This window comes from Lathyrus oleraceus, chromosome 6 (genome assembly GCF_024323335.1).
Source record: "Lathyrus oleraceus cultivar Zhongwan6 chromosome 6, CAAS_Psat_ZW6_1.0, whole genome shotgun sequence".
Classification (NCBI taxonomy): domain Eukaryota; kingdom Viridiplantae; phylum Streptophyta; class Magnoliopsida; order Fabales; family Fabaceae; genus Lathyrus; species Lathyrus oleraceus.
The window spans coordinates 521,541,383-521,613,471 of NC_066584.1; the positions used below are offsets into that span (position 1 = coordinate 521,541,383).

The window sequence follows — 72,089 nt, forward strand, 5'->3', positions numbered from 1 at the left end:
TTCTCCATAGCAAAACAAAAAATTTATGAACCACACCCATAATATGAGTTAACCTATTTTGGAAATATAAACTAGCATTAATATTATAATATAACAAGCAACAACAAAGCATTAGGGAAGTAAATCATGCCACACAAAAAAGAGGCATGTTAACATAAATAAGCAGTACACTGTAAAATGAAAACCACAACATAACTACCATTAACATTGTAACATAATAAGAAACAACAACCAACACTACATTGTTAACCCCAAAAGGAAGTAAATCATGCAACGACAAAAAGCAACATGTTAACAACAACTAACAACAACTACCCATAACAAATAAAAAACTTTTCAACAACAACAACTAACACCAAATCATGTAAAACATAACAAAGTCTTCAATCTTCATGCCTAGTTGAACTCGTGCAATTCTCAAGGTCTTCATCAGATTCAAAGTTAGTTACATCCAAATTCATAAGGTCATTCACAATAGCTTCTACCTTCTTCATCTTTTCAGGGTTAAGATTCTTGAAATGAATCTTCTTATTGCCCGTTCCATCAGAAGGTACAACAACAAAAAACATGAACTCTCGAACAAGGAAGAAGTAGAATACCTTTATATATGAAGCGGGAGCTAATGACGAAGAAGAGATAAAATGGGTGCTAGGGTTTTTCTGTGATAGATACAGTGATATTGTCAAGAAGCGAGATCTAATTCGCTTATATTATAAATAAGTAAACAATTTCACCATGTTTGTTTTAAAAAACCGTGATGAATGTAATGACTTTCACAACGGCTCTCACTATCAACCGTGGTGATAGGTATTTCGATTTTAATTTATATATTATAGTTATAAGGACAACACCAATTATAAAGAAAAAGTATCAAATTGTTGGATCTGAGATTCGAACTGTGTCACTCCATAAATGTATAATCACAATTTATTAGTTTGACGGCAACGCAATGTATTTTCGTAAATATAAATAAAAAATCGCATCCACAATTGAGGTATTACCATGGTTAACAAACAGACCGTTGAAGTTTAGTATGACGAAAGGTCTATTTTGTAGTAGTTATGATCCACGTAAGCCTCATATGGATGCTATAGAGAGGATATTAATATATTTGAAATCCACTCCAGCTAAAGGAATATTGTTCTCAAAATAAAGGTCACTTGAGGGTAGAAGGCGAAGGTGGCGAGAAACACAAAAAAGAGGGGGTTTGAATTGGGTTTCTAAAACAAAAGATTTTTCAAAACCAACTCAATCAAACAATAACACGAACAAGAAAATTAACAAAGTTATTTTTATACTGGTTTGCTGATAAGGAAGATACCTCCAGTCCACCCTACCAAGGTGATTTTTCCTTCTCAATAAGGACTTAATCCACTATAATCGAAACTGATTACAGACACCATAAATACAAACCGTCTTTGTCTTCTTGAGTCTATTTGACTAAAACCTAGTCACTCAAGGAAACCACTCAAACAACTTTGAGATTTACAAGTGTGTGTTTACAAGTATTGCATCTAAGGAAGAAGATTAAAACAAGTTAAATACAATGAATATCTTCACACGATAACGAGAAAAAACTCTTGTGTGTTTATAAAAACTATACATATAAATAATATGAACTTCAGCAAAAGTGTGTGTATGAGCGTAATTTTAGTGTAGTGAATTAGAAGCTTCTTCCATTATTCCAAGCCTCCTTTATATAGGAAGTTGAAATATCAGTTGGAGGGTAGAATTGGAATAGCAAATTGTTGTTGTCTCTTTATGCAACGATTTACATATAGGAGAAAGAATGGTACAATAATGGAAACAAGGGTGCTCTTGTACTGTGTACTACTTTTCTGATGTAAAACCTTTTGATCTTATCTTCTAATCTTCAGAGAGTTCTAATGAAATGATATTGAAGCATGTTTAGAATGATTAAGAGACTAGTTGACAAAATCTTTAGAACCTCGGTCTTTAGAGTCTTGACACAGTTCCTCAGAATTTGGTCTTCAGATCTTGTTCTTCATAATCTTCAGAACTTGAGCGGAGAATCTTAAAGGCTGACAATCCTCCAGAGACTATTGAATCAGAGTCATAGTCATAAGCTTTAGCACAAACACTCATCAAAACTGTTGTCTAAGAGCTTTCTAGAACTCAACAACATCTTGTAAAGCACTTGTATCTCTTCAGAGTCAGAGTGTGTTGATTCCAGAATTTGATGACGTCACACGTCATTTCTTCAGAGTCAGAACATGTTAGCAAAAGTTACACACTAGATAAAAACCATTAGCGTAGAAAATTATTCTCTAAGAAACAATGCATTGTTATCATTAAAATTAAAGGCCAGATGCATAACACAATATTATACTTACACAAGGATACACAGATGTCGATTGGGCAGGTTCAGCAGATGATAGAAGATCTACCTCATGATATTTCACCTTTGTAGGAGGGAACCTTGTAACTTTGAGGAGTAAAAAGAAATTGGTAGTAGCTAGATCAAGTGGTGAAGTAGAGTTTAGAGGTATGGCACTTGGAATGTGTGAATTGTTATAGGTAAAAAGTGTATTGTCTGACTTGGGTTTTGATCCAAAAGAGGCTATGAGTTAGTATCGTGACAATACATCTGCCATATAGATTGCTTATAATCTTCTCCGACATGATTGGACAAAACATGTTGAAATTGATAGACATTTCATCAAGGAGAAATTTGAAGCTGGGACAATTGGTTTTCCGTTTGTAAGATCTGAGCAATAATTATCTGATATGCTCACTAAAGGAGTAGCAAACGAGGTGTTTAACGAATCTCTATTCATGTTGGAAATGTGTGACATCCATGCACCAACTTGAAGGGATCTTAATATCCATTGCATTTTCACTTAATATGTGTGTGGGAAGTTATGACTATATTTCATTGAGTCTTCAATGGCAACCTGGCTACTGCAGGAAGAGCGATATTAAAAGCACACGTCAACTGTAGAATGAATGCCATCAACTGTAGAATGCCTTCATCTTGTGGCAACTTATTTTCATGGAAATTATAATTATAATGATGATGTAATATATATTGCTTCCGTATAGATATACTAAATAAAAAGGAAGCGACTATGAATGATTTATCTATTATGAAAGACATTAATTAGTGTTTATTTATCTATTTTACAACAGATTAATTAGTGTTTATTTATCTATATTGAAAGCTTTTATTTTTCTTTTAAAAACAGTTGAATAACCATCGACAGTTATATTGGTACCCATTTCCATACCGTAAAATCAGCACAAGGAGTAATGGATTTTAAAGATGCAAAATACACACATTGTTTTCATATAGAGATATGCATCAGTATCATGAAAAGTTACACAATGTTTATTCCTAAAACTCAAGTATATATGTTATGGTCTTCACTACCTGCATTTCAGCATATTCACGCTCTTAAAAATGAAATAGAGACATAATCAGTTTGCAAATTAAAAAAGAGTATACAATTCTTACAAATGAAATAGAGACATAATCAATTTGCAAATTAAAATTAAATTGATAAAATATAATAATTATGAATTTCTGAAGTTGAAAAATCACTTTGTATACATGGTAAAAATCCTAATAACCATAGAAATATACCTCCGGGTGAAAATAAAAAGAGAAAAAAAAACTAGTTACTTGATCCTCCAATCGAAAGAAGGCTTTCCTTGTAAAGTCCGGTATAACAACAATAATCTTCTCCTTTAATCCCAAGCTCCTCAAATATTTGGGTGCTCAAGTCGACATAGGCTAGCTCATTATCTATTTTTCTAAAAAAAATGTATCCCTTCTTCCCAAATCCAATTGGGGGCCAGTCAATGGAAGGCATGGGGCCACAAATAAATAGTTTGATCCATGATTCTTTCACACCGAGTTCACCCAAAATAGATATGTGAAAAATATTATTCTTGTCATGATTTATGATAAAAGCAATTGATCCATTTAACGCCGTCAAGTGTCCATCATTCAAAACAGATCTTTCATCAATGGGTGTTGTAAAGAACACCTCATGACTCATGTCAAATGACATCATAAATATTTGATCATGTTTACCCCTAACCAACCAATGACATGCACCATTCATGTACAATTCCTCCCCATAAAATGCGTTACCAACATACCATTGAGCCATATCGTCCATGTGGAGTATCTTCCAAGAATTATTTCTTAGACTATATATCTCAAAAAAGGAGAAATACATTATACCTTGTGGTGGAGGAGAATCAGGGTCATAGTCATTACAACTTGAGCTATCAAATGTTACATATTGAATGACCTTAAAGTCATCTCTTACTTGGTCATAACCAAACCCATGAAAGTCATGAAACACGCGAAGGCGGGGGTGTTTTGGTACAAGCTCATCGGGGCTAGGAGGAATGACAACGAATTCTTCAATAGCTGGGTTCCACAATACATATTTGACCTTATTAGAATCTCCCCCTTCATAATTTCTCCCGATACAAAAAATACCGTTAACACTTGTTTTTCCCAAAATATTAAGATAAAAGTCATCCTCTTGAAATGGAGGTGGCAAAGTTAATTTGATTCTACTATCGAGCAAATGCAATTCAGGATGGTAACGATCAGCACAATCACGTTTAAATATGAGAAGATATGTATGATGATTGTCGGAATTCCTATGAGATATGAAATGGTTGCGGAACATATTGATGAAATGAGAATTTTGAAATAAAATGGACCATGATTTGCGTACACAACCAAAACGCTTCAATGATTTAATGGGAAGTTTTGAAAGAACATGGAAGGCAACATCATCGTCAATATACTTTCTGCTAACCTTTGAATCAGACCACTTGTTGAACGGCGGTGATAGCTTCTGCTGATAATCCATGAACGAGTGGAACGGTGATGAACCTTATCATTGCCACGCACTTATGACTGGAATTTTCTTCTAAACCAATACCTACTACACACTGCATTATACCGGGGTTACTTGTCTCTATAAATTCCCACGAATAATCCTTATTGCCTCCCAATAAACTCTTGCAACATAAAATATTCCACATTCTACACTTAGTCCACATGCTCCAGCTTAGCTTATCTTTTGTTGGCTATCATCAACTAAACTTCTTAGAATACAAGACTCACTGCTCGAAAAATGTATGTTACTTTACATCCATCTCAAGACAAGGAATCCATTACACTTACTTGTGACCATAATACTGCTATCACATACTTCTCTTAACACCAAGGTTTAACTTCCTCTATTCCACTATGTAACACCCCAGACTGCTCTCAGGATTATCAACTAACCCCACAAATCAACACGGGCCTTTTCAACATGTTTTGTCCTCACTCGCACGCTTTCCAGGAAACTTCCCAGAAGGTCACCCATTCCAATACTACTCCAAGTCAAGCACGCTTAACTATGGAGTTCTTATTGATTAGGATATCGAAAAGAAGATGCATCTTGTTGATATAGGTAGTACCAATTAATCCTTATAAGCCTTCTTTCAACCATGTAGTCTCATACCTGCACAGCCTCAGGATCCCTCTCATTCCGATATGAATTCGGTTTTTCCCCTAGAAGCTGCTAGGAGTGTCTCATTGTCATGCATCATGCATCGACAACCACTCCATCGCCCTCGGATGTTACATGTAACCACTCTTCGGCCTCTCTGACCTCGTGTGTCACACACTACATACTCTAGAAATCCTCGATGTGAACAATCATCAACTACACGCCCATAACTTTGTCTTAATGAATCTTAATGGTCCCATTGTGCCTCTATCTAAAATGTGCCCCATTACAACAGTTGTATTGCAACATCCATACTACTTCCGCACTCGGTGTTGACTTGTCTCCCTATGATAATTCTCTCCGTTCCAATTACAAAACCATTCTACTAGAAGTCCTTAAATCCAACTTAATTGCTCTTATCCTCAACTAGTTCTCATACAACCAAAGCCCACTGGAGCTTCCATTACTATATAATATGCGCTATCGGCCTCCAACACAAACTCTTATAATTGATCTTTAGGTAATTCATCATTCCATTATGGTCTCTTACTAACACTGAACCGCTGACGAGCTATCTCCAATCCGATCTCCCTTCTAAAACTGAACATACTTGGTTTATCTTATAACCTCCATTTTGTCCATACATGTTTCACTTGGAATAGGCAACCATGTCCTCGAGTCTCTCCTTAGACTTCACCACTACCTTAGGCTCCCAACAAAACTGAACGTCCTTAACCCTCAAGTCTTTAACAACTTACAAGGTACCATTCCAAATATATATATTCCATTAAGTACTCTCGTTCTTCTAAAATATTCTAGTGGCCTTAGAAACTGAAACACTAATACACTACCTCACTTCCAGACCTTATGACATATGCGTAACATAACCATCCTTCCTCCTTTACCATACAGAATCACGCGCAATACTATTCCATATTAGTGAGTATATCTTACTCCATTAGCAATTCACACCTCTCTCAAAGCTCTGACAATTTATTCAAGACAGATCCTTAACTTCTTAACGCTGTTACCACCGCAGAATCGCTTGGATGATACACTACTCTTCAATTCCATAATACCCAAATCACAACGCCTCTGAAACTTCAACTGGTCCATCTAGTTCTCCTTACTTTCTAACTCTTGGCTTGAGCCTATTCTCAAAGCGCAAGTTCAACCCACACTTCGGAGTCCTCGTGGTCGCTCAACCATGATCCTACCTACCATGCACATAATATTAGGTTGATCAGGCCCAATACTATATACAGTGATATTAAGAATCATGTTGGCTAAACACACATATGAGGCAGGAATAGATTTACTTATGATGTTTCAAGGCTAGGTCGAGAATCGACCTGCTCTGATACCAACTGTAACAACCCGTATAATATATATCTAGAATAATATCATACAAGTGTTAAATCTTGGTACTGTCACAACATAAGTGCCTAATGGCATCGATATATATACATGTCCAAACTAAAACATTACTGGAACATGTTATATAATAATGCCTAAACAATAAAAATCTAAGAACTATGTACAATATCTTCATTGCACACAACTCCACAGCGGAAGATCATAATGAACAGCAACCCTTGAAACATCCATAACAGCTTCTCATATATTCAACCTGTAAAGAATTACCTCAAAAATAACAACAATGATGGGATGAGATAATAATCTCAGTGAGTTCTCCTATCCTATGGGTCCACTCAGCTCTACAGGGTTCTAATCAATGTTCAACTCATATCCAACTCAAGTCAACAAGGGAGCGAAGACTTGAGCGATGGGGAAACTATCTCGCAATTGTATGGCAACATGCATCTGAGTTCTCATAACTCAACCACGATCATTATTCAGATTCACGCAACATCGATCCCCAACCGGACCTACGTCTAGGCCAAGGCTTGGTTCACGCATGTCCGTATGATTCGACTTTCGTGGTGGATATCCGGTTCCCCTATGGGACTTAAACCCACTTTTAAGAACCATCACCCGTACGGGACTCTAACCCACCTAGGGTATCTTTCACCGTATGGGACTCTAACCCACATAGGTGTCCACCTTTCCCCCATGTCCACCATGGTTGGGGCTCAAACCCAATTGAGGCTCGAATCATTGGTCCCACATCCCAATGCTTACTCATCTAAGCATACCACAAGAGATGTGTACCACCACAGAAAATACACATTCTGAATACATGATCGGTTCCACAAATCATTGGTTCCACGAACCATAACAAATTCATAAATCACAGGTGACTTCATTCACCATAATACACCAATAATAACATGGCATGTTCCATACAATGCGTCTCATTCTCAATCATGGCAACAATTCGTCCACGACCTCACATAAGCGTCGTACGAATGAATACCGTATTCTCATACATATATCACACATATTTCATAACCTAGATTATCTTACTAAGTTATTAATCATTTTATCCTCCTACGTTTCCTCACTCTCCTTTGGTAAAGTTTTTAATCATGTTATTTCACAATCAAACATATCTACCATGTTTAACACCCATCATAAATATAATTCATTTAATTTGTAAGACACATAATATACTATAATATGATATCATAATAATAGCCCTTTTCATTATCTTACTAACGCATCCGTCCGCATCCAAAACGGAGCTATAATGCTCAATTAATTCATTAATCTATCTTAATCAAGATTTAGATTAATATTTATTCATTGCATAAGTATTCAACAACAACCTCTCTAGCCTAGTGGTAAGGCTTGTACAGTTTCAAGGAGTTTCAAGGAGGTCCTGGGTTCGAACCCCACTGGTGACAAATTCTGTATAGACAGAAAATTAAATTCTGTTTCAGTGATAACCGGTTAACACGCACATTTTTATATTTTCATTGTTTTCCACTTCTCAAAACAATGTTGGGATATTACAGAAGCTAAGTGTCCTTCTAATGTTGGTACTCTTGATATAAAAGAAGAAGTTGTCGTTCATACTCATGAGGCCTATGAGGAGGAAGTTCAACCTATTTCATATGCTAAAGTTAGTATGAAAATAGGTACTCATCTTAATTATATCTCATATATAATATTAAATTCTTTTGTTCTAGAGGAATTATCAAATCACCTAGCTGATGAATTATCTTCTGATCATAACCAACCAGCTTATGTGTCTAATTCAGAACAACCAACACCCATCAACATTATACTTGAACCACCCATTGAGGTGTCTAGTGCTAAGCCTTCTAGCACTGTTTTGGTAAATCCGACTTGAATCCTATGAGCATCATGCCTTACCAAGTCATCCCTATGGAAACTACACCTTATGTTGAACCTTCCCAACCAAACCTTGTTCAATCTGACATTGCTATTATATTTGAATATGATAAAGGAATCTAAGACCAGCCAATACTTGAACCTCAAAATTTACCCTAACACTAACAAGAAATCCCCACTCACACAATTACTACTCAAAATGAGGTTGAACAAGTAACTCTAAACCAACCTCCAAAAGATCCACAACTGACAACTACTAGAACTACAACCTGTCCAAAATTCTGAACAATTTGACCATCACAACTCACCTTCAGCGACAAAATATGTTGTGTCAGAATCTAACACATTACCTTTACCTAGTCCCTCTACACCTCACTCTGCTATATGCCCAACCCTTCCACCTTACATGAACTACCAAATGGAAGAGTTTAGAACTATTACTTTTGATAGAGTTAGAAATTTGGTTGCTGAGAGGTGTTGCGGTAAATTCATGACCATTAAGCTATGGATAAACTTAACGTCAATAAAACAAGAGTCACCACCGCGCTTTTATGTTTCCAAAGGAAAAGGAAAACTTACGAACAAAACCCAAAGATAAGAAGTTTTAAAATCAAAACTAATAAAATGTCAGAGATTTCAGGTAAGGGGGTTGGTTACACAGAGGGAAGGTGTTAGCACCTAGAGTGTCCTAGGTACTCCTAAGAAGCCCTTTTTTATGTGTGTATGTGTTTTGGTATAAAATGATGTTTGCAATTAATGGAGTGTGAGGATGAGAAAAGAATTCATTAATTAAATTTTTGTGTTTGACTAGACCTTCGGACTTGTGCCTACGTACCAACATAGAAATGAGGGATCAAAACCTCGTAGTTCGTGGTATCAATTTCAAAGTGAGTGAATTGCTTTTAACAAAAGTTTAAATTTTGAAAGAGGCACAAAGGGCCTAAAAGAGTTTGAATGAGTGTTATTTCTTTTTGTTTTTTGAAATTTTAAGTCAATATGATTAGATTCATTTACAAGTTTGAGTTAAGAAAAGATTTTGAAAATGCAATGACATAAGGCCAAAGTTTCTAATTTGCAGTAAAGAGTCTAAATTAGAAAACACAACCAAAGAAGATTTGAAAAAAAGGGGAGAGATTTGAAATTTAAGAAGTGGGAGGAGATGAAGAGACTAATACTAAGCAAAAATTTAAAAGTTAAGAGTTGAAACTATCTGACCAATAGGATGTAATCCAATAGACAAGAATGTCATATAGAAATTCACATTTCCTTTGGATTTTATAATCAAGCAATATCAATAAGCAAGTAGAAATATGAAGAGCATGGCATCAAATAAATATAGCAACATCCAAGCCAGCAACTTCATAGTCTTCTTCTTAATCTCCCCATGTATAAGATGACATACTCCGTGAATAGCTCAAAATAAGGCATTAGACACAGGTTCAAAGTGGCATTTGCATCAAGACCATGTAGCAGATGAACTCAAGTGGATCCCAATACTTGATCAGATGAAATTTCAAATCACAAGAACTTGGTTTCAGAAATGTTGGCATTGGCCAAATCCTTTTGCATAGGGAATGTTGCCTAATTCTAAGTCCAAAGCTCGGATCAAATCCAACAGTCCACACAAACATTTTTTAGGGGTTTTTATTGTTTATTAGGCATGTTAATGTCCTAAGACCACAAGCACAAACAAGATACACAAACAAGTATATACAATCACAATATATGACTCAAGGGAGCAAATTGAAAATGACATTAATATAAACAAGTTAAATGATATGTAAAATGGCAAATGATAAATGGCTTGAATTTAAAGTGCATAAAGTAAATGACTTGAAATTAAAAGCAACAATAATAAAAGTTAGTCAAATGTTACTTGATTAGATGTTAGTGGAGTTTTGCTTTTCAATTGTTTAAGTCATCCTTTGGAGAACACTCAACCCTCTATTCACAAGCATGGGTCCTTGAACCAAGACATCTTCCAAAGGAATGAAAAAAGGCCAACTTTCCACACAATACCATGAAAGGGGGAGACTTACAATCTCACTTACTAGAATTCTATGCCTTTGAGTCAAAATTTAGCACTATGTTAAGCAATCGCAATTGGACTTATGTAGAAGTCACAACTATCTAAGGCCAGGCAATAGAAATTTTGGTGTCAATGCATGTTAGAGATATGGTATGATGGACCCTCCTCCTAAAACATACCACACACAAAATAAAATGATCAAAGGGTGGACCTAATCTCATCCATACTTGTATTGGTTCATCTAACACAAAGACATTGATGAACCAATTAACCTTAGGATATGGAGACTTCATTGGTCAATAAGATGATTAGGATAGAAAGGGATTGAAGATGAAGAGGGAGGGATGGTGAGACAAACACAAATTGGTCATGGGAGGAATTTTATCAAATTAAAATCATTCATTCATTTTGGGAGATGAAATGTACATTTCATCAATCCCCTAAATCCAAGGATTTTAATCCAACAAAAGTCAAATCAACCTTGTCCTAGGCCCAAACACATAGTCAAACTTCACAAGTCAATAAAAATGGCTCAACATAATTTCTACTAAATTAAACAATTAAAAACCAAATTAAAATGCATTTAAATTAAATTATGTTTGATCGAAAACCAAAAACCTCTTCAAAACACCAAATAAATGGCCAATAGATTTATCATAGGTCAAACAAGGCCAAAAGACCTTGGAGAAAAAATTTCATTATTTTTTAATAGTCAGAAGTATTTTAAACAATTAAATCATGAAAAATATCAAAATTGATCCAAAAAATAGTTTTAATTCATAAAATGAAAGATAAAAATATTTGATTTTTTTTGGTGAAAGTCCCATATTTTTTGGATCAATAATGAAATTAATATGAATTAATTAAAACTAAGCAATTAAATGAAATAAACAGAATTTCAAAAAAATGAGAACCATCTGATCTCCCTCATTAATCGAGGTGGCATATCAGATGGTGAGAAACAAGCGGTCCACCATGCACCAGGTCAAGCGTGCTGCAACAATTATAATCAGAACCAAAGGCTGAGATTAAAATATTTTAAATGGATCATGTGGCTGAGATGTGTGACAATAAATCACCGGAGCCAGAGCTTCGGTCTTCTTCTCTAGTGGACCTAACCAAACTAGTCCACCATCAACCATCTCCAAAATGAAAAGGCAAGACATGGATTTAAATAAAAAAATGCTTAGGAGCTCAAATCTGGCCTCAATTTTGTCCAATTCCAAGTATATGAAAAGATACAGGGGTTGAATTTTGAGGATCATGAACTGAGTTACTTCGATTTGACCTCAAAAAAACTCAATCTTGTAGCCTACATTGGTAGGACTTCATCAAACCAACAATCAGTCAAAATGGATGAGTAATAAGGGAGAATCAAAGAAGAAAAGTTTCTGAAGTCTCACCTTCGAGGAGTTTCAGATTAGCTTGATCTTGCTTTCAGTTTGGCTTGGCTTGACTCTAGAAGCTTGCAAAATATGATTTGGATGGTTAAAAAGCTTGGACTCTTGGAGTTTCAATTCTAAAACAGAAGGAGAATTGAAACTCGGTTTCTCAAGAAACCTTCAAGATTGTGCTTTCAATGGTGTTTGGGGAAGAAGGGGGTCGAATCTTGGGCAAGAGGGATCCTATTTCTGATCTTGAAGGGTCTTAATTATAGCCAATGTGAATGATATTTGCACATTTCCAAATTTGGAAAAATTTCAAATTCTCCCTTGCATGGATGCATGGGAATGCATTAGTCTCATGAGATGATGTCATCTGATCCAAAGTTCAATGTACTTCATGCTTAAATCATGTTAGAAGCTCATGCAAATGTATATGGAAAGTGGAACTTGAAATTTTCCAGATGGTGCTTTAACTTACACCCATGTGCAAGTCCCTCAATTTTAATCCAAATGAGATGATATTTGATTTTTTGAAAGATGAGATAAAGGGGAACAACTTTCATGTTGAGTACTTTTTCATTTAAAGCTTGGATCATGATCAATTTTGAGGTGGAAGTTTGGGAAATCAAACATATTTGAAACTTGTCTAAGTCCCAAGTCAAATGTTCACTTCTTCCACCTTAAATAACTTTTTCTATGGATTTCAAATGAGAAAAATCCCTTCATCAAAGTTGTATCTCTTTCAAACCTCTTCAATTTGGTCATGAATTTGACCTCATTTAGATTTGGCATTAAGGAGTTATGCATTTTAGAAGTTGAGGAAAATCACTTGTTCAATGGTATTGGTTCAAAATGACCTATACTGTTTCCTCTTGACACATGCATTTGCAAATTTAATTTGCACTTCCTCTAAACATCAAAGTTGAAGTAGACATATTGAATTTGACCATGTAATTTTAATTGATCTCATCTCATAAACATTGAGCAAGTTATGGTCTTGGGAGGTTGACCTCCAAACTAGGGTTTAGACAAAATGACCTATAGTCTTTCACCATAGAAAATGACTTTCCAAGCAAAACTAGGTCTTGACTTCAACATGAAAGTTTTTTGGAATGTCATCTAGAGTAACTTTGCGCTTGTAATATTTTTCATATGACATAAATTGTAGGAGATAGGGTCTAGAGAACCCTAATTTTGACTAGTTGACTTTCTCTGGTCAACCACCATGAACCATTGTAAGACCCCAATTTTGACCCTAAGATCCCTCATGCTATCTCATCATATGCATTAGCATTGAGATCATACCTTGACATCATCCTTACCCCTCTTTCATTGGGTTTGTTTTGGCATTAGCATGAAGGAGTTATCAGAGAGAATATCATTTCTATTTTGGCCAAACCAAAAAACTTATGCATCACTCACATGCGATATTGTTCTAGTTGTTGTCGCTTCGTGCGTGCTACATGACTATGGTCATGCATTTCCGCACCACCCTTGTTGAGGGTTGTCACTTCACTTCTCTTCTCTGTTAAACTCATCCACCATCGTCATCTATAACCATCTAACCATCTGATGTATAATGAAGTATCCCATAATATCTTTGATCAATTGATGAAAAAACTTGTTGAGGAAGTCACACAAGATACCCAGATGAATTAGGGCTTCCAAGGCAAACAAGCTTCAAACTTTTGAGGAATTATTGATCAAATTGACAAATGAAGAACATGGAGATCCATATATGATGCTTATAACCATTTGAACATTTCCTTTATTGATCTCTTGCATTGAGGGTCTCAAACCCTAGTTGTCAACTTGGTGGGGGCACAAATGGACACACACCTACAAAGGTACACATAGACATATTTTTGGTATTTTGGTTAGAAAACAATAAAAAATAAAGTATGATACAATCAAAAGTGCTTGGTGATCTATCCCAATACAAACCCAATGAATGAGGGGTGGGGAGGATACCAAAGTGTGGTCTCAAAGCCAATGCAGATCATGAGATAACATGAGGGATCTTAGGGACAAAATTGAGGTCTTACAATCACGACTAGTGGGTAACGGTTACACTCAGTCTTATGGTGTAGATTATCAAGAGACAATTACCCCAGTAACCAAGCTCAACACTTGGAGGATACTTTTGTTACTAGAAGCAAACCAATATGGCCTCTATTAGAATTTTATGTGAAAATGATTTCCTACACGGAGAGGTTTTAGAAGAAATTTAGTCCTCAAAATACTTCCATTAACTGATGGTAAAAAACAGTTTGCCCTCTCCCGAAGGATTCGTGTCTGAGGGATTGTGTTGTGTTATATTTGCAAATAACCATTCCTAGGGAGATAGCTTAGGATTGCCTTAGGAAATGGGTGACGGTGAAAGGTCTCCTGAAGGGAGGTATCACCACGCCCTTACGTTTTCCTCGCCCATGGGAAGAAGAAACATTGGATAAGACATGTCTTGGATAATGGGAAAGTCAAGATAGTTACTGACTCATGTATCCCTTGGGAATAGGAATTCAACTTTCTACCTTTTGACTGGGTGGGCGATGACCTTTTCCAAGAAAGCCCTAGGAATCAAGAATTCCTATAAATACCCCATCTTTCAAGTGGGGAGAGGAACTCATACATGCTTACTACTATCCATTATTACTCAGAGATCACTTCGCTCCTAGTAACCTTAATGACATTAATAAACAACATAAATTTTAGTAAATATTGCTCTATTTACGTCCCGAGATCTACATTAGTCACTATTGCTCAAACCAGGACTAAGACTTGATGTTCAGGCCATAGATTGTCCGATTTGGGACTTTTAACACCCCCTCCCAGGCCCAAGATTTACGTATGGACCCTGGAACTAAATGGTGGGTGGCCCAATGGATCTTAAACCAGACCCTATACCATCTTTAGAAATTGTAGGTTGGGACTAACTCATCCCTACAAAACTGAATTGTAAGGTGAGGATTGTCCCTACTTGAAAACACTTGTAAAGTGAGACTCTTAATATTAAAAAATACATGTAAAGCACAAAAATACATGTAAAGCATAGTAGCAGTATCACTCTACTAAGTTAATATATTTATTATCAAGTTACGAACACAACAATTTGCCTAATTATTAAAATTAAACCTGTGAAACAAAAACCATATCAATTCACATATTCGAACCTAAAAGAAAAAAAATTGATGTAAACATAGCAAAATGGGTGAATAGATGGTCCTAAACTTAAGGAATGCAAAAAACATGCAAAGAAGCTACCACACAGGGACATGTTTGGACACTACACCAACGAAAACAATTACATGCTGGCTGAAAGTAATGAGGATAGGATGCAACCATAACCACCACTTAGCCAAACCCTCCAACCTTCCATCAAACAGATTAGCTTCAATGTCTACCCGTTCATCTTCATCTTCATCTTCAGACATGTTGCTCATGTACCTTCCTTCCTTATGTGAAACAGTTTAGATTATCAAATGGAAAAAACTATCACTCTACTCATGGAATTATGCACAATTCATACTACTTGAATTGCATTTGCTACCTATGAACAGTGATGGTTTCCTTCCATAATCTGTAATGATTTTATGTTATCTTCTATCCAAAGATCCGATAATTCTTGAAATTGTTCACAAATTCCAAGAACTAGGTTGTTTAGAAGAGATTTATAAGTGCTTTTCACTAAAAATGAATTGTTTAAGTACATTTTTGTTGTAAGATAATTCAATCGTATTTTATGAACTAAACCATATTATTGATTTAGATTAGGCCTTGTCATGTTGACCTCTAACATGAATCCTTCCAACTAAGAATATGAATTGGCACATGATGATGTGGATGGTGAATGTTGCTTGTTGTGTCACAGGTCTGCACTAATTTTTAAGTGAATGAAGCTATGCAAATGATTTAAGCATAATTTCAAAACTCTTGAGAATCTAACTTAACACGTTGCTATCTGCTTTTTCTGTTTATTATCCATAACTAGTTACCTAATCTAACAAAAGTTGAAGCCTTCAGACCCAAATATTTAATATTGCACACGAAAGAAGGAAATTTTTAATAATTTAGAATACATTTAGTATCCATGTTTCTCTAGCTATCAACCACTGAGGGAACACCAGAGAGTGAGAAGTTGCAAGCGCGTATCATATTGCACTACTCTGGGCTTTTAAGTAGAGTATGATGTTTGAATCGAGGACCATATTGTTTCCAAACTACCTAGTTTGATCAAATCAGTGTTTTTCACATTCAAAAACAGTTGAATGAGCGTGCAACATGTCTGGGTTAATTTTTTGCGCCGCGACAATGTAGTATTTGATTCAATGCCCCAAATTCTACAAAGCAACAGTTCATTCCTAGTTTATTTTGCAAAGCATCAATATGTTGACTACTTCTAAATCATCATCGTCGCTATCATCATCATTACTTTTATCAATGATGAAGATTTTTATGATGACAACAATGGAGATGATTTAATGTCTCAACAGATTTGATGTTTTGCAATATAAATTAATAGAGAACAAACAATTGTTTTGAAGAATTTGGGGCAATAAACCAAGTTCTATGTTTTAAAGAGCGATATAGATGAAGTATGAGATGGATGCAATTTGAAAATCATGTATGATCTAAGTTGCATTCCAAATATTACTTAATTTTTGGACTATTATTTTCTAAGTCAGTTTAAATGAATGCATGTTCAATGAAGGGAGGGAAACAAACAATCTACATACATTATAATAAACTCAACAACAACATATATATCAATAAAACAACAACAACATACCTTTTCCTAAAAAAATCATGGAATAATCTGAATTTGATCTACTTTTTGTTGCGAGGAAGAAAAAGTACAAGGCATATAAAACTTACAAAAATGATTCATACTTCTTCTACTATTTCTCCATAGCAAAACAAAACATTTATGAACCACACCCATAATATGAGTTAACCAATTTTGGAAATATAAACTAGCATTAATATTATAATATAACAAGAAACAACAAAGTATTAGGGAAGTAAATCATGCCACACAAAAAATGCATGTTAACATAAATAAGCAGTACATTGTAAAATAAAAACCACAACATAACTACCATTAACATTGTAACATAATAAGCAACAACAACCAACAGTACATTGTTAACCCCAAAAGGAAGTAAATCATGCAACGACAAAAAGCAAAATGTTAACAACAACTAACAACAACTACCCATAACAAATAAAAAAAATTCAACAACAACGACTAACAACAAATCATGTAAAACATAACAAAGTCTTCAATCTTCATGCCTAGTTGAACTCTTGCAATTCTCAAGGTCTTCATCAGATTCAGAGTTAGTTACATTCAGATTCATAAGGTCATTCACAATAGCTTCTACCTTCTTCATCTTTTCAGGGTTAAGATTCCTGAAATGAATCTTCTTATTTCCCGTTCCATCAGAAGGTACAACAATATACAACAACAAAAAACATAAACTATCGAACAAGGAAGAAGTAGAATACCTTTATATATGAAGCGAGAGCTAATGACGAAGAAGAGATAAAATGGGTGCTAGGGTTTCTCTGTGATAGATACGATGATATTGTCAAGAAGCGAGATCTAATTCGCTTATATTATAAATATGTAAACAATTTCACCATGTTTGTATTAAAAAACCGTGATAAATGTAATGAATTTCACAATGGTTCTCACTATCAACCGTGGTGATAGGTATTTCAATTTAATTTATATATTATAGTTATAAGCACAACATCAATTGTAAAGAAAAAGTATAAAATTGTTGGATCTGAGATTCGAACTGTGTCACTCCATAAATGTATAATCACGATTTATTAGTTTGACTGTAATGCAAGGTATTTTCATAAATATAAATAAAAAATCGCATCCGTAATTGAGGTATTACCATGGTTAACAAACAGACCGTTGAAGTTTAGTATGACGAAAGGTCTATTTTGTAGTAGTTATGATCCACGTAAGCCTCATATGGATGCTATAGAGAGGATATTAACATATTCGAAATCCACTCCAACTAAAGGAATATTGTTCTCAAAACAATGGTCACTTGAGGGTAGAAGGCGAAGGTGGCGAGAAACACAAAAAAAAGGGGTTTGAATTGGGTTTCTAAAACAAAAGCTTTTTCAAAACCAACTCAATCAAACAATAACACGAACAAGAAAATTAACAAAGTTATTTTTATACTGGTTTGCTGATAAGGAAGATACCTCCAGTCCACCCTACCAAGGTGATTTTTCCTTCTCAACAAGGACTTAATACACTATAATCGAAACTGATGACAAACACCATAAATACAAACCGTGTTTGTCTTCTTGAGTCTATTTGACTAAAACCTAGTCACTCAAGGAAACCACTCAAACAACTTTGAGATTTACAAGTTTGTGTTTACAAGTATTGAATCTAAGAAATCATATTAAAACAAGTTAAATACAATGAATATCTTCACACGATAACGAGCAAACACTCTTGTGTGTTTATAAAAACTATACACAAAAATAATATGAAGTTCAGCAAAAGTGTGTGTATGAGCATAATTTTAGTGTAGTGAATTAGAAGCTTCTTCCATTCTTCCAAGCCTCCTTTATATAGGAAGTTGAAATATCAGTTGGAGGGTAGAATTGGAATAGAAAATTGCAGTTGTCTCTTTGTGCAACGGTTTACATATAGGAGAAAAAATGGTACAATAGTGGAAGGAAGGGTGCTCTTGTACTGTGTACTACTTTTCTGATGTAAAAAACCTTTTGATCTTATCTTCTAATCTTCAGAGAGTTCTGACGAAATGATATTGAAGCATGCTTAGAATGATTAAGAGACTAGTTGACAAAATCTTCAGAACCTCGGTCTTCAAAGTCTTGACACAGTTCCTCAGAATTTGGTCTTCAGAGGCTTCAGATCTTGTTCTTCATAAGCTTCAGAACTTGAGCGGAGAATCTTGAAGGCTGACAATCCTCCAGAGACTATTCAATCAGAGTCATATTCATAAGCTTTAGCACAAACAATCATCAATGGGCGTTGTAAAGAACACCTCATGACTCATGTCAAATGACATCATAAATATTTGATCATGTTTACCCTTAACCAACCAATGACATGCACCATTCATGTACAATTCCTCCCCATTAAATGGGTTACCAACACACCATTGAGCCATATCATCCATGTGGAGTATCTTCCAAGAATTATTTCTTAGACTATATATCTCAAAAAAGGAGAAATACATTATACCTTGTGGTGGAGGAGAATCAGGATCATAGTCATTACAACTTGAGCTATCAAACGTTACATATTGAATCATCTTAAAGTCATCTCTTACTTGGTCATAACCAAACCCATGAAAGCCATGAAACACGCCAAGGCGAGGGTGTTTTGGTACAAGCTCATCGGGGCTAGGAGGAATGACAACGAATTCTTCGATAGCTGGGTTCCACAATACATATTTGACCTTATTAGAATCTCCCCTTACATCCTTTGTCCCGATACAAAAAACACCGCTAACACTTGTTTTTCCCAAAATATTAAGATAAAAGTCATCCTCTTGAAATGGAGGTGGCAAAGTTAATTTGATTCTACTATCGAGCAAATGCAATTCAGGATGGTAACGATCAGCACAATCACGTTTAAATATGAGGAGGTATGTACGATGATCGTCGGAATTGCTATGAGATATGAAATGGTTGCGGAGCATATTGATGAAATGAGAATTTTCAAATAAAATGGACCATGATTTGCGTACGCAACCAAAACGCTTCAATGATTTAACGGGGAGTTTCGAAAGAACATGGAAGGCAACATCATCGTCAATATACTTTCTGCTAACCTTTGAATCAGACCACTGGTTAAACCGCAGTGATAGCTTCTGCTGATAATCCATGAACAAGTTGAACGGTGATGATTTCTTATGTTGATAATCCGTGGTCGAGTTTAACAGCGGTGATTACTTCTACAAATAATCTATGGTCAAGTTGAACGACGGTGATTGCTTCTGCAAATAATCCATGGTCGAGTTGAACGGTGGTGATAGCTTCGGCTGATTCCGCTTACAAAGAGAGGAAATTTCTTCAATTCATCGATACTGCTATTGCTTGTGTTTTCTTCTTGTGTTATATATATATATATATATATATATATATATATATATATATAAAATTAAATTTACTCAAATGACCTATTTTTTCAAAAAATTCTCAAAAGCCAATTTTTTTTAGTAATTTGCTTTTGAATACAATTATTTTTATGTTTAATGATTCTATGAATACAACAACTCTTTTTTTGAAAATTTGGAGCCCGGTTAATTTAACTTTTAAATATTATTATTATAATGAAATAAAATTTTATGGAAAAATAATTAAAAAAAATTCATAAAAGATTTAAATGTAAATTAAGTTCAAATAGTTTTTAAAATGCTAATTTAAATATTTTCTTATTTTACTAAAACTTATTTTGGATTTTAATATTTTTTTAAAATTATTTAATTTTGAAGTCATTTCAAATCATTTTTCATAAATATCATTTTTGAGATACAATTTTTAGTCTAAATTGTAATTACGATTATATTTTAATTTTTAATAACGTATGTCTATATTATAATATATCAAAACTAGTCTTTAAATTTAGAAAAAATAAATATAAATAAAATTTATAAGATTTTGAAAACCAATTTTATACAATTTATTTTTGAAAATACAAAAGAAAATAAATAAAATTAAAGCTAAAACAGACCCTTCATTTGATTTAGATTTTGTGAAAAATCATTCTAAAATGTAAATCAAACTGAATATTATTCATTGATTCTGATTTTTTATCTTTAAATTTAAATTAAATGAATTAATATTCAAACTAAATAAACTCATTGTACCTCTATTATAGTAAGTATATATTTAAATTAATTTTGGTAAAAACAAATCAAATAACCTGATTATAAAAATTATTTTTAAGGAAAAAAAGCAAAATTTTTTTAATAAAAGATAATGAGTTTAGTGGATGTCCACGGTCTATATATATTTTATAAAATTAATTTTATAATTGTAATTTTTAATATAAACTTTTGCCTTAAGAACACAAGTTATCATTAATTTTTTTTATAGAATCTCTAAATAAAAAATCACTAATCTATTAAATTATTTAATTTTGTTTTAAATAATAACATAATTTGATGAGATCCGCACCTTGTCATTGAATAATGGTATAAAATTATTTTTTATTATGAGTAATTATATATATATATATATATATATATATATATATATATATATATATATATATATATATATATATATATATAACATTGTTCCGAGAATTTTAAATTTCCGATAGTTCAATAAAGTTGGAGTTTTTCCTTAATTTTTAGAATTTCCAGTGATATGTAGGAAATTTTGAAATTGGCGGTAATTAACTAATATTTTGCTTTTTTTTTTTCATTTTGCAGTGAAGTCTAAGGGAAAAGACCACACCATTGCAAGCATGCCCACAGATAGAGAGACATCCCAGTCTAGGGTTGCTGAGGCTGAGTGTTTTCATTTACGGGTTAGACGAGTAGTTTTAACTGGTTCACATTGGAAATGGTTGGCTGAGTAGGGGCAGATATGTGCACCCTGTAGCACCCGATAACGAGAGAAGTGGTGTCATTCAGAAGCTGGAACTATATTGGAGGTGTAACACCACTGAAGTACACTTCTTCCTTAATCAAAAATTGACGAAGGGGCATTTTGAGATGTTTTTCTCAACAACAAATGACCTTTGTTTATACAACTTTAAATTCATTCTTGACCACACAAAACGGTCAGTATAATCACAGTCGTCCAAAACTGTCTTCAAAATCGTAACCGTTGGAAATCTTATAAAATTGCACTAATGGAAATTTCATATTGGTTGAAATTTTCGGTATAACATAATACTTTTTAAAAATACCTTTAAAATTTCAAGCGTACCGATTTTTTTTGAAAATTCTAGCATGAATTCATACCTGAAATTCTGAATACACTACTAGTTAATTGTACCAGAATTTTGAAATTACTTTCGAAAATTTTGTATGCAAATTTAATTCAAATTTTGAGCATGGGAACTTTTAAAATTATGAAATTAAGTGGGATTCCAGGTATAAAAGAGTGGATGACATGTTAAATCCTCCTTCCTTGGTCATAAAGGTAAGGCATAACTGCCCATTAACTCTACAACATTGACCAAAGCGAGCGTATATAAATACTTCTCGCCTAAAAAAAATGGGACTCTAAATCATCATACATATCTTTTAAAACCCTAAAGAGTATCACATTCACAACAACCATAATACACGACTGGCATAACAGTCTGATTGCTATCAAGCATCGTCAGTCACTAGTGTAGCGGTAAAATTTTTGAGTTTAAGTTATTGATTAACTTAACACATAAAGCAAGAGTCGTCATCGCACACTTATTATTTCCAAAAGAAAAAGGGAAAAAGTACGAACAAAACCCAAAGAAAATTAAAAAAAAAAACTAATAAAAAGAGATAAGGGTCCGAGGGTTAGTTATGCAAAGCGAATGTATGAGCATCCTAAACATCTATGGTACTCCATGGGAACATCTTTTAAAATATTCACATTTTAGTTTTTAAAAAGATGTTGTTTGAAAAATATTGGAGGGATGGGAAAAGAAATAGTTTTCTTAATTTTTGTGTTTGCCAAGACTTTTGAAGTCTCATGCCTACGTACCAACAAAGTGTAATGGAGGATCAAAACCTCATAGTTCATGGTAAAAGTAACAAAGATGTTTGTTTTCATTCATTTTACTGAAAAGATATTTTGTCATTTTAATGAGAATACTCAACTAGTCATCCACAAGTATGAGAACTTTGCATCAACATGAGAAGAGCTCTAACTTGGATAGAGATCCATAAGTATGCCAATAACTCTCTTAGATGGAAAAGAATTATCGTCAATACTATGGGGATAGGAGAATTATATCTCAACTATGGAAATGACTCATGTCTAAACATCAAAGTTTTAAAATGAAAAGTGCACAAATGGGCACAAAATAATTTGAATTAGTTATACATTTTCTTAAGTATTTTGAAATTGGTTTGAACATGCTTAAGATGGATTAACTTTTATTAGAAAAAATGTATTGAAAATCACTTGACAAAGGTCAAGGTTTATTAAGAAAGTGGTTCAAGTTTGAAAACAAGTAGATTTTGAAAAGAGGGAGAATATTTGAAAATTAAAGAAAGATGGGAGAAGAAGAGACTACCCTAGAGCATAAAATAAAATCTAAGGAGGAAAGATCTAACCAAGAAATAGCAAGCTTTATGACATAAGTCAAGCAGGAATTCCCTCCTTTGGATTAAGCCTCAAGCAAGTCAAATAAGCAAAGAATAATTAATGTATCAGATGAAATCAAAATAACCAAGTCAAGTCTTCACAGAGAAATCCAAAGTCAAAGGTATCAGGTGAATCCCAAGGTCTCATATCACAATCTCCCAAAGCAAAGGTCAAATTCCTAACTCTAAGTCCATAACTCCATAACAATTCTAAGGATAGTAACCTTTAGTCCATAAAATCAAGAGAACCAATTTTTTAGGGGTTTTCATTTTTATTAGTGTCTTCAAGAGAAAAGGAACTCCAAATGGACAAAGGAAAAAGAGCATAAACATAAACAAAGGTCCAAGTGGACAAAGGGCAAATATGATATGGGCTAAAAAAAGCATAAAGTAAATAGCAAGAAATAAAGAGCATAAGATAAATGACTTTAAAGTAAAGTTAAAATGTTAGTAAATGATATTATTAATCAAAAAGGGAATTGCAATTGGTCATTTTTTGGAGAACACTTAACCATCCACTCACAAGCATGAAAACATGGGCCTTTATATCATATATTAGAAGGACTCTAACTTGGATAAAATCAACAAGTATGCCCCTAGCTCTCATAAATGAAAACGAAGCAATATTTTCACACAATAGCTTAAAGAGTATGAGACTTACAATCTCAATGATCCGCTGTCGCGCGCGGATCAAGAACGAGTATTTTTGACAAAACGTAGTTAACGATACATTGACTCGGATTATCGTTCTCACAAGGATTCTTGAATGAATTAACCAATGATAGTAACGATTAATGGGGTTTTGGATGGTTTAGGATTCAATAAAAAAATAGATTAAAATAAGTGATTATTGAAATAAGCTGTAGCAACAATTTACTGATTCGGTCTTTGCCTATCATCGACTATCGTAATTCCAACCGCAGATTAACTATTCCTATTCGATTATAATATCAACTGACAAGCGCAATTGATAGTGTAAGTTGTATGTTCCTATTATCCGAATTAAGCAAACGGGATTAAGTTTCATGAATTAAGCAAACATTTATTAAACGGACTCGATAACGAATTAAGCAAACGAAATCGTGACTATAGTTAAGATCACACAATCAATCGGATTAAATCAATATAGCATATGTAAATCGGATTAAGCAAACAAAATACATATATTAATATTGAAAGGAATAAAAAACCTGAATAAGAATTACTAAAATCTCAAGGTATCGAAACCCGAATACAACAAATTGTTTGGATCGATTAGTTCTTCATGAGAATTCTTGCCAAAGCTTTCAAGTCTTTCGTGAATAGTGATCCTCCTAATGTTATGCGGCTGCTAGGTATATGGAAAACAAGGAATTTGGTTTACAACCCAACTGGATCGAAAACATAACCCAAGCCCAAAACTAATGACCCAAAACTTAAATAAGACTAATGCTGCAACTTCAACGAATTTTCTGGCCCTGCTACATTCTGATCCAGCTCTCGACTTATGAACAAAAGTTGTAGATCTTTTTCTTAGCTTTGCATCGAATGGTAGAACGTCTCAATCCGATACTCCTAGCTCAAGATATGATTTTTCCCGCGAAAGCTGCTAATGCTGAAAATTAAATACGAAAATTAAATAAGTGCAAAAATAACATAAATTATGAAAACACATTAAAACATAAAAATAATCAAAGCAAATCGAAGAAATGCTTAAGTAAAAACATGGAAGAACGTGCATCAAAATGCACTGATCAAATTCCCCCACACTTGAACTTTTGCACTCCGAGCAAAATGAAAAACAAAACAAAACACAGACACATCAACGGTTACTCATTCTAGGCTACAAGTCATCTTCGGTTAAGCTTGCATTGATAGATACTAATCTTGCACACTAAGGATATCATAGGAACACTAATCGACAATTGTGTAGTCATAAACCTCCTGAATACACAAATCAACTCGAATCATGTTATTATGTTAAAGCCTAACTTACTCATCCTTCTTTTTGCTCTGTTTCATTCAGGCGCAATCACATTAAGCCCGTTATCTCCACACACCCATAGCAAGGCGACCGGTTAGTGACTCTGATCCTTTTTACACGGGATTCTAGTACTTACGTGGCATAACCATTTGCTTATTCAGTTGTAGCTGCGGGGGATCGGACCGTAATCCGCCCTACCAAGTCCAGCACTAGAAACCGCTGAACCAACTGACAACGAGTCTTATTTTCAATTTTTTTTGAAGGTTCTACATCCGTTGGGTTAAGTGACCGGGTGAGGGTCACCAAACTTAGAAGGTACATTCCCTTTTCTTTTTCTTTTTTTTCTTTTTCAGAACACTCACTTATATTCATCAGCTTCCCTGCGTAGAGTGTGTGTGAGATGGTGCTGACTGCTGAAATAAACTACTCAAGAGCTGTCAAAGGATGAGAATTTAAGGCTAAAACATAATAAGAATTCGAATCAATTTCCATATGCAGGAGACTTACGGTGTTAAAACAATACCGATCTTGTTAATTTTTCCCAAGTCTCCGCAAACTCGACTCAAAGTAACCTATAGCCTAAAACTTTCAAGAAGATGCATTTTTTTTAAGAAAGAAAACAAAAACCAAACAAAACAAAGAACAAAATAAAATAAAATAAAGTATTCCCTCCCCCACACTTAAAATATGCATTGTCCTCAATGAAAGAAACAAACATAAAATAAGAGAGAGAAGAGAGAGGAAAGAACACACCTGAGTAGTCAAGGAGGATAGGTGATCACATAAGCAGCCTTTCCCAGAGAGATAAATTCTACATTTTCTTCTTCCAAAGTGGGGTTGTCATGGAATAGCTTTGGGTAATGTCCATTGAACTTGAAATTTTTATTAGTATCTTCGCCTCTTATTCCAGGATCAAAGAATCTTCTAAAGTAAAAGTGTCAAATGGACACGTAAAGGTGATCTGATCTGGAATGTCAGCCAATGTCCAACCAAATGCCTTTTTATGCTTCCTTAAAACCTGCAAAAGCTTATTTTCTTGATCGAAATCAAGGTTAGAAGAAATTATAGCCAGTAGTTTTTCATTCATCTCTAAATAAGCATATTTCATATTTTCAGGAAGTTGCTTCAGCTCGAGGGAAGGTGGCTGCTCAATAGAAGGAGTGTTTGGGGCAGCCGGGACGTCAAGAGCTTTATCTACATGAACATCTTTATTTGCAACCTCATATGCAGTAAGAATATCAACTTGCAAGGCAGCCTCAATTTCAGCACAAACAGAGCAAATTTTAGTTTCAGTACAAATATCACAAGAATAAACATCATCAAAACCTGACAATGATGGAAAATCAGATGCAAACAAATCACTACAAGTATCATCAACAATTTCAGAAATCAAATCTATTTGAAAAACATAATGTTCTTCCAAGGGTTGTTGGTTTGATCCTTGAGCTTGCTGCATGACATTCACCAAAGTGGCAAGCTGCCCAATATGTGTTTGCAAAGTCTTTAAAGTAGAATCTACTTGTTGTTGAAACTAGAGATTATTTGCAGCCATTTGTTTGACAATATCTTCTAGTGAAGGTCCAGAAGGTGCAGAGCGCACAACCTCAAATTCCTCTAGATGCTCATGTGGATCCTCACCTGCAAGACCCCTAAACCTTGGAAATAGGTGTATTAAACTAGATTTCAATTCAAAAGGAACCGAAACATCAGAATATTCAATACAAAAGTCATTATAATTAACATCAGGAGCAGCAAACTGCCTTAACGTTCTTTGATCATCCATGTAATAAAAAAAATACAAAAATACCAACTATGTCCGAAATAGACAAAAACAAATAGAAAGAAGAAAAAAGATTAAAATAAATTCAGAAAAATACAAAAACACCAAACTTAATCTAATGACGTGAAATAAAAAATTTTGAGATTTGTTTTGGATTTTTTCGACACTATGAAAACAGTAAAAAATTAAATGAAAAATAGAAAAACAAGGAATTTGACAAATTTGTCGTCAGAGTCCCTTACTCTATTGATTGCACGATTTTTCTGCTTCCAGTAGGTAAAAAACTTATACAATCAAAGACAAATTTTCCAAAAACTGGTTTTTTCTGACTCTAGACGCAACTCCGAACACGAAACTGTAGAAAAATTCGGAAAAATAACAGGAAATTGCAGGACAAAAAAACACACAATACTTAAAACTAAACTATTGGCTAATTCGACAAGAATCCCCGGCAACGACGCCAATTTGATCCGCTGTCGCGCGCAGATCAAAAACGAGTATTTTTGACAAAACGTAGTTAACGACAAATTGACTCGGATTATCGTTCTCACAAGGATTCTTGAATGAATTAACCAATGATAGTAACGATTAATGGCGTTTTGATTGGTTTATGATTCAATTAAAAAAAATTGATTAAAATAAGTGATTATTGAAATAAGCTGTAGCAACAATTTACTGATTCGGTCTTTGCCTATCATCGACTATCGTAATTCTAACCGCAGATTAACTATTCCTATTTGATTATAATATCAACTGACAAGCGCAATTGATAGTATAAGTTATATGTTCCTATTATCCGAATTAAGCAAACGGGATTAAGTTTCATGAATTAAGCAAACATGAATTAAACGGGCTCGATAACGAATTAAGCAAACGAAATCGTGACTATAGTTAGGATCACACAATCAATCGGATTAAATCAATATAGCATATGTAAATCGGATTAAGCAAACAAAATACATATATTAATATTGAAAGGAATAAAAAATCTGAATAAGAATTACTAAAATCTCAAGGTATCGAAACCCGAATACAGCAAATTGTTTGGATCGATTAGTTCTTCATGAGAATTCTTGCCAAAGCTTTCAAGTCTTTCGTGAATAGTGATCCTCCTAATGTTATGCGGCTGCTAGGTATATGGAAAACAAGGAATTTGGTTTACAACCCAACTGGATCGAAAACATAACCCAAGCCCAAAACTAATGACCCAAAACTTAAATAAAACTAATGCTGCAACTTCAACGAATTTTCTGGCCCTGCTACATTCTGATTCAGCTCTCGACTTATGAACAAAAGTTTGCGATTGTTTGCCTTGGAAACCCTAATTCATCTGGGTATCTTATGTGACTTCTTCAACAAGTTTCTTCAACAATTGATCAAATATTTCAAGGGATACTTCACATCACATCATCCTACACATATATGATCCTCCATGAGTTCCAAAAGTCAAGATAATGTCAACCTAGAAAGATGGTTCATCTAAAGTTATGCCACATAAAAATAAAAAATAAAAATGATCAAGCAAAAGGGCTAGGAGGATGGACCATTACTTAAATTCATACTTATTTTAATACCCTAATTTTGACCCTAAGATCCCTCATGACATCATGTTATTGCACAAGTGCATTGCCTCAAGGGTCATAGCATGTTTGGCTCCTTAACCCTAGGGTTGGGACTTGTTTGAGTGTTTTGAGACCACGAAGCATGCTTGTATTATATATTATTGCTTTTCTAATTTAATTAATAACCAAAAGCACAAAAATATGTCACTAACTCTTTTTATTTTTAAGCTCAAGTGATCATGTGCTCCACAATGCTCCTAGGAGGTTCCTAAGCCCAATGCAATGGCTAGATGAAGATGAGGAAGAAGCATCACAATGGTCCACAAATTTCCTAATCATCATATATGTCTCCCAAGTATATGAATTTTCCAATTTGATCAAGATAACCCAAAAGGCTTAAAGATTGTTTCCCAAGGAAACCCTAATTCCACTGTGCTTTGATTGTGCCTTGCCCATGAAGCAATCTGAACCTCTGATCAAATTTAATCAAATTAAGTTCTTTCATTCACCATTTTATGCATATATGAGCCTATTTTATGTCTCTCAATCATTTATTCATCAAGATTGGAGGTTTGACTTCGAAAAGCTGACCAGTTAAGTCATCTGACTAAGCTGAGGTTCAGTGAGCTATACGATTTGATCTGTTTGTCAAATGAAGATGACCCCAAGAGAAACATTGTTCCTAAGAACCATATTAACAACTTTCATGTTCATAAAAAATCCATTTTAATCTTGGAATGTCATCATTAATTTCAAAATATTATAGGTCATTTTGACTGAAACCCTAATTTTAGGTCAACTTACTAAGGGCATAACTTCCTTAATTTTTATGATTTAGAGGTGAGACCAAAGTAATTGAAAATATAGAGATGTATACTTCAAATGTTATGTTGGAAAAAATTTCATAATCCTAAAATAAATACATGTGATAATGAAAAACATTATAGGTCATCTTGGACCTAATTCATTGAATTTGAAAAAGTACCCAACTTCAAATGCCCATAACTTTGTCATATAAAATCCAAATGATGCAAACTTTGAGTCTAAATTGAATAACTTTAAAATATCTACAACTTTGAAGTTGGCAATTGTTTCATTTGAATCTTGTATCATGAGCACAGAGGGGCTTGATTAAGCTTACTTTTGGGTGACTTTTTCAAAATGATTTGAATATGTTTTACACTTGAATTTTCTAGGCCAGTTTTGATCAATTTGCACATGCCAAATGATTTTTTGCCCAACATGACTTTTTTTCCTTATTTCAAGTGCTTTCCAACCATTATTCACAATAGTTCTTGGGGTCTACCATTTGGGAGATTCGAATTTCTTTTCATTATGTGCATTTTTGATATTTTATGATTAAACTTGGTATGCAAGCATTTCCCACTTCATGTGCACGTCCAAATGCCTTCTATGTGAACTCAGCAAGTTGCTTCAGCCATCCATGGGCCTCCCACCCGTCCATAAAGGCCCATGCACTCAAAATTTTAATTCTCATGCACACGAGCAAAGTGTGAACTCAGCCACATTCAACTATAAATAAACACCTCATGAGATTCAGTTCACAACCTTTTGGGAGATCCCATATGCTGCTGCACTAAAACCATAACCCTCACCAAAGGAATCACTCATAATTTTTCAAATTTTCGAGCTTGAAATTCAGCAACCTTAGCTGAGTTTTAAAGCCAAATTCCTTAGCCAATCATCTTCCATAGATCTAGGGATCAAAGAGGAGCAAAGATCTTGGAGAATTCGTGGCCAGAAGTTCATCAATTCAAAGGTATAAACTCAAACTTTTTGGATCTGAAACTCCTAATTCAATGTAGCTTTCTTGTGCTTTGTGGTTCTCTGAAGTCCTCATACTTGAGGCAAGCTTTTGATGCATTCGATTTGCCATTTCATGAACAATCCGTGTGGACACCATGATTTTCTCCTTCATCTTTCTCTTAATATAGGAACATTGAAAGAAATCCATTGGTACAGTGATGATCTACATCACACGAGCTTCATTTCCATATCCTTGTTTCATATTTTTGTTAAGATTTGTTTTCTGCAACTTTTGGCCGGAGTTTGTGAGTCTGGCCGGAGAAGATGGTGGTCTCCTTACTAAACTTTTATAACTTTTTAGATGGATTGGACGCTTCACGGTGAAGATGCAGTATATCACAACACTTATTTTTTTAATATTTTTGTTTTATATTACATGTATCAATAACATGAACTTTTATTTTTTTTGACAGATTCCAAAAGATTTACAAACTAAGCTCAAGATATCATGGACAAGTGCAATAGGAGATAATGAAATGTTCTGGAAATATGAATGGTCCAAGCATGGAACATGTTACTACGATGGGAAGAAGCATAGGCAATTTACATACTTCAATACAGCATACAAGTTTTGGAATGGAGTTAACCTTTTTAATACACTCAAGGCAGAAGGGATTGTCCCTGTTTCAGGATTAGGCAAGCAGTACACTACAGAGGCTGCAACAAAAGCCATCAAAAAGCATTACACCAATGACACTGTTACATTCACTCCTCGATTCATGTGTTCTAATTCTCCACCAAATGAGTTATATGAAATTATTATGTGTTTGGATCATGACGGAATGAGTGCCATCAACTGTACAATGCCTTCATCTTGTGGCAACTTATTTTTATGGAAATTATAATTATAATTATAATGATGATGTAATATATATATTGCTTCCGTATAGATATACTAAATAAAAAGGAAGCAACTATGTATTATGAGTGTTTATTTATCTATTATGCAAGAGATTAATTAGTGTTTATTTATCCATTATGCTGTCTCAATGTATATTTTACAACCATGATAATTCTTGATGCATCTGTGCTTGAAGATTGATCCAGAGGCTATATTGAAAGCTTTTTTTTTTCTTTTAAAATTAGGACAACTAATAATATATTCAACTCAATTTTAATAGTATTTGGATTAATAATACTGATATACTTATGTTGCATAACAGCAATGATGATTAAAACCTCTAACCAGGACTAGGAGTTGATGTTTTCAAACAATAATTCTGATTCTTTGGACACTTTAGTCACTCTTACTCTATTTACAGACCTTCTTTTAGATGAATGGTTCAAAACTCTCATAACTTTTGCACAATACTTGCTTCTAATATTATTCCAATAAGAATATCCAGTCCAAATACTTCAATTTTACTGTCAATTTTTAGTTTATCACAGAGAATATCATTTCTATTTTGGCCAAACCAAAAAACTTATACATCACTCATAACAACTATTAAAATAGTTTAACTATTTAAGATTAGTGGATATATATATATATATATATATATATATATATATATATATATATATATATATATATATATATATATATATATATATATATATATATATATATATATATATATATATATATCTCTTATGCATCGCTCGATGCGTGCTACATAACAACTATTGTCAGGCATTTCCGCACCACCCTTGTTGAGGGTTGTCACTTCACTTTTCTGTTAAATTCATCCACCATCCTCATCTATAACCATCTAGCCGCTGCCAATGCAACTCTCGATTCGTCACTTCACTTCTCTGTTAAACTCATCCACCATCGTCATCTATAACCATCTAGCCACTGTCAATACAACTCTCGATTCATCACTTCACTTCTCTGTTAAACTCATCCACCATCGTCATCTATAACCATCTAGCCACTGCCAATGCTAGGGAATTTAGGTGTTGATGAAGATATGCAAATCATATATCAAAACATTCTCTCAAGTGTTATGCTAGGGAATATGAACATTATCAAGAAGAAAGATGTGATTCACACCTATCATACATCAGGATTAGGAATGACATCACTTAATACATTCATGAATACATAAAGTTTGTTAGAGAAGAGACGGGAGTAACACTGACGATGTAGGACATTCCTTAAGCTCCTGAAGGTAGTGTTTACAAGCCTTTAAGAAAGAGGAAACAAATTTCTTATGAATCTGAAAAGGTAGTTCATAAACCACATAAGAAGAATGTTCCACAACTGACAGAGGTTCAGAAGGAGGTTCAATAAGTGTTTTTCACAATTATCTTGATGCCTACCAAGATTAAGAGTGGAGCTACTGGCAATTCTCCTCAGAAAACAACCACTTTTGAACTGCTTGTTAATAAGAAGAAGTTGAGGAAGATTGTGCTACCATTTGTTGATGATGAAGAAGTAGAGGATGAATAACCTTTCCTTAAGAGAACAAAGGTTGTGTATAATGATGCTCAGAACATTCATGATAACATGAAACTATATCACATTTTTAGACTTGATTTAATCAAATTATATCGTTATTTGATTCAATTTATTTTATATTATTCGATATTACTCGGTATTTTCTTATTATTTATTTCAGGTATCATTATTTAAAGCACATGTGAAAAAGAAAGAAAAGGGGTGCAAAAAGAAGATTTTCTAGAAAAGCAGCAAGCTGAAGCACCAAAGCCTAGCCCACGTTTGGAACAAAAAAATTGCTGTCACGACCGCAACAAGCACGTGCCGATCGCCACGTCCTAAGACCTAGTGTTACGACCGTAACACATAGTGTGACGGACGTCACAGATTCCACTCCTATATTTTGGGCTTTACGTGCGTGACTGAGTGGACGGTTTCCCATAAATTCTCTCATGCACTCGGAGACGCTTTGAACCATACTGAAGACACATTCTAGGAGACGGTTATCTTGGGAGGTTAATATAAATAAACCTCACAAAAGCCAATTGAAGCGCTCTCTTCTCCGTACAATTTTTCCAGCATTCTAATTTTTCAAGCAATTTATTTCTTTTTTTTTTCTTTTTCTTTTACTTTAATTTCCGAAGCATACAATTTACTTTCTCACAATAGTTTCTACACCGGAAACTATTGTGTAATTTTTACTGGATCTAACCTTACGTTAGATCATAGTATTTTATTTCCTTGTTTTTACTTTCCTATCTAATCGAGAATTGTGAAGAACAAATCCAACCGACTTGTGGTGGAGTGTTCGAGGATCGAAGCGTAAGAGATAAAATCCATATTTCTAGTATTTTTCCAGGTTCATTAATTAATTGATTTATCATTTTAGTTTACATATGCTTTGTTCCGCTGTTTATATATGTTGTTTGTTTGATATGGCCGTATTTATGCATGATTAATGTTTATGCATGTTTATCATGTCTGGCTAATTAATTTAGATATCAGTATGTAGAGTAAGCGGAATAAAGGAATCCAAATTGAGTTGGTTTAAATTTATTTCAGAATATAGTCACTCTTTTTCTGGTCTCAATTTACAAAGTTAATGCCAAGGTTTTTGAACGAGAGTAAAAGACATAAAGAAGTTAAAATCAATAGAACGACGGTTTGAGTTTTTAACTAGACAGTGTAAATCGAACATTAACTTTAAATCAGGGCGAAAGCAATTTTTAAGGTTAATTAAATTCTAATTATTTTCAAAAATTATTTTTAAAAGTTAAATGTGAGGGCGAGAGTTAAGCATTTAAGCTTAATCATATAATCTAAGTCAACAGAGCGAGAGTTTGAGACGAGGGCGTTTAAACGGTTAGTATTTTCTCAAAAGGAGTTTCTATAGATTCTATTATTTTCAAAAGTGATTTTAGACTTAACGAAATAGTGAGAACGTACGTTAAACTATAAAGTCATAGTCTAATTCAACAGAGCGAGAGTTTGAGGAAAAGACTTTTAATTAATAGTGTCTACTGAAAAGACTTATTTTAAAATTAAGAAAAAGACCAACGAAGATTTGATTCCCCAAATACGACGAACTACATACTGATATCCATATTATTTGATATTTTATCTAGATCCAAATTTAGTTTTATTTTTTCCCCCTAATCATTAAAGTATCATCCGCCTTAGCTTTACGCAGTAACCCTAGAAAAACGGTAGATCGATTCATTAAGCCCCTGTGGGATCAATATCTTTTAAAACTACGCGATTAGGCTGTGCGCTTGCAGTTTTTGGCGCCGTTGCCGGGGAACTTTTATTTAGTCGATATCGTAACTCTTCTGTTACGCTGTAGAGACTAAGGCAATTTTTATTTTTTCCCTTTTTCGTTGATTTGTATGCCACACACTCGCTCACAAGGCGAGCCATACTACTTAAAAATCAACGACGTCGAACGATATCTCCGATAATTACGACGAATTCGGGAGTATCGTGCTAGAAACAATCTTCCTCTAATCGAAGTTCCTGATCTCAAAAATCTCCTTCCTTTAACGATACCAGCGATGGCCGAACCAGCTCGTGCTCTTCGAGATTACGCTGCTCCGTCGCAGGATGAGCCGCATTCGAGTATTGTTCCACCCGCAATCGAAGCGAACAACTTCGAACTTAAACCTTCGCTGTTGCAGGCAGTGCAACAGAATCAATTTTTTGGAAATCCTACCGAGGATCCAAACCTTCATTTATCCGTATTTGTCCAATACGCTGACACTGTTAAAGCTAATGGTGTCACTTCAGAGGCAATTCGACTTCGTCTCTTTCCTTTCTCGTTAAGAGATAAAGCTAGAAGATGGCTTCAGTCTCTTCCTTCCAACTCAGTCACCACATGGAATGAGTTGAAGAAAGTCTTTCTTGCCCGATATTTTCCTCCAAGCAAAACAGCCATGTTGAGAGCCCAGATAAATGGATTTAATCAAAAAGATAACGAATCTCTTTTTGAAGCATGGGAAAGAGACAAGGACATGATGAGACTTTGCCCACACCATGGTTTAGAGGACTGGTTAGTAATGCACACCTTCTACAATGGTCTCTTGTACAACACAAGGTTAACAATAGACGCCGCCGCCGGTGGTGCGCTTATGGATAAACCTTACACCGATGCTTATCAACTTATAGAGAGCATGGCCCAATATCATTATCAGTGGGGAAGCGACCGAACAGTGGTAGAAAAACCTCAAACAAAAGGTGGCATGTACGAGATAAGTAGCATTGATCATGTTAATGCAAAAGTGGATGCTCTTGCCCAGAAAATTGAAAGTTTAAATGCATCACCTCCAGCCACCGTGGTTTCCGTAACTCAAAATTGCGAGGTCTGTGGAATTCAAGGTCACACTCCTACAGATTGTCAATTCCTAACAGGAATTCAAACAGATCAGGTGAACTATGCTCAAAGAAATCCTTACTCGAATACCTATAACTCAAACTGGAAGAACCATCCTAATTTCTCGTATAAAAGTAACAACGCTTTATACGCACTAGGTCAAGCTCCCAGTCAAGCTCCAGCTGTACCACCTGGATATCAAAAGCCGACCCCATCTACACCTAACAATAACGTTCCTAGGAAATCCAACTTGGAAATCATGATGGAGAACCTCATAGCTTCTCAACAGCAAACCAATAAAGAGTTCTTAAACCAGAATGTACACACTAGCGAACAGATTAAACAACTAGCAAGTAAAGTAGATGCCCTGGCTACCCATAACAAAATGTTTGAAACAAAAATCTCGCAAGTAGCTCAATAACAAGCGTCTACTGCTGCCCCAACTGGTACATTTCCTGGACAACCACAACCTAATCCGAAAGGCCACGCTCATGCAATTATACTACGAAGTGGTACAGCGGTAGAAGGACCATCTGACCCAAGGATTGAGAACCAAAACTCTAAAAAGTCAACTGAGGAAGAAGGTAAACCTAAGGAAAAGGAAGAGTGTAATAAGGAAACCGTAGAAAAAAAAGAACCTTATGTACCTCCACCGCCTTACAAACCACCTATCCCTTATCCTCAAAGGCTAATTAAAACCAAAAACGCGGGCCAATTTAAAAAATTTGTTGACCTACTGAAACAATTAAACGTCACAATTCCTTTTACAGAAGCTATTACATAAATGCCCTCATATGCTAAGTTCTTAAAAGAAATTTTATCTAATAAAAAGAAACTTGAAGATAACGAAACTGTTACACTCACTGCTGAGTGTAGCGCAATAATCCAAAATATGCCTCCTAAACTTAAAGATCCTGGTAGTTTTTCTATACCCTGTCATATAGGAAAATTTGTCATAGACAAAGCTTTATGCGATTTAGGAGCCGGTATCAGTGTTATGCCCTTGTCCATATGTAAGAAACTTGAAATGGGAGAATTTAGACCAACTAAAATGTCTGTGCAATTAGCAGATCGTTCCGTTAAATATCCCGTAGGAGTTCTTGAAAACGTTCCCGTACGCATAGGTCAATTCTACATTCCCACCGATTTTATAATTATGGACATAAGAGAAGATGAAGTTACCCCCATTATATTGGGAAGACCCTTCTTAGCAACTGCCGGTGCTATCATAGACGTAAAACGAGGACGACTCACTTTCGAAGTAGGAGAAGAGAAAATTGAGTTTATTCTTTCCCAATTTTTGAAAGCACCCGCGATAGAAGACACATGTTACTTCATGGATATCATCGATGAATGCATAAAAGAAACAGAATTCGAAAATGACGATTTGTCCGACTATCGTGTAGAAGACAGACTGAACCAATGTTTAGCAATAACATCAGATCCTACACAATGCCTTAAGAAACCAACCCTCGACCTGAAAACACTTCCCAAAAATCTGAGATATGAATTCCTAGACTTAGAACTTGAACGACCAGTAATAGTCAATGCAGACCTAGGAAAACTTGAAACCGAAAAACTTCTACATATCTTAAGAAAATATCCAACCGCATTAGGATACAACATCACCGATCTTAAAGGGATAAGTCCTTCTATTTGTATGCACCGCATCATGCTAGAAGAAGACTGTAAGACTTCTAGGGAACATCAGAGGAGACTAAACCCGATCATGAGTGAGGTAGTGAAGAAGGAAGTAACGAAGTTATTAGAGGCAGGTATCATATATCCTATATCCGATAGCAAATGGGTTAGTCATGTACACGTAGTACCAAAGAAGGGAGGTATAACAGTGATCGAAAATGAAAAAGGAGAAACTATAACCAAACGAATTGAATCGGGATGAAGAATGTGCATTGATTATAGAAAGCTAAACACAGCAACCCGAAAAGATCATTTTCCTTTACCATTCATAGACCAGATGTTAGAACGACTAGCCAAGCATTCTCATTTCTGCTATCTGGACGGTTACTCAGGTTTCATTCAAATACCAATTCATCCTGATGACCAAGAAAAGACAACGTTCACATGTCCTTTTGGTACCTTCGCTTATCGATGAATGCCGTTTGGCTTGTGCAATGCTCCTGCAACTTTCCAAAGGTGCATGATGGCAATATTCGCCGATTTTCTCGATAACATCATGGAAGTCTTTATGGATGACTTTTCCGTATGCGGGCAAAGTTTCAAAGAATGTCTTGAAAATCTAGAAAGAGTTCTAGAACGATGTGTAAAAGTAAACCTAGTACTTAATTGGGAAAAATGTCACTTTATGGTACAAGAAGGAATTGTTTTAGGACACATCATATCAAATAGAGGAATTGAAGTAGACAAAGCCAAAATAGAAGTAATCGAAAACCTTCAACCTCTGAAAACTGTGAGGGAAATACGAAGCTTCTTAGGACATGCCGGTTTTTACCGATGATTCATTAAAGATTTCTCTAATGCAAACCCCGGATTGGAATGAACCTTTCGAAATAATGTGGGACGCAAGTGACTACGCCGTAGGCGCTGTTTTAGGACAACGAAAGGATAAAAAACTTCACGTCATATATTATGCGAGTAGAACTCTAGATGAAGCGCAAATGAATTACGCCACGACCGAGAAAGAACTTTTAGCAGTAGTATTTGCACTAGATAAATTTCGTTTCTACTTGGTCGGAGCTAAAATAATCGTTTACACTAATCACACTTCCATTAAGTACCTCTTAACAAAAAAGGACGCTAAACCTAGACTCCTAAGGTGGATCTTGTTGCTACAAGAATTTGATTTGGAAATCAAAGATAAAAAAGGAACTGAAAACGTAGTAGGAGATCACCTCTCTAGACTCGAAAACCTGGAACCGGAAAGAACATCGATCAACGATGATTTCTCGTACGATAAACTTATACCTAATTTGGAAGAAAATAGAGTTGACAAACAGGTAGAGACCATCTTGGCTATATGCGTTACACCATGGTACGCTGATTTTGTCAATTATTTAGCCGCCAGAGTGGTTCCACTTGATTTATCCTACCAACAAAAGAAACGATTCTTCCATGACATAAAACATTATTACTGGGACGACCCTTTACTTTTCAAAAGAGGCTCCGATGGTATTTTTCGTCGCTGTATACCTGAAGAAGAGGTAGAAAGTATAATCCAACATTGTCATTCCGCTCCTTATGGTGGACATGCAAGTACATCCAAAACCTGCTCTAAAATCCTACAAGCCGGTCTTTATGGGCCAAACATATGGAAGGATGTACATACCTCTGTCAAGAAATGCGATAGGTGTCACCGCACAGGAAACATATCTAGACGTGACGAAATGCCACAAAAAGGCATTTTGGAAGTAGAAATTTTCGATGTGTGGGGAATAGATTTCATGGGACCTTTTCCACCTTCTTTTGGTAACAAGTACATACTCGTAGCGGTTGACTACGTATCAAAATGGATTGAGGCTATAGCTTCTTCAACAAACGACACACGAGTAGTAATTAAACTCTTTAAGAATATAATCTTTCCAAGATTTGGTGTCCCAAGAATAGTCATCAGTGACGGTGGATCTCATTTCATATCTAAAATACTCGAAAAATTATTGTTTAAGTATCGTGTAAAACATCGAGTAGCAACACCTTACCCCATCCTCAAACTAGTGAACAAGTGGAAGTGTCTAATAGAGAAATTAAACAGATATTGGAAAAAACTATCGCTACATCGAGGAAAGACTGGTCATCAAAATCACCCGAAGCTTTATGGGCATATCGAACCGCTTACAAAACTCCCACAGGAACAACCCCATTTAAGCTTATTTATGGTAAATCGTGTCACCTCCCAGTGGAGTTAGAACATAAGGTCTATTGGGCTATTAAAAATTTAAATTTAAACTATAAGGCCGCCGGTGAAAAGCGAATTCTAGATATAAACGAATTAGAGGAACTTAGACAAGATGCATACGAAAATGCTAAAATCTACAAGGAAAGAACGAAAAAATGGCATGATAAACGTATATCAAGGAAAACTTTCAAACAAGGCGATGTAGTCCTATTGTTTAACTCTAGACTTAAGTTATTCCCAGGAAAACTACGCTCTAGGTGGTCTGGCCCTTTCAAAGTCACTAATGTCTTTTCTAGTGGGGCTGTAGAAATTAAAGGAAAATTTATTGAATCATTTATCGTAAACGGGCAGCGTCTAAAACATTATCATTATGCTGAAAACAATGAAGACTCGCAAGTCCTGCACTTAGACGTATTGTCTCCAAAATTAATAGATTAACATTTAATAGTTTTCTGTCGAGCTTGCGACATTAAACAAAGCGCTTCATGGGAGACAACCCATAAATTTTTATTTTTCTTTGATTACTCTTTTGATTTTATTCAGTTTTCATTCTTCATTTTCTTTATTTTATTAAATTTTTCTTCTTTTCTTCTTTCGGCATCTGGCCAAATCCTGACTAAAATTCTTGTTTTTCTTTTCTTTAGTTAACACTGACCTGATGGCACATATTGATCACATGGGTATTAATATCCGAGGGAGAGCTCAGAGACAAAAATTTGAAGAACTTGCTGAGAGAGACATGCACCCAAATTTTTATGCTGATGATTGTGCAACGACCGTACTTGGGCTAAGAGATAGTGTCCTATATCTGCTGAATCAAATAAGGTGGGAAACCACTCCTATTCGGAGACAATTTGTTACTTACCGGAGGCTAACTCTAGAATTCCTTAGCTCCCTGATTTATTTACCGAACCATGGAAAAGGAATAAACCGAGGTTTCATTCAATTCAGGATGTTCAATATGGAGTATCAGTATAACATTAGAGAATTTACTAACCTCTTAGGGTTCCCTACTTCTTTTGACACATTCACCATGAACCAAGAGGACCTCTTTGAATATCGAGAGCTTGAGCATTTTTGGGGAAGTTTGACGGGAAATGACGAACCTGAGGAACATGAGTTTCTTTCTGGAAACATACATAACCCAACTTTTCGTTATTTCCACAAGATCCTAGCACACACTCTTTTTGGGAAAAGTTAAAACATTACCACAGTATCACGTGATGAACTTTTCATAATATTTTGTGCTTCCAGAATCGTCCAGTGAATGGTGCCACTTATATGTTGGCGAGTTTTGACCTCCTTATTCAAGATGACCGTGCACCGATTCAAATAGGGGGATTGATAACTATGATTGCTAATGCTATTGGATTGCGCCAACCCATGCTTGATTTGAACCCTTTTTGCGGTATTCAGCCTATGAATATAAATTTCCTTTTCAACACTATGTTTATAGGAAACCTTGGACCTGAAGAGTTTGAACTATTAATTAACAACCAAGCTTTTTACCTATTCACCATGCCTAGCCCGATGACTAGTGTCCATAACCGAAATAATTGGCTCTACAACCTGGATGGAATGCCTTCTCCTGTTAGATCTGTTGAAACCATCCAAGATTATGAGATTCTTGACAACCAGATTCCTAATGCTGAGTCTGATCCGCAGACACCAACTGGTTACCATGATGTTGCCTCTCCACCTCATCGTATCCCGTCCGCAGAATCGGCAGTACCTGATTTTAGACATCATATGCCCGGAACTGATTATAATACCGCTATTCAAGCTTTGATGTCAGAACAAGATGCCATTATAGAAGAGTTAACTATGATGGGACATGAATTTATGGAACACATGAGTAGAATGACAAATCAATTTCACGAGTTGCTACACCGTGTCAATTCCTTTGCTCCTCCGACGAGAGATTCTACAAGTGGCTAGAAGAATTGCAGTTAACTAGTTTTAGTCTTAGGAAATTTATAGTTTCGTTTGACAATATTTTTAATCTTAGGATTTTTTTTCCGCATGTTTTATTTTATCTTCAGTCAAATATTACATTATGAAGCTACTGGCATTATTGGTTAAATTAAATTTCATTTTGATTTATGCACTGTCTAAAATTACCAATGCTGATATATATTGTATGCTACTACTTACATGCTAAATTTCTGATCACGTACAAGTATACACTACTCCTAATATTATATACTACCACCTGTATTTTTGCTTATTAGAGAAAAAAATATATATTCTATGGTGTAGTAAAGTAGCATCCATGACACAAGTTATAAAGTCAAAGTAGCATTGATATTTATGGTCATGGCAATTCAAAATAATAATAATAATAATAATAAAACAAAAACTTGTCACGAATTTTAACCAATGCATGCTGCCACCCTGCATCGTGACGAACCTTTTGACCGTTGCATGATCAGAGGTGTGACGAGCGTAACGCATGCTGTCACGGCCGCAACACCCCCATGACGCCCGTCACGCATGCGGTCACGAACGTGACAACTTGCTTTCTCGTAAATGTTTTTGACCGTTATGCTGTCACGAACGTGACACATTGCTGCCTCGTAACCTTGTCGTGACCGTTACCCCCATTCAATTCACCTCTTTATCCCCATTAATTTTTTTTTCTCACCAACTTCTCCTTCCAATTTTAAAACTTCTTCTTTAAATACCTTCACCACATTTTCATCCTACACCACATCATTCCAAAAACCATTCTATACAAAAAAATTCATCCCCTTTTCCTTTCTCCCTTTTTTCTACCTACCAATCAAAATGGCGGAGAACCAACATCAAGAAATGCAATTTGGAAATATTATTTTCCGAATTGAAGATAGTAACTATCAATGGGAGCAGTTTGTTCGTTTCCAGCAACGCGGTGTCACATCTACCAGATACCCGGATTTCAATTGCTTACAAGAATTGGGATTACATCAAGGAGTGCAATGGCTGCTTAGGCTATCCGATTTAACTTTTCTGTGCACACAAAATCATCCAACATACCCATCACTCACCTTGGAGTGTTTAAGCTCTTATTCATACACCACTCCAACCGGTGAGGACGAGTACTTAACCGGTGTCGCAAAATTCCGTATGTTCAACACTGAGTACGCACTATCTCAAGAACAGTTGAGTGCCATGCTACGTTTTCCTGAAGGAGACGACGTCCACCCAAGAATCCCTCCAAACTCAGAGTGGAACACGATCGCATTCGAACTTTTTCGAAAAATATCCGGTGTGGTAACCACCAATTGGGATGTATTACTTGCTTCACACATACACAACCCCACTATCCGGTATTTTGTCCGTATTTTGCAAAACACCATCTTTGGAAGAGCCAACAACAGCAAAGTTAACACGAAAGAATTATTCTTCCTACACTGCATCTTTTCAGCAAATACAAGGGTCAACGCCGCCTCTTTCTTACTTCACCATATTCGTACCCTTTATGCTCGAGGCAATCAACCTTTTGTGATTGGAGGATTAATAACCATCATCGCACTCGGTTTAAATTTAGGGGACCGACTTCAGAATTTGCAATCTTTGCCACCCCTGTTTATGGATATCAGCTATTGTCGCTCCTGCCGCTTAATCAAAAATAGGGTAGGCAGGAATTATTATCTTATGGTGAATAACCAAGAAATCCCAAGCGTCGTTTTGCCAAACATTTCACTCACCGGTGTTACTAACCCCAACAGATTCATCTACGATTTGAATGCTCCCAAACCTACCATGCCTACACAAGCAAACCCGCCCCCAGATGAGTTTGATGAAATGGAGCAAGGTGATCAAGGTCCTGAACAACATTCTGTCCCACATAATCCTTCCGATAATGTAGCTAGTCCATCCTCCCGACGTCTTCGAAGAAGAAGGCCTACAACAAATGATGACATCATGGATGCTATTGAACATCAAGACCAACGGCTTGATGCCATGCATGCGCAGAATAAGGAAGTAATGCAACTGATGCGCGAGATGCAACAACAACAACAAGAGAGGAATGCAATAACCGACCAGAGGTTCACTGACTTGCTTAACAGGTTTGATGACTTGGTAGTACGTGAACGATCACAGGGTCTGAGAATAAGAGGACGCAGGCAGAATTGAGTTTGGGTACCATTTTTTCCTTTTTTTCGCTTTTTTTTAAACATTGGGGACAATGTTTTATTTAAGTGTAGGGGGGAAAACTTTGTTTCATTCATGTTAAGATTTCCCATCAGTATGTTTATTTCCCTTTCAAGTATGTTATTTCCCTTTCAATAATATTTTTTTTCTTAAGTCAAGTCCCTAGTGTGAATTTTTTTATTATCTATTCTCCTCAATTTTCTTGAGCCATAACAAAATTCAACACACTCAATAAGTATAAAGGTTGTTTATTTTATAAAACTTGAGTGAAATTAAGACAAAATTATTACCGTCCCAACACTCTTAAAACCTCAGCATGTTAGATTAGTTTAAGTACCTTTTATACCAATTCCTTGAACTTATAGTTTTATAGTAACCCCGAGTAGTTTATACGAGAAGTCGGCACCATCTTAATAGCAAACTACGTGGAGAGCCGATGAATACAAGTGAATGATTCCCAAAACAACATATTAAAAATCAGGAAATGCACTAATTAAGTTAGGTGATCCTTACCCGATCATTTAATCCAAAGGCTGCGGACCCTACAAAAACATAGTATGAACGACCCATTGTGAGTTGGTTCAGCGGTTTCTGGTGCTGAACTTGGCACGGCGGACTACGGTCCGATCCCCCGCAATTTGCAATAGACTAAATAAAGAAGTTATCCAACTTATGTACTAGAACTTCTAACTAAAAGGGGATCATAATCGCTAATCGGTTACTCCATTATGTGTGCGAAAAGATAAAGGGCTTAATGTGATTTCGCTCGAATGAAAACGGGTGAAATAAGAGTAAAAGAACTAGGCTGAGCTATAATAGCATGACTCGAACTGGTTTGCATAAGTGTTAGATACCCAAAAGTGCTTATTTGAGCTATCAAATATGGGTATCTTTCACTCCATTTCCTTGCTAAAATGTTCAAAACCACCCTTGTTTTAGATGAAATGCAATTCAATGATAAATAATCTTGGTACCTTTGATTTGTGTGTTATTATGCAGGAAGTAGGCATGAAATAATAGAAAGTGAAGACACAAGAAATTTGGCAAAGGGATCAAATCAAACAAGCATTCATCAGCTTGCTCGCTAGGCGAGGGCTGTGGCGAAGCACTCGCTAGGCGAGCGTCCAGCGAGAGTCCAGCGAAATGCTCCAGTAATTTACAGTGGCAAACATGACCAAACTCGCCAGGCGAGTTGCTAGCGAGGTGGGTAGCGAACACTTCCAGACTTGGTGAAAAGCGCAACCAGCACTCACTCGCTAGGCGAGGCTCTAGCGAGTTCCCAGCGAGCATTCCAGTAGCAAAACCTCTCAACCTCGCTGGGGCGAAGGTTGAAGCGTGCCCTTCGCTAGGCGAAGGTTTTGTTCGCTAGGCGAACATGACAGTCTGGGATAGGCTGTTTCTCTGGGCGCAGATGCCTCAGGTGCCTTATTTTGGGGCTCGCTAGGCGAAGCAGTCTGCTCGCCTAGCGAGCATGACAGCCCAGAAATAGCACTATAAGTAGCAAGTGCCACTTTTGAGAGCCATACTTCATCTTTCTATACTTTTGTACTTTTTCTAGATATTTTCCAGCTTTTGCTCTAGAGATCTTTTTGACCTAGATTTCATTTCTCTTCATCTCTTAACCATCTTTTACAAAAAGAAGGTGGATTCCCATCCAATCTCGATTATTCGACTCGGATGTTGATCAACCTTCTTCCGAAACTTGCCGACCAAGCTACCATGAAAATGAGTAGCTAAGTCCTTCTTTTGTCAAGGTTAGATGTAGATGATCATTAGCTTTGTGTGTAAATGTAAGGATCTTCATTTGTAAACTCTTTAATGGTGAATATATGATGAAAACTTTGTTCTTATTCAAAACTCTTTGTGTTGGTTTATTATCGAGAGATGTTTACCAACTCTTAACCTAGGTTTTCATCCAATCTTGTTTGTTAGCTAGAGATAGTAATGAATGATTTTGTTCACCATAAGGTTGAACCAAAATGTTGTCATTTTGATAGATTGTGTTAGAGATAAACAATGGATCAAAATGGGAAAACTCACAATGTGTGTTCGAGAGAAACACATTGGGAGGACTTTGTGAAATGATTTATCATCTAAAGGAGTTTATAAGATTGTTGACCGAACAAATACATGCAAAGTGATCGTTGAACCCTAACTTTGGCAATATTTCTCAAATATTCAAACCATAACTTTTACCGCATTTTATTACATTTTTATGCAAGATAACGTGACAACAACCAAAACCCTATTGTTACCTAAAGCTAGAATTAATACAACCATCGAACGGCGGTGATATCTTACAATCCCTGTGGATACGATAACAAAAACCCGACACTTAAGATTACATCTAACAATAAGGTGGGGTTATTTAGTGTTGTTACGATAGTTTTTGATGTTAAGATTAAACTCAGGTTATTTCTAACGAGATTTACTTGCAACCTATTACAAATTGATGTGTGTTTGGAAATTTCATCTGGCTAATATTTAAAAAAAAAATGATTTCTACATTGTTTCTTGCTTGAGGACAAGCAAAAGTCTAAGTGTGGGGGAGTTTGATAACATGAAACTATATCACATTTTTAGACTTGATTTAATTAAATTATATCGTTATTTGATTCAATTTATTTTATATTATTAGATATTACTCGGAATTTTCTTATTATTTATTTCAGGTATCATTATTTAAAGCACATGTGAAAAAGAAAGAAAAGGGGTGCAAAAAGAAGATTTTCTAGAAAAGCAGCAAGCTGAAGCACCAAAGCCCAGCCCACGTTTGGAACAAAAAAATTGCTGTCACGACCGCAACAAGCACGTGCCTATCGCCACGTCCTAAGACCTAGTGTTACGACCGTAACACATACTGTCATGGACGTCACACATTCCACTCCTATATTTTGGGCTTTACGTGCGTGACTGAGTGGACGGTTTTCCCTAAATTCTCTCATGCACTCGGAGACGCTTTGAACCATACTGAAGACACATTCTAGGAGACAGTTATCTTGGGAGGTTAATATAAATAAACCTCACAAAAGCCAATTGAAGCGCTCTCTTCTCCGTACAATTTTTCCAGCATTCTAATTTTTCAAGCAATTTATTTCTTTTTTTTTTCTTTTTCTTTTAGTTTAATTTCCGAAGCATACAATTTACTTTCTCACGATAGTTTCTACACCGGAAACTATTGTGTAATTTTTACTGGATCTAACCTTACGTTAGATCATAGTATTTTATTTCCTTGTTTTTACTTTCCTATCTGATCGAGAATTGTGAAGAACAAATCCAACCGACTTGTGATGGAGTGTTCGAGCATCGAAGCATAAGAGATAAAATCCAGATTTCTAGTATTTTTCCAGGTTCATTAATTGATTAATTTATCGTTTTAATTTACATATGCTTTGTTCCGCTGTTTATATATGTTGTTTGTTTGATATGGTCGTATTTATGCATGATTATTGTTTATGCATGTTTATCATGTCTGGCTAATTAATTTAGATATCGGTATGTAGAGTAAGCGGAATAAAGGAATCCAAATTGAGTTGGTTTAAATTTATTTCAGAATATAGTCACTCTTTTTCTGGTCTCAATTTACAAAGTTAATGCCAAGGTTTTTGTACGAGAGTAAAAGACATAAAGAAGTTAAAATCAATAGAACGACGGTTTGAGTTTTTAACTAGACAGTGTAAATTGAACATTAACTTTAAATCAGGGCGAAAGCAATTTTTAAGGTTAATTAAATTCTAATTATTTTCAAAAATTATTTTTAAAAGTTAAATGTGAGGGCGAGAGTTAAGCATTTAAGTTTAATCATATAATCTAAGTCAACAGAGCGAGAGTTTGAGACGAGGGCGTTTAAATGGTTAGTATTTTCTCAAAAGGAGTTTCTATAGATTCTATTATTTTCAAAAGTGATTTTAGACTTAACGAAATAGTGAGATCGTACGTTAAAATATAAAGTCATAGTCTAATTCAACAGAGCGAGAGTTTGAGGAAAAGACTTTTAATTAATAGTGTCTACTGAAAAGACTTATTTTAAAGTTAAGAAAAAGACCAACGAAGATTTGATTCCCCAAATACGACGAACTACATACTGATATCCATATTATTTGATATTTTATCTAGATCCAAATTTAGTTTTATTTTTTCCCCCTAATCATTAAAGTATCATCCGCCGTAGCTTTACGCAGTAACCCTAGAAAAATGGTAGATCGATTCATTAAGTCCCTGTGGGATCGATATCTTTTAAAACTACGCGATTAGACTGTGCGCTTGCAGTTAGTACCCCGATAGACTCATAAAGTCGCGACCAATTCCCGCATAAGATGTTTAAGAATGAGAAAGACGGATAGCTACTGCTCTACACAATAAAGCTATGGAAAAGCCTTATATTGTTGAAGTTCTTTTGAAGCAAGTAGAAGTTGAGGTTGTGACAAAAATTATGGAGAAGGAAGCTAAGTGTCCTTCTAATGTTGGTACTCTTGATATAAAAGAAGAAGTTGTCGTTCATACTCATGAGGCCTATGAGGAGGAAGTTCAACCTACTTCATATGCTAAAGTTACTATGAAAATAGGTACTCATCTTAATTATATCTCATATATAATATTAAATTCTTTTGTTCTAGAGGAATTATCAAATCACCTAGCTGATGAATTATCTTCTGATCATAACCAACCAGCTTATGTGGCTAATTCAGAACAACCAACACCCATCAACATTATACTTGAACCACCCATTGAGGTGTCTAGTGCTAAGTCTTCTAGCACTAGTTTTGGTAAATCCGACTTGAATCCTATGAACATCATGCCTTACCAAGTCATCCCTATGGAAACTACACCTTATGTTGAATCTTCCCAACCAAACCTTGTTCAATCTGACATTGCTATTATATTTGAATATGATTAAGGAATCTAAGACCAGTCAATACTTGAACCTCAAAATTTACCCTAACACTAACAAGAAATCCCCACTCACACCAATTACTACTCAAAATGAGGTTGAACAAGTAACTCTAAACCAACCTCCAAAAGATCTACAACTGACAACTACTAGAACTATAACCTGTCCAAAATTCTGAACGATCTGACCATCACAACTCACCTTCAGCGACAAGATATGTTGTGTCAGAATCTAACACATTACCTTTACCTAGTCCCTCTACACCTCACTCTGCTATATGCCCAACCCTTCCAACTTACATGAACTACCAAATGGAAGAGTTTAGAACTATTACTTTTGATAGAGTTCGAAATTTGGTTGCTGAGAGGTGTTGCGGTAAATTCATGACCATTAAGCTATGGATAAACTTAACGTCAATAAAACAAGAGTCACCACCGCGCTTTTATGTTTCCAAAGGAAAAGGAAAACTTACGAACAAAACCCAAAGATAAGAAGTTTTAAAATCAAAACTAATAAAATGTCAGAGCTTACAGGTAAGGGGGTTGGTTACACATAGGGAAGGTGTTAGCACCTAGAGTGTCCTAGGTACTCCTAAGAAGCCCTTTTTTATGTGTGTATGTGTTTTGGTATAAAATGATGTTTGCAATGAATGGAGTGTGGGGATGATAAAATAATTCATTAATTAAATTTTTGTGTTTGACTAGACCTTCGGACTTGTGCCTACGTACCAACATAGAAATGAGGGATCAAAACCTCGTAGTTCGTGGTATCAATTTCAAAGTGAGTGAATTGCTTTTAACAAAAGTTTAAATTTTGAAAGAGGCACAAAGGGCCTAGAAGAGTTTGAATGAGTGTTATTTCTTTTTGTCTTTTGAAATTTTAAGTCAATATGATTAGATTCATTTACAAGTTTGAGTTAAGAAAAGATTTTGAAAATGCAATGACATAAGGCCAAAGTTTCTAATTTGCAGTAAAGAGTCTAAGTTAGAAAACACAACCAAAGAAGATTTGAAAAAAAGGGGAGAGATTTGAAATTTAAGAAGTGGGAGGATATGAAGAGACTAATACTAAGCAAAAATTTAAAAGTTAAGAGTTGAAACTATCTGACCAATAGGATGTAATCCAATAGACAAGAATGTCATATAGAAATCCACTTTTCCTTTGGATTTTATAATCAAGCAATATCAATAAGCAAGTAGAAATATGAAGAGCATGGCATCAAATAAATATAGCAACATCCAAGCCAGCAACTTCATAGTCTTCTTCTTAATCTCCCCATGTATAAGATGACATACTCCGTGAATAGCTCAAAATAAGGCATTAGACACAGGTTCAAAGTGACATTTGCATCAAGACCATGTAGCAGATGAACTCAAGTGGATCCCAATACTTGATCAGATGAAATTTCAAATCACAAGAACTTGGTTTCAGAAATGTTGGCATTGGCCAAATCCTTTTGCATATGGAATGTTGCCTATATCTAAGTCCAAAGCTCGGATCAAATCCAACAGTCCACACAAACATTTTTTAGGGGTTTTTGTTGTTTATTAGGTATGTTAACGTCCTAAGACCACAAGCACAAACAAGATACACAAACAAGTATATACAATCACAATATATGACTCAAGGGAGCAAAGTGAAAATGACATTAATATAAACAAGTTAAATGATATGTAAAATGGCAAATGATAAATGGCATGAATTTAAAGTGCATAAAGTAAATGACTTGAAATTAAAAGCAACAATAATAAAAGTTAGTCAAATGTTACTTGATTAGATGTTAGTGGAGTTTTGCTTTTCAATTGTTTAAGTCATCCTTTGGAGAACACTCAACCCTCTATTCACAAGCATGGGTCCTTGAACCAAGACATCTTCCAAAGGAAGGAAAAAAGGCCAACATTCCACACAATACCATGAAAGGGGGGAGACTTACAATCTCACTTACTAGAATGCTATGCCTTTGAGTCAAAATTTAGCACTATGTTAAGCAATCGCAATTGGACTTATGTAGAAGTCACAACTATCTAAGGCCAGGCAATAGAAATTTTGGTGTCAATGCATGTTAGAGATATGGTATGATGGACCCTCCTCCTAAAACATACCACACAAAAAATAAAATGATCAAAGGGTGGACCTAATCTCATCCATACTTGTATTGGTTCATCTAACACAAAGACATTGATGAACCAATTAACCTTAGGATATGGAGACTTCATTGGTCAATAAGATGAATAGGATAGAAAGGGATTGAAGATGAAGAAGGAGGGAAGGTGAGACAAACACAAATTGGTCATGGGAGGAATTTTATCAAATTAAAATCATTCATTCATTTTGGGAGATGAAATGTACATTTCATCAATCCCCTAAATCCAAGGATTTTAATCCAACAAAAGTCAAATCAACCTTGTCCCAGGCCCAAACACATAGTCAAACTTCACAAGTCAATAAAAATGGCTCAACATAATTTCTACTCAATTAAACAATTAAAAACCAAATTAGAATGCATTTAAATTAAATTATGTTTGATTGAAAACCTAAAACCTCTTCAAAACACCAAATAAATGGCCAATAGATTTATCATAGGTCAAACAAGGTCAAAGGACCTTGGAGAAAAAATTTCATTATTTTTTAATAGTCAGAAGTATTTTAAACAATTAAATCATGAAAAATATCAAAATTGATCCAAAAAATAGTTTTAATTCATAAAATAAAAGATAAAAATATTTGAATTTTTTTGGTGAAAGTCCCATATTTTTTGGATCAATAATGAAATTAATATGAATTAATTAAAACTAAGAAATTAAATGAAATAAACAGAAATTCAAAAAAATGAGAACCATCTGATCTCCCTCATTAATTGAGGTGGCATATCAGATGGTGAGAAACAAGCGGTCCACCATGCACCAGGTCAAGCGTGTTGCAACAATTATAATCAGAACCAAAGGCTGAGATTAAAATATTTTAAATGGATCATGTGGCTGAGATGTGTGACAATAAATCACCGGAGCCAGAGCTTCGGTCTTCTTCTCCAGTGGACCTAACCAAACTGGTCCACCATCAACCATCTCCAAAATGAAAAAGCAAGACATGGATTTACATAAAAAAAAATGCTTAGGAGCTCAAATCTGGCCTCAATTTTGTCCAATTCCAAGTATATGAAAAGATACAGGGGTTGAATTTTGAGGATCATGAACTGAGTTACTTTGATTTGACCTCAAAACAACTCAATCTTGTAGCCTACATTGGTAGGACTTCATCAAACCAACAATCAGTCAAAATGGATGAGTAATAAGGGAGAATCGAAGAAGAAAAGTTTATGAAGTCTCACCTTCGAGGAGTTTCAGATTAGCTTGATCTTGCTTTCAGTTTGGCTTGGCTTGACTCTAGAAGCTTGCAAAATATGATTTGGATGGTTAAAAAGCTTGGACTCTTGGAGTTTCAATTCTAAAACAGAAGGAGAATTGAAGCTCGGTTTCTCAAGAAACCTTCAAGATTGTGCTTTCAATGGTGTTTGGGGAAGAAGGGGGTCTAATCTGGGGCAAAAGGGATCCTATTTCTGATCTTGAAGGGTCTTAATTATAGCCAATGTGAATGATATTTGCACATTTCCAAATTTGGAAAAATTTCAAATTCTCCCTTGCATGGATGCATGGGAGTGCATTAGGCTCATGAGATGATGTCATCTGATCCAAAGTTCAATGTACTTCATGCTTAAATCATGTTAGAAGCTCATGCAAATGTATATAGAAAGTGGAACTTGAAATTTTCCAAATGGGGCTTTAACTTACACCCATGTGCAAGTCCCTTAATTTTAATCCAAATGTGATAATCTTTGATGTTTTGAAAGATGAGATAAAGGGGAACAACTTTCATGTTGAGTACTTTTTCATTTAAAGCTTGGATCATGATCAATTTTGAGGTGGAAGTTTGGGAAATCAAACATATTTGAAACTTTTCTAAGTCCCAAGTCAAATGTTCACTTCTTCCACCTTAAATAACTTTTCCTATGGATTTCAAATGAGAAAAATCCCTTCATCAAAGTTGTATCTCTTTCAAACCTCTTCAATTTGGTCATGAATTTGACCTCATTTAGATTTGGCATTAAGGAGTTATGCATTTTAGAAGTTGAGGAAAATCACTTGTTCAATGGTATTGGCTCAAAATGACCTATAATGTTTCCTCTTGACACATGCATTTGCAAATTTAATTTGCACTTCCTCTAAACATCAAAGTTGAAGTAGACATATTGAATTTGACCATGTAATTTTAATTGATTTCATCTCATAAACATTGAGCAAGTTATGGTCTTGGGAAGTTGACCTCCAAACTAGGGTTTAGACAAAATGACCTATAATCTTTCACCATAGAAAATGACTTCCCAAGCAAAACTAGGTCTTGACTTCAACATGAAAGTTTTTTGGAATGTCATCTTGAGTAACTTTGCGCTTGTAATATTTTTCATATGACATAAATTGTAGGAGATAGGGTCTAGAGAACCCCCAATTTTGACTAGTTGACTTTCTCTGGTCAACCACCATGAGCCATTGTAAGACCCCAATTTTGACCCTAAGATCCCTCATGCTATCTCATCATATGCATTAGCATTGAGATCATACCTTGACATCATCCTTACCCATCTTTCATTGGGTTTGTTTTGGCATTAGCATGAAGGAGTTATCAGAGAGAATATCATTTCTATTTTGGCCAAACCAAAAAACTTATGCATCACTCACATGCGATATTGTTCTAGTTGTTGTCGCTTCGTGCGTGCTACATGACTATGGTCATGCATTTCCGCACCACCCTTGTTGAGGGTTGTCACTTCACTTCTCTTCTCTGTTAAACTCATCCACCATCGTCATCTATAACCATCTAGCCACTGCCAATGCAACTGTCGATTCGTCACCGCAAGCGACACCTCCATCCTTCATCCATTAAATCAAGTTTATTATCAAGTTATCAACACAAGAATTTACCTAATTATTAAAAATAAACATGTGAAACAAAAATCATATTAATTCAAATTAAATTAAATAGAGAGTTGAATATTTACGAATTGTGACACATCATAAAAATTAAGGAAGACTAAATAAACAACAAATATATTTTCGTGCGTATACATATCCACAGAAAATTCTTTATCTGTGGACTTTCCTCTAGATAAACATGTAGATAATCAAATTTTAGACAAGTAAATCCGAAGACAATATATCTAAATGTTTATATATATTGCTTCCGTATAGATATACTAAATAAAATGGAAGCAGCTATGAATGATTTATCTATTATGAAAGACATTAATTAGTGTTTATTTATCTATTTTTTATTATGAATAATTATATATATATATATATATATATATATATATATATATATATATATATATATATATATATATATATATATATATATATATATATATATATATATATATATATATATATATATAACATTGTACCGAGAATTTTTAATTTCCGATAGTTCAAAAAAGTTGGATTTTTCCTTAATTTTTAGAATTTCCAGTGATATGTAGGAAATTTTGAAATTGGCGGTAATTAACTAATTTTTTGCTTTTTTTTTCATTTTGCAGTGAAGTCTAAGTGAAAATACCACACCATTGCAGGCACGCCCACAGATAGAGAGACATCCCATGTAACACCCTTCTAAAATACCCCAAATATTTAATTAAAATAATAAACATATATCAGAGTAATTATGCAGTTAAGGGTGTCACACAATCATTCACACCATATTCCAAAATAATAACTGTCATGCTCTTTATTTAATCAATTAAACATTTGCATAAAATCGCAGCGGATATTAATCAAATCAATCAAAACATGTAACATACTACATGTAACTGGTTCAACAATCTTTTATAACATAATTAAAAGGTTCCCTCCCGATGTTACATCTATCAGAGCATGACCCACTAAGGAGACTACACTAGACTCCAAGCATTCGCTTCTATTCAACTCATTTCTCGTTACCTGAAAAATAATTGTAAGGGTGAGTTCCTCAATCGATATAATAAGCATTATAGAAAATAATGTCATGTTAAGTAATTTAACACATTAATCACCCTAATCACAACATACAAACGGTAACAGTACATCAGCTCAACATCATACTCAACACTCACATAATGCACAAGTATAATCTCAAATCATACTCCATAACAACACAAACACACGTATAATATTCGAATACATCCATTCATATTATACGCCATACATACATTATGCAATGAGACTCCACACATGCGGTACCGACTATTCTTGAACATATAGTTCAACCTCACCGATCAACTATGGATACGGCTACCAAGCCCACTAGTCCCACTCATTTGAGACTTAGTGACTCACTCACTAATTCCTCACCACGGGAGTTAGCTACCACCAACTCACTAATTCCTCACCACGGGAATTAGCTACCACCAACTCACTAATTCCTCACCACGGGAACTAGCTACCACTACAAGGACTACAATATGCATGCTAATTCACCTTGTAATGCAAAATCATCAACCATAATCCACAATGGACTTATGCTCACACCTGAGGCCATAAAACAGTTCATTCACAACACATGCATAATATATACACTCATAGCATTATGCATACCATCATACATCATCAACACATTCATCAAACCATCCTATCATGTCAATTAATCAATCACAGTATTAGCACACTCTACTAATACCTACACTGCTCAAGACAGCGGGAATTAATCCCTATTACATCATATGCCAACATAGGCCAACCCTCAAATAGGCACACAACATTTAAAACACCAATTTTCCATTCTGCAACAGCGTTAACCGGTTAACGCCCTGGGTTAACCGGTTAACGCAGCACAACACGCTTCCTGTCCCAAAATTTAACAGTGTTAACCGGTTAACGCCCTGGGTTAACCGGTTAACGCAGCACAAACAGCAATATTTCAGCAAACACAACAGTGTTAACCGGTTAACACCCTGGGTTAACCGGTTAACGCAGACAAAACAACAAATTTTCACAATTCAAAACAGTGTTAACCGGTTAACACCCTGGGTTAACCGGTTAACGCAAGACAGAAGCTGTTCCTGCGCTAACTCCAGGCAGAATGCAGAATTCTCCGCATTTTCCGCCATTGGAGGACTTCCGGACCTCCGATTCCAATTCCGTAAAAAGCTACACTTTCGGAAATTTACAACTAACCCAAACACAGATTCAATTACAGTCTAACACAACTTATTCATCAAAATTTCTCAGCATTTCCAAATCCCAATTAGGGTCAATTCCATGGCTTATCACTACCCAGTACATGCTAATCCATAATACCCATTAAACGACGATAAACCCCCCTTACCTGAGTTAATCGGCGAATCTCAAGCTCCAAGCTTTTCTCTCTTCAACCTTCTTCCTCTTGCTCTGCCTCTTTGCCCTTTTCCTCTTTCACGATCGCTTCTCTGCTTTTTCACGTAAAAACCTTTTTACTCCAAATGGGCTCTTTTCCTTATTTCCAACATATATATATTTTCCAATAATAATAATAATCCAATAATAATAATAATAAAATTTCCAATTATTTAATTAAATTAATAAATATATTATTAACTCAATTTAAATAATTATTTTATTATTATCGGGGTGTTACAACTCTCCCCCACTAAAAGAGTTTTCGTCCTCGAAAACATACCTCAAGCGAATAACTCCGGATAAGACTCCTTCATCTTACTCTCCAGTTCCCAAGTCACATTGCCACCTGCTGGTCCTCCCCAAGCTACCTTCACCAAGGCAATCTCTTTACCCCGCAACTGCTTCAACTCTCGACCCTCGATCCTCATAGGTGATGTTTCAATAGTCAGGTTATCTCTCACCTGTACATCATCTACTTGGACTACATGCGACGGATCATGAATGTACCTCCTCAACTGAGACACATGAAAAACCTCATGCAAATTCGCAAGCGACGGCGGTAAAGCGACACGATAGGCTACTTCCCCTATCCTCTCCAAAATCTGATAAGGACCAATAAATCGAGGTGTCAACTTCTTCGACTTCAAAGCTCGACCAACACCAGTTATCGGAGTAACACGAAGAAACACATGATCTCCCTCCTGGAACTCAAGTGACTTCCTCCTCTTATCATGATAACTCTTCTGACGACTCTGAGCAATTCTCATCTTCTCCTGAATCATCTTAATCCTTTCTGTAGTCTGTTGAACAATTTCCGGTCCAACCCCAGCACTCTCACCGGACTCATACCAACATAACGGTGTCCGACATCTCCTACCATACAAAGCTTCAAACGGCGCCATACCAATGCTCGAATGAAAACTATTGTTGTAGGTAAACTCAATCAAAGGTAAATAACAATCCCAAGCACCTCCTTTTTCCAAAACACAAGCTCTCAAAAGATCCTCTAATGACTGAATCGTCCTCTCAGTCTGACCATCAGTCTGCGGATGATATGCAGAACTCAATCTCAGCTTAGTTCCCAAAGCCCTCTGCAAACTTTCCCAGAACTTCGATGTAAATCTAGGATCTCTGTCCGAAACAATACTCGACGGAATACCATGCAAGCTTAAAATCTTCTCAATATACAACTCAGCCAATCTCTCTAACGGATAATCCATTCTGATCGGAATGAAATGAGCCGACTTCGTCAATCTATCCACAATCACCCAAATAGCTTCAAAATTCTTACTTGTCCTCGGCAAACCAGAAACAAAATCCATACTGATACTATCCCACTTCCACTCTGGAATAGCCAACGGTTGCATTAGCCCAGACGGCTTCTGATGCTCAATCTTTGACTTCTGACAAGTCAAACAGGAATAAACAAAACTCGCAATTTCTCTTTTCATTCCCGGCCACCAAAATAACTTCTTCAAGTCATGATACATCTTCGTAGCTCCAGGATGAATACTCAAGCCACTACGATGTCCTTCCTCCAGAATACTCTTCTTAAGTTCGGTAACATCCGGAATACACACCCGATTACCAAATTTCAAAACACCATTCTTATCAACTCTGAATTCACCACCTTGACCTTGATTCACTAAAGTCAACTTATCAACCAAAAGCATATCGGATTTCTGACCCTCTCTGATCTCATCCAGAATACCACTCGTTAACTTCAACATTCCCAATTTAACACTATTGTGAGTACTCTCACACACCAAACTCAAATCTCTAAACTGCTCAATTAAATCCAATTCCTTAACCATTAACATAGACATATGCAATGATTTCCGACTCAATGCATCAGCCACTACATTTGCTTTACCCGGATGGTAATTCAAACCAAAGTCATAATCCTTCAGAAGCTCTAACCATCTTCTCTGTCTCATATTCAGCTCTTTCTGATCAAACAAATACTTCAAACTTTTATGGTCACTGAAAACTTCAAATCTTGACCCGTACAGATAATGCCTCCATAACTTCAGAACAAATACCACAGCTGCCAACTCTAAATCATGCGTCGGATAGTTCCTCTCATGAACCCTCAGTTGTCTCGAAGCATAAGCTATAACCTGCTTATTCTGCATCAACACACCACCCAAACCCAACAACGAAGCATCACAGTAAACCTCAAATGATTCCGACGAACTCGGTAATATCAGAATAGGAGCAGTAGTCAACCTTCTCTTTAACTCTTGGAAACCTTCTTCACATTTCGAGTCCCAAACAAACGCTTGTCCCTTTCTAGTCAACATCGTCAACGGTAACGCCAACTTAGAAAATCCCTCAATAAACTTCCTATAATAACCAGCCAAACCAAGAAAACTTCGAATCTCAGCAACAGACTTCGGAGCTTCCCACTTAGATACCGCTTCTATCTTAGAAGGATCAACAGCAACACCACCTCTTGAAATCACATGACCAAGAAAACTAACCTCTTCTAACCAAAATTCACATTTAGAGAGTTTAGCAAATAACTTCTTTTCTCGCAGAACTCCTAAAACCACTCTCAAATGCTCAGCATGCTCTTCTTCAGATTTCGAATACACCAAAATGTCGTCAATAAACACCACAACAAACTGATCTAGGTACGGATGGAAAATCCTATTCATATACTCCATAAATACTCCAGGCGCATTAGTCACACCAAAAGGCATTACAGAATACTCATAGTGTCCATACCTTGTTCTGAAAGCAGTCTTCTGAATATCCTCAGTTTTCACACGTATCTGATGATACCCAGATCTCAAATCTATCTTGCTGAACACACTCGCACCAACCAACTGATCCATCAAATCATCAATCCTCGGCAAAGGATACCGATTCTTGATCGTCACTTTATTCAGTTGCCTGTAGTCCACACACAACCTCATAGTACCTTCTTTCTTCTTAACCAATAACAGTGGTGCACCCCACGGTGACACACTCGGACGAATAAACTTCTTATCTAACAGATCTTCCAACTGACTCTTCAGTTCAGTTAACTCAACAGCAGACATACGGTACGGAGCCATCGATATCGGTCTAGTACCAGGTACCAAATCAATCGAGAACTCAACTTCACGCTCTGGTGGTAATTCATTCACTTCTTCAGGAAACACATCAGGAAAATCACACACCACTGCTAGATCACAAATCACCAGTTTATCTTTAGCCTCCAAAGTCGCTAACAGCATAAACAACTCTGCCCCATCTGCTACTGCCTCATTCACCTGCCTTGCTGATAGAAACAAACTCTTTCCTTCCTCACTCTCAGGAAATATCACAGTCTTATCAAAACAATTGATAGAAACTCGGTTAAACACCAACCAGTTCATACCCAAGATAACATCAATCTGCACTAGGGGAAGACACACAAGGTCTATCCCAAAGTCTCTACCAAAAATACTCAAAAGACAATTTAAACAAACTGAAGTAGTAGTCACTGAACCCTTCGCAGGAGTATCAATCACCATACTACCATACATCTCAGATATCTCTAACTTAAGTTTCACAGCACAATCCAAAGATATAAAGGAATGAGTAGCACCGGTGTCAATAATAGCTACAAGAGGAAAGCCATTAATATAACACGTACCTCGGATCAAACGATCATCTGCAGAAGTCTCAGAACCCGATAAAGCAAAGACCTTGCCTCCTGACTGATTCTCCTTCTTCGGCTTAGGACACTGTGGACTGATATGACCCACCTCTCCACAGTTGAAACAAGTTACAGTCTTCAACCGGCACTCTGCAGCCAAATGACCACCTTTTCCACACTTGAAACACTTCCTCACAACACTGGTACACTCATGGACACGATGTCCAGCCTGACCACATCTATAACACTTAACAGGAGCACTAGAGTCTCCCCCACTAGGCCTCTTCATCCCACTCTGACTCTGAAAACCTTTGCCAGCTGCATACGGTTTTCCACGATCATTCTGATTCTTGCCTTTCCTATCAACTCTCTGCTGATAGCTCTCTGCTCTGGCTTTGGAATCCTGTTCAAAAATCCTGCAACAGTCAACCAAGTCAGAAAACACTCTGATCCGCTGATATCCAATAGCCTGCTTGATCTCGGGACGTAACCCGTTCTCAAACTTCACACATTTCGAAAATTCTCCAGCAGCCTCATTATAGGGAGTGTAATACTTTGACAGCTCTGTGAACTTAGCAGCATACTCAGTAACAGACCTGTTACCCTGCTTCAATTCCAAGAACTCTATCTCTTTCTTTCCTCTAACATCCTCTGGAAAATACTTCCTCAGGAATCTCTCTCTGAACACAGCCCAAGTGATTTCAGCATTCCCAGCAGTTTCCAACTCAGTGCGGGTAGCAACCCACCAATCATCAGCTTCCTCTGACAGCATATGCGTACCGAACCTGACCTTCTGGTTATCGGCACACTCAGTCACTCGGAAGATTCTCTCTATCTCCTTCAACCACTTCTGAGCGCCATCTGGATCGTATGCTCCCTTGAACATTGGAGGACTGTTCTTCTGGAACTCACTCAGTTGACGAGCAGCTCCCATTCCCACAACATTCGGATTCTCTCCAAGTACTCCAGCTAGCATACCCAGAGCCTCAGCAATAGCAGCATCATCTCTACCTCTTCCAGCCATCTCTATTCTGAAAACCCAAACAAACTAAAACAATGAGTACTGATAGGGTTACACAACACCTATACCGTACAGGGGAACAGAATAATTATGACTCGACTCGACCGACTATGCTCTGATACCACTAATGTAACACCCTTCTAAAATACCCCAAATATTTAATTAAAATAATAAACATATATCAGAGTAATTATGCAGTTAAGGGTGTCACACAATCATTCACACCATATTCCAAAATAATAACTGTCATGCTCTTTATTTAATCAATTAAACATTTGCATAAAATCGCAGCGGATATTAATCAAATCAATCAAAACATGTAACATACTACATGTAACTGGTTCAACAATCTTTAATAACATAATTAAAAGGTTCCCTCCCGATGTTACATCTATCAGAGCATGACCCACTAAGGAGACTACACTAGACTCCAAGCATTCGCTTCTATTCAACTCATTTCTCGTTACCTGAAAAATAATTGTAAGGGTGAGTTCCTCAATCGATATAATAAGCATTATAGAAAATAATGTCATGTTAAGTAATTTAACACATTAATCACCCTAATCACAACATACAAACGGTAACAGTACATCAGCTCAACATCATACTCAACACTCACATAAAGCACAAGTATAATCTCAAATCATACTCCATAACAACACAAACACACGTATAATATTGGAATACATCCATTCATATTATACGCCATACATACATTATGCAATGAGACTCCACACATGCGGTACCGACTATTCTTGAACATATAGTTCAACCTCACCGATCAACTACGGATACGGCTACCAAGCCCACTAGTCCCACTCATTTGAGACTTAGTGACTCACTCACTAATTCCTCACCACGGGAATTAGCTACCACCAACTCACTAATTCCTCACCACGGGAATTAGCTACCACCAACTCACTAATTCCTCACCACGGGAACTAGCTACCACTACAAGGACTACAATATGCATGCTAATTCACCTAGCAATGCAAAATCATCAACCATAATCCACAATGGACTTATGCTCACACCTGAGGCCATAAAACAGTTCATTCACAACACATGCATAATATATACACTCATAGCATTATGCATACCATCATACATCATCAACACATTCATCAAACCATCCTATCATGTCAATTAATCAATCACAGTATTAGCACACTCTACTAATACCTACACTGCTCAAGACAGCGGGAATTAATCCCTATTACATCATATGCCAACATAGGCCAACCCTCAAATAGGCACACAACATTTAAAACACCAATTTTCCATTCTGCAACAGCGTTAACCGGTTAACGACCTGGGTTAACCGGTTAACGCAGCACAACACGCTTCCTGTCCCAAAATTTAACAGTGTTAACCGGTTAACGCACTGGGTTAACCGGTTAATGCAGCACAAACAGCAATATTTCAGCAAACACAACAGTGTTAACCGGTTAACACCCTGGGTTAACCGGTTAACGCAGACAAAACAGCAAATTTTCACAATTCAAAACAGTGTTAACCGGTTAACACCTTGGGTTAACCGGTTAACGCAAGACAGAAGCTGTTCCTGCGCTAACTCCAGGCAGAATGCAGAATTCTCCGCATTTTCCGCCATTGGAGGACTTCCGGACCTCCGATTCCAATTCCGTAAAAAGCTACACTTTCGGAAATTTACAACTAACCCAAACACAGATTCAATTACAGTCTAAGACAACTTATTCATCAAAATTTCTCAGCATTTCCAAATCCCAATTAGGGTCAATTCCATGGCTTATCACTACCCAGTACATGCTAATCCATAATACCCATTAAACGACGATAAACCCCCCTTACCTGAGTTAATCGGCGAATCTCAAGCTCCAAGATTTTCTCTCTTCAACCTTCTTCCTCTTGCTCTGCCTCTTTGCCCTTTTCCTCTTTCACGATCGCTTCTCTGCTTTTTCACGTAAAAACCTTTTTACTCCAAATGGGCTCTTTTCCTTATTTCCAACATATATATATTTTCCAATAATAATAATAATCCAATAATAATAATAATAAAATTTCCAATTATTTAATTAAATTAATAAATATATTATTAACTCAATTTAAATAATTATTTTATTATTATCGGGGTGTTACATCCCACGCTAGGGTTGATGAGGCAGAGTCTTTTCAACTACGGGTTAGACGAGTCGTTTCAACCGGTTCACATTGGAAATGGTTGGCTGAGTAGGGGCAGATATGTGCACCCCGTAGCACCCGATACCGAGTGAAGTGGTGTCATTCAGAAGCTGGAACTCTATTGGAGGTGCAACACTATTGAAGTACACTACTTCCTTAATCAAAAATTGACGAAGGGGCATTTTGAGATATTTTTCTCAACAACAAATGACCTTTATTTATACAACTTTAAATTCATTCTTGACCACACAAAACGGTCGGTATAATCACAGTCGTCCAAAATTGTCTGCAAAATGTAACGTTGGAAATCTTATAAAATTGAACTAATGGAAATTTCATATTGGTTGAAATTTTCGGTATACTATACTAGTTAATTCATACCCGAAATTCTGAATACAATACTAGCATTAATTCATACCCGAAATTCTGAATACAATACTAGTTAATTGTACCAGAATTTTGAAATTACTTTCGAAAATTTTGTATGCAAATTTAATTCAAATTTTGAGCAGGGGAACTTTTACAATTATGAAATTAAGTGGGATTCCAGGTATAAAAGATTGGATGACATGTTAAATCCTCCTTCCTTGGTCATAAAGGTGAGGCATAACTGCCCATTAACTCTACAACATTGACCAAAACGAGCGTCTATAAATACTTCTCGCCTAAAAAAAATGGGACTCTAAATCATCATACATATATTTTACAACCCTAAAGATTATCACATTCACAACAACCATAATACACGACTGGCATAACAGTCTGATTGCTATCAAGCATCGTCGGTCACTAGTGTAGCGGTAAATTTTTTGAGTTTAAGTTATTGATTAACTTAACACATAAAGCAAGAGTCGTCATCGCACATTTATTATTTCCAAAAGAAAAAGGGAAAAAGTACGAACAAAACTCAAAGAAAATTAAAAAAAAAACTAATAAAAAGAGAGGGGTCATACAATATTTCACTTCACCCTTCTTGAGCTTTCACAAATCGCGGAGCAATGGAAGCACATACCACATAAACAATGCTCCTATATTAGGATCAGTGTTTAAAAACCAGATCGAACTAGCCAGTCAAATTGGGAATCAGATCTGATCTGATTGTTGAACCGAATAAATTATTAAAGCAATGGGCATCGACCAGAATCGATAAAAACCAACGAACCAACAATTTTAAAAAACCGACGAATTAAATGTTTGTTTTTTTCTTAAGACAAAACAATGTCGTTTTGATAAATATTTTTAAGAAATAGTTATAATATAAATAGAATTTAAACAGTTATCTCTCCTTGAATTTAATTTATTAACCACTACAATTATTTTGTTATTCGTGTAATTAAACTTTATTCTAAATTTATTTAGTTTTGTATTATTTTGTTATGTGTGATGACTATCTTTAAAAATTGAATTTAAAGAATGAATTTGTAAAATTGTGATATTTTGAAATTTTATAGGTATGTAGAGTCATCTAGTTCGATCGGTGAATAAACCGAATTATCCGATTTAATCTGATTTAATTATCCAATTTGACCAGTGACCTAGTGGTTGACCAATGAACCAGTGACCCGATCCGATTTTTAAAACATTGATCAAAACAAACCTATTTTTAGACTCTATCGATGACGACATGTATTAATGTGCCATGGATTTGAACTTTAGTATGATAGGAGCCTATTTAAGTCATTTACACAACAAATATTTAGTTACTCTTACTGAAGCAGCAGAGGGACCATGCAAAACAAAGGGTAACAAAAAAGGAGGAAATGGTGAGTGTTGCACTATGTGTTGTCATTAGAGGAAGATAGACGCACAAGGAGAACAGGAGAAGAAACATAGAAGAATGAACGTCTTTGTTTTTATTTTAAAACCAGAGTTTTTTAACATGAACAATTCAGCCAAACGGTTTTAACAAGTTCCTCTATTCTGATCCCACAAGCTTCACAGCAAATTCAACTAGGTTTGAAAGGTAGGATCATGTGATCCTATATGCGTCAACTAGCAATGCATTGCAAGAAAACCCTAATTTTAGGTCTTTTTGCTTCGTTTCTTCCAAAAGAGTCTGAAAGTGCTAAATATCTGAAAACAAGGGAAAAAAGAGCATAATAAAAATAAAATGATAATAAAGTCCTAATAAACATGTAAAATCCGAGTCAAAAACACGGTGTAATTCGGTGTGATCAAAGACCTTCGGTCTTATGCCTACGTACCAACATAAAAATAAGGGATCAAAACCCCGTAGTTCGTAATAAAAATTTCAAAGAAATCGGTGAATTAATTTTAAAAAAAGTTTAGTAGAAAGAGGCACAAAGATGGCCAAAGATTTGAATGTGGTTGTTAGTTCTTTTTTGTCCCTTTGAAATTAAAGTCAATATGGTTAAGTTCATTCACAAGCTTGATTTAGGAAAAAGGTTAAAAATTCAATGGCATAAGGCCAAAGTTTCTAATCATTAAAACATGTCTAATTTGAAAAACACAAATAGAGAAGGCTTTGAAAAGAGGGAGATATTTGAAATTTAAGAAGTGGGAGTAGATGAAGAGGCTATCCTGGACAAAAATTTAAAAGTTAAGAGTTGGAAAGATCTAACCAATGAGATGCAATCGACAAGACTAGAAAGATCTAACCATATGAAGACCAAGGCATCAAATAAAGATGGCCATAATATCCAAGAAAGCACTCCAATAGCTAACAACCTTCAATGTCCTCCAATGTATCAAATGAAATATTCCCTTGATACACTTACAAAAACAATGATCAAACACAATTAAAATAACAATATAACAATTAAACACAGAGACAAAGTGACAAGTGAACCAAGGGGAACTCAATGCTTGCATCAGATAAAATACACTATCAAATATGTCTCTGTCTCAGAATAGGGGAATTGGCCAAGTCCTTTAGCATAGGGAAGTTGCCTACTTCTAAGTCCAGGAGTTCATATCAAGTCCAATAGTCCACCATGATATCTTTTAGGGATGTTGTTGTTACTAGGTATTTTGAGGTCCTAATACCACAAATAGGACAAAATCATAAGTACACAATATGTACAAATACAAATGATATGGCTCAAGTGAGCAAGGTGAAAATGACTGAAACATAAACATCTTGCATGAAATGTAAATGGCACTGAATGATAAATGTACTTGAATTTAAATTGCATTAAGTAAATAACTTGAAAGTAAAGCAATGTTAATAAGAAGTTAGTCAATTGTTAGTGAAGAGTTTTAATTGTTTAAGTTATTCTTTGGAGAACACAACAACCATTCATTCACAAGTATGAATACATGAACTAAGACATCATCCATGAGAAGGGCTCCAACTTGGATAAATCAATAAGTATACCACTAGCTCTGATGAATGGGAAAAGGTTAAATTTTCCCACAATGCCTTGAAGAATGGGAGACTTACAATCTCACTTACATGAATGATATGCCTTTTGGAACAACTTTAGCTCTATGTTAAACAATCGTAATTGGACTTATGTAGAAGTCACAACTATCTGAGGTCGAGAAATAAAAATATAGGTGTTAGTGATTGTTAGAGAGACGGTATAAAGAACCATACTCCTAAAACATACCACACACAAAAATAAAGTGGGAGAGACCTATCCCAATCAGACTCATGTTGATTCATTTGACACAAGGTCATTGATGAATCAACTAACTATTGATATTTTAGATTTCATTGGTCAATGGATGAGTTGAGAAGAATAGGGATGAAGATGAAGAGGGAAGGGGAGATAGAAACCCAAATTGATCATAGGAGGAATTTCATGTGATTAATACTATCCATTCATTTTGGGGGATGAAATTTACATTTCATCAACCCCCTAAATCCAGGAGTATTGGTCAAATAAAAGTCAAATCAACCATGATCAAGACCAAACAAAAAGTCAAACATCACAAGATCAATTCAATGTCTAAACAATATTTTTAAACAATTAAAAAATTAAAAATCAATATTAAAATGCATTTTTAAATGGACAAAACCTCAAGTCCCTTCAAAACACCAAATAAATGGGCAAGGGATTTATCCTAGGTCAAACAAGGTCAAAGGACCTTAGACAAAAAATTTCACAATTTTTGGAAAGTCAGAAGTATTTTAAAATATTTAAAAATAAGTCAAAAATCAATTAATTCACAAAAATACCAAAATTAAACCAAAAAATGATTTTAATTAAAATGTCGAAGAGGAAAATATTTAAAGATTTTTGGTGAAAGTTCCGTATTTTTTGGATTAAGAATGACTTTAATATCAATTAATCAAAATAATTGGATTAAAAGAAAAATCAAAAAATAAAAAGAAATTAGAAAAAATAAGGGCCATCAGATCTCCCTCATTAATTGAGGTGACAAATATGATGGCCACAAGCATGCACTCCATCATGCACCACAGTCAACACGTGTACACGCTTGGTAATCAAAAGCGAAGGCTAGGATTAAAACATTTGAACAAGATCAAATGGTTGGGAAGGCGCCAAAAATGGGATGACCTTCATATCGCAAAAATTGAGCAAGTTATGATTCATGAAAGTTGACCTCCTAACTAGGGCACAGACAAAATGACTTTCCAAGACAAATTAGATCTTTATGACAACATGAAAGTTGTTTGGAATGTCATAAAGAGTAAAGTTTCTTTTAGAATAATTTTCATATGACAACAATTGTAGGACATAGGGTCTAGAGAACCCTAGTTTTGACTAGTTGACTTTCTCTGGTCAACCTCTTTGAACCAACTTGCAAAATTGAAGTTATATTACTCTTCGGGGCTCATGGAGAATCATATGTTCTTGAGATGATGTATAATGAAGTATCCCATAATATCTTTGATCAATTGATGAAAAAACTTGTTGAGGAAGTCACACAAGATACCCAGATGAATTAGGGCTTCCAAGGCAAACAAGCTTCAAACTTTTGAGGAATTATTGATCAAATTGACAAATGAAGAACATGGAGATCCATATATGATGCTTATAACCATTTGAACATTTCCTTTATTGATCTCTTGCATTGAGGGTCTCAAACCCTAGTTGTGAACTTGGTGGGGACACAAATGGACACACACCTACAAAGGTACACAGACATATTTTTGGTATTTTGGTTAGAAAACAATAAAAAATAAAGTATGATACAATCAAAAGTGCTTGGTGATCTATCCCAATACAAACCCAATGAATGAGGGGTGGGGAGGATACCAAAGTGTGGTCTCAAAGCCAATGTAGATCATGAGATAACATGAGGGATCTTAGGGACAAAATTGAGGTCTTACAATCATGACTAGTGGGTAAAGGTTACACTCAGTCTTATGGTGTAGATTATCAAGAGACAATTACGCCAGTAACCAAGCTCAACACTTGGAGGATACTTTTGTTACTAGAAGCAAACCAATATTGGCCTCTATTAGAATTTTATGTGAAAATGATTTCCTACGCGGAGAGGTTTTAGAAGAAATTTAGTCCTCAAAATACTTCCATTAACTGATGGTAAAAAACAGTCTGCCCTCTGCCAAAGGATTCGTGTCTGAGGGATTGTGTTGTGTTATATTTGCAAATAACCATTCCTAGGGAGATAGCTTAGGATTGCCTTAGGAAATGGGTGACGGTGAAAGGTCTCCTGAAGGGAGGTATCACCACGCCCTTACGTTTTCCTCGCCCATGAGAAGAAGAAACATTTGATAAGACATGTCTTGGATAATGGGAAAGTCAAGATAGTTACTGACTCATGTATCCCTTGGGAATAGGAATTCAACTTTCTACCTTTTGACTGGGTGGGCGATGACCTTTTCCAAGAAAGCCCTAGGAATCAAGAATTCCTATAAATACCCCATCTTTCAAGTGGGGAGAGGAACTCATACATGCTTACTACTATCCATTATTACTCAGAGATCACTTCGCTCCTAGTAACCTTAATGACATTAATAAACAACATAAACTTTAGTAAATATTGCTCTATTTATGTCCCGAGATCTACATTAGTCACTATTGCTCAAACCAGGACTAAGACTTGATGTTCAGGCCATAGATTGTCCGATTTGGGACTCTTAACACCCCCTCCCAGGCCCAAGATTTACGTATGGACCCTGGAACTAAATGGTGGGTGGCCCAATGGATCTTAAACCAGACCCTATACCATCTTTAGAAATTGTAGGTTGGGACTAACTCATCCCTACAAAACTGAATTGTAAGGTGAGGATTGTCCCTACTTGAAAACACTTGTAAAGTGAGACTCTTAATATTAAAAAATACATGTAAAGCACAAAAATACATGTAAAGCATAGTAGCAGTATCACTCTAGTAAGTTAATATATTTATTATCAAGTTACGAACACAACAATTTGCCTAATTATTAAAATTAAACCTGTGAAACAAAAACCATATCAATTCACATATTCGAACCTAAAAGAAAAAAATTTGATGTAAACATAGAAAAATGGGTGAGTAGATGGTCCTAAACTTAAGGAATGCAAAAAACATGCAAAGAAGCTACCACACAGGGACATGTTTGGACACTACACCAACGAAAACAATTACATGCTGGCTGAAAGTAATGAGGATAGGATGCAACCATAACCACCACTTAGCCAAACCCTCCAACCTTCCATCAAACAGATTAGCTTCAATGTCTACTCGTTCATCTTCATCTTCATCCTCAGACATGTTGCTCATGTACCTTCCTTCCTTATCTGAAACAATTTAGATTATCAAATGGAAAAAACTATCACTCTACTCATGGAATTATGCACAATTCATACTACTTGAATTGCATTTGCTACCTGTGAACTGTGATGGTTTCCTTCCATAATCTGTAATGGTTTTATGTTATCTTCTATCCAAAGATCCGATAATTCTTGAAATTGTTCACAAATTCCAAGAACTAGGTTGTTTAGAAGAGATTTATAAGTGCTTTTCACTAAAAATGAATTGTTTAAGTACATTTTTGTTGTAAGATAATTCAATCGTATTTTATGAACTAAACCATATTATTGATTTAGATTAGGCCTTGTCATGTTGACCTCTAACATGAATCCTTCCAACTAAGAATATGAATTGGCACATGATGATGTGGATGGTGAATGTTGCTTGTTGTGTCACAGGTCTGCACTAATTTTTAAGTGAATGAAGCTATGCAAATGATTTAAGCATAATTTCAAAACTCTTGAGAATCTAACTTAACACGTTGTTATCTGCTTTTTCTATTTATTATCCATAACTAGTTACCTAATCTAACAAAAGTTGAAGCCTTCAGACCCAAATAATTAATATTGGACACGAAAGAAGGAAATTTTTAATAATTTAGAATACATTTAGTATCCATGTTTCTAAATCATCATCGTCGCTATCATCATCATTACTTTTATCAATGATGAAGATTTTTATGATGACAGCAATGGAGATGATTTAATGTCTCAACAGATTTGATGTTTTACAATATAAATTAATAGAGAACAAACAATTGTTTTGAAGAATTTGGGGCAATAAACCAAGTTCTATGTTTTAAAGAGCGATATAGATGAAGCATGAGATGGATGCAATTCGAAAATCATGTATGATCTAAGTTGTATTTTAAATATTACTTAATTTTTGGACTATTATTTTCTAAGTCAGTTTAAATGAATGCATGTTCAATGAAGGGAGTGAAACAAACAATCTACATACATTATAATAAACTCAACAACAACATATATATATCAATAAAACAACAACAACATACCTTTTCCTGAAAAAGTTCATGGGATAATCTGAAGTTGATCTACTTTTTGTCGCGAGGAAGAAAAAGTACAATGCATATAAAACTTCCAAAAATGATTCATACTTCTTCTACTATTTCTCCATAGCAAAACAAAACATTTATGAACCACACCCATAATATGAGTTAACCTATTTTGGAAATATAAACTAGCATTAATATTATAATATAACAAGCAACAACAAAGTATTAGGGAAGTAAATCATGCCACAAAAAAAAGGCATGTTAACATAAATAACCAGTACACTGTAAAATAAAAACCACAACATAACTACCATTAACATTGTAACATAATAAGCAACAACAACCAACAGTACATTGTTAACCCCAAAAGGAAGTAAATCATGCAACGACAAAAAGCAAAATGTTAACAACAACTAACAACAACTACCCATAACAAATATAAAAAAATTCAACAACAACAACTAACAACAAATCATGTAAAACATAACAAAGTCTTCAATATTCATGCCTAGTTGAACTCGTGCAATTCTCAAGGTCTTCATCAGATTCAGAGTTAGTTACATTCAGATTCATAAGGTCATTCACAATAGCTTCTACCTTCTTCATCTTTTCAGGGTTAAGATTCCTGAAATGAATCTTCTTATTTCCCGTTCCATCAGAAGGTACAACAACATACAACAACAAAAATCATAAACTATCGAACAAGGAAGAAGTAGAATACCTTTATATATGAAGCGAGAGCTAATGACGAAGAAGAGATAAAATGGGTGCTAGGGTTTCTCTGTGATAGATACGGTGATATTGTCAAGAAGCGAGATCTAATTCCCTTATATTATAAATATGTAAACAATTTCACCATGTTTGTATTAAAAAACCGTGATAAATGTAATGAATTTCACAATGGTTCTCACTATCAACCGTGGTGATAGGTATTTCAAGTTAATTTATATATTATAGTTATAAGCACAACATCAATTGCAAAGAAAAAGTATGAAATTGTTGGATCTGAGATTCGAACTGTGTCACTTCATAAATGTATAATCACGATTTATTAGTTTGACTGTAATGCAATGTATTTTTGTAAATATAAATAAAAAATCGCATCCGCAATTGAGGTATTACCATGGTTAACAAACAGACCGTTGAAGTTTAGTATGACGAAAGGTCTATTTTGTAGTAGTTATGATCCACGTAAGCCTCATATGGATGCTATAGAGAGGATATTAATATATTTGAAATCCACTCCAACTAAAGGAATATTGTTCTCAAAACAATGGTCACTTGCGGGTAGAAGGCGAAGGTGGCGAGAAACACAAAAAAAAGGGGTTTGAATTGGGTTTCTAAAACAAAAGGTTTTTCAAAACCAAGTCAATCAAACAATAACACGAACAAGAAAATTAACAAAGTTATTTTTATACTG

General features: G+C 35.4%; 3 protein-coding genes and 1 non-coding gene across 4 annotated transcripts; 1 reads left to right on the forward strand and 3 right to left on the reverse strand.

Annotated features, from left to right (window-relative positions):
* Positions 1–3,635: 3,635 nt before the first annotated feature.
* LOC127096552 (F-box only protein 8-like) lies at positions 3,636–4,856 on the reverse strand. Its single transcript, XM_051035106.1, has one exon. The coding sequence runs from the start codon at positions 4,854–4,856 to the stop codon at positions 3,636–3,638; it is 1,221 nt and encodes a 406-aa protein (XP_050891063.1).
* Positions 4,857–19,041: 14,185 nt separating this feature from the next.
* On the reverse strand, positions 19,042–20,047 carry LOC127096553 (F-box only protein 8). The gene is made up of 2 exons (XM_051035107.1): positions 19,402–20,047; positions 19,042–19,133 (listed from the first exon to the last, which is right to left on the reverse strand). Exons 1-2 carry the CDS (start codon positions 20,045–20,047, stop codon positions 19,042–19,044), a joined length of 738 nt encoding a protein of 245 aa, XP_050891064.1.
* Positions 20,048–30,903: 10,856 nt separating this feature from the next.
* On the forward strand, positions 30,904–31,447 carry LOC127096554 (ribonuclease 1-like). The gene is made up of 2 exons (XM_051035108.1): positions 30,904–30,933; positions 31,016–31,447. Exons 1-2 carry the CDS (start codon positions 30,904–30,906, stop codon positions 31,445–31,447), a joined length of 462 nt encoding a protein of 153 aa, XP_050891065.1.
* Positions 31,448–35,414: 3,967 nt separating this feature from the next.
* On the reverse strand, positions 35,415–35,521 carry LOC127099614 (small nucleolar RNA R71). Its single transcript, XR_007794097.1, has one exon. It is a non-coding gene; the product is annotated as a small nucleolar RNA R71 (small nucleolar RNA).
* Positions 35,522–72,089: the final 36,568 nt, after the last annotated feature.

What these genes read in the sequence shown, in the direction of transcription:
- LOC127096553 (XM_051035107.1), bottom strand. Translation starts at nt 20,047, where the DNA reads ATGGATTATCAGCAGAAGCTATCACTGCGGTTTAACCAGTGGTCTGAT. An exon ending in TGATTCTCCTCCACCACAAG is followed by an intron (nt 19,134 to 19,401) that starts GTATAATGTATT and finishes CTGATTGAATAG; the next exon opens with TCTCTGGAGGATTGTCAGCC.
- LOC127096552 (XM_051035106.1), bottom strand. Translation starts at nt 4,856, where the DNA reads ATGGATTATCAGCAGAAGCTATCACCGCCGTTCAACAAGTGGTCTGAT.
- LOC127096554 (XM_051035108.1), top strand. Translation starts at nt 30,904, where the DNA reads ATGGATTGGACGCTTCACGGTGAAGATGCA. An exon ending in CGCTTCACGGTGAAGATGCA is followed by an intron (nt 30,934 to 31,015) that starts GTATATCACAAC and finishes TTTTTTTGACAG; the next exon opens with ATTCCAAAAGATTTACAAAC.